Source organism: Garra rufa, chromosome 1, assembly GCF_049309525.1.
Source record: "Garra rufa chromosome 1, GarRuf1.0, whole genome shotgun sequence".
NCBI classification, from domain to species: domain Eukaryota; kingdom Metazoa; phylum Chordata; class Actinopteri; order Cypriniformes; family Cyprinidae; genus Garra; species Garra rufa.
Genome location: NC_133361.1, coordinates 79,982,442 through 80,043,166, shown reverse-complemented (window position 1 = coordinate 80,043,166; position 60,725 = coordinate 79,982,442). Strand labels below are relative to the sequence as shown.

The 60,725-nt window shown below is 46.2% G+C and overlaps 83 non-coding genes across 83 annotated transcripts; all 83 read left to right on the top strand.

Moving 5' to 3' along the window:
* Positions 1-5,345: 5,345 nt before the first annotated feature.
* Positions 5,346-5,419, top strand: trnat-ugu (transfer RNA threonine (anticodon UGU)). Its single transcript has one exon. It is a non-coding gene; the product is annotated as a tRNA-Thr (tRNA).
* A 180-nt stretch (positions 5,420-5,599) lies between these two features.
* Positions 5,600-5,689, top strand: trnar-ucu (transfer RNA arginine (anticodon UCU)). The gene is given in 2 exon segments: positions 5,600-5,636; positions 5,654-5,689. It is a non-coding gene; the product is annotated as a tRNA-Arg (tRNA).
* Positions 5,690-5,950: 261 nt separating this feature from the next.
* trnat-agu (transfer RNA threonine (anticodon AGU)) lies at positions 5,951-6,024 on the top strand. Its single transcript has one exon. It is a non-coding gene; the product is annotated as a tRNA-Thr (tRNA).
* A 421-nt stretch (positions 6,025-6,445) lies between these two features.
* On the top strand, positions 6,446-6,519 carry trnat-ugu (transfer RNA threonine (anticodon UGU)). The gene has a single exon. It is a non-coding gene; the product is annotated as a tRNA-Thr (tRNA).
* A 180-nt stretch (positions 6,520-6,699) lies between these two features.
* Positions 6,700-6,789, top strand: trnar-ucu (transfer RNA arginine (anticodon UCU)). Its single transcript is given in 2 exon segments — positions 6,700-6,736; positions 6,754-6,789. It is a non-coding gene; the product is annotated as a tRNA-Arg (tRNA).
* Positions 6,790-7,050: 261 nt separating this feature from the next.
* Positions 7,051-7,124, top strand: trnat-agu (transfer RNA threonine (anticodon AGU)). Its single transcript has one exon. It is a non-coding gene; the product is annotated as a tRNA-Thr (tRNA).
* Positions 7,125-8,909: 1,785 nt separating this feature from the next.
* On the top strand, positions 8,910-8,983 carry trnat-ugu (transfer RNA threonine (anticodon UGU)). Its single transcript has one exon. It is a non-coding gene; the product is annotated as a tRNA-Thr (tRNA).
* Positions 8,984-9,163: 180 nt separating this feature from the next.
* trnar-ucu (transfer RNA arginine (anticodon UCU)) lies at positions 9,164-9,253 on the top strand. The gene is given in 2 exon segments: positions 9,164-9,200; positions 9,218-9,253. It is a non-coding gene; the product is annotated as a tRNA-Arg (tRNA).
* A 261-nt stretch (positions 9,254-9,514) lies between these two features.
* Positions 9,515-9,588, top strand: trnat-agu (transfer RNA threonine (anticodon AGU)). The gene has a single exon. It is a non-coding gene; the product is annotated as a tRNA-Thr (tRNA).
* Positions 9,589-11,373: 1,785 nt separating this feature from the next.
* On the top strand, positions 11,374-11,447 carry trnat-ugu (transfer RNA threonine (anticodon UGU)). Its single transcript has one exon. It is a non-coding gene; the product is annotated as a tRNA-Thr (tRNA).
* Positions 11,448-11,627: 180 nt separating this feature from the next.
* On the top strand, positions 11,628-11,717 carry trnar-ucu (transfer RNA arginine (anticodon UCU)). Its single transcript is given in 2 exon segments — positions 11,628-11,664; positions 11,682-11,717. It is a non-coding gene; the product is annotated as a tRNA-Arg (tRNA).
* A 261-nt stretch (positions 11,718-11,978) lies between these two features.
* On the top strand, positions 11,979-12,052 carry trnat-agu (transfer RNA threonine (anticodon AGU)). Its single transcript has one exon. It is a non-coding gene; the product is annotated as a tRNA-Thr (tRNA).
* Positions 12,053-13,828: 1,776 nt separating this feature from the next.
* Positions 13,829-13,902, top strand: trnat-ugu (transfer RNA threonine (anticodon UGU)). Its single transcript has one exon. It is a non-coding gene; the product is annotated as a tRNA-Thr (tRNA).
* A 180-nt stretch (positions 13,903-14,082) lies between these two features.
* On the top strand, positions 14,083-14,172 carry trnar-ucu (transfer RNA arginine (anticodon UCU)). The gene is given in 2 exon segments: positions 14,083-14,119; positions 14,137-14,172. It is a non-coding gene; the product is annotated as a tRNA-Arg (tRNA).
* Positions 14,173-14,433: 261 nt separating this feature from the next.
* On the top strand, positions 14,434-14,507 carry trnat-agu (transfer RNA threonine (anticodon AGU)). Its single transcript has one exon. It is a non-coding gene; the product is annotated as a tRNA-Thr (tRNA).
* A 301-nt stretch (positions 14,508-14,808) lies between these two features.
* Positions 14,809-14,882, top strand: trnat-ugu (transfer RNA threonine (anticodon UGU)). The gene has a single exon. It is a non-coding gene; the product is annotated as a tRNA-Thr (tRNA).
* A 180-nt stretch (positions 14,883-15,062) lies between these two features.
* On the top strand, positions 15,063-15,152 carry trnar-ucu (transfer RNA arginine (anticodon UCU)). Its single transcript is given in 2 exon segments — positions 15,063-15,099; positions 15,117-15,152. It is a non-coding gene; the product is annotated as a tRNA-Arg (tRNA).
* Positions 15,153-15,413: 261 nt separating this feature from the next.
* On the top strand, positions 15,414-15,487 carry trnat-agu (transfer RNA threonine (anticodon AGU)). Its single transcript has one exon. It is a non-coding gene; the product is annotated as a tRNA-Thr (tRNA).
* A 421-nt stretch (positions 15,488-15,908) lies between these two features.
* Positions 15,909-15,982, top strand: trnat-ugu (transfer RNA threonine (anticodon UGU)). The gene has a single exon. It is a non-coding gene; the product is annotated as a tRNA-Thr (tRNA).
* Positions 15,983-16,162: 180 nt separating this feature from the next.
* On the top strand, positions 16,163-16,252 carry trnar-ucu (transfer RNA arginine (anticodon UCU)). The gene is given in 2 exon segments: positions 16,163-16,199; positions 16,217-16,252. It is a non-coding gene; the product is annotated as a tRNA-Arg (tRNA).
* A 261-nt stretch (positions 16,253-16,513) lies between these two features.
* Positions 16,514-16,587, top strand: trnat-agu (transfer RNA threonine (anticodon AGU)). The gene has a single exon. It is a non-coding gene; the product is annotated as a tRNA-Thr (tRNA).
* A 421-nt stretch (positions 16,588-17,008) lies between these two features.
* trnat-ugu (transfer RNA threonine (anticodon UGU)) lies at positions 17,009-17,082 on the top strand. The gene has a single exon. It is a non-coding gene; the product is annotated as a tRNA-Thr (tRNA).
* A 379-nt stretch (positions 17,083-17,461) lies between these two features.
* Positions 17,462-17,535, top strand: trnat-agu (transfer RNA threonine (anticodon AGU)). Its single transcript has one exon. It is a non-coding gene; the product is annotated as a tRNA-Thr (tRNA).
* Positions 17,536-18,071: 536 nt separating this feature from the next.
* trnat-cgu (transfer RNA threonine (anticodon CGU)) lies at positions 18,072-18,145 on the top strand. The gene has a single exon. It is a non-coding gene; the product is annotated as a tRNA-Thr (tRNA).
* A 1,791-nt stretch (positions 18,146-19,936) lies between these two features.
* On the top strand, positions 19,937-20,010 carry trnat-ugu (transfer RNA threonine (anticodon UGU)). Its single transcript has one exon. It is a non-coding gene; the product is annotated as a tRNA-Thr (tRNA).
* A 180-nt stretch (positions 20,011-20,190) lies between these two features.
* Positions 20,191-20,280, top strand: trnar-ucu (transfer RNA arginine (anticodon UCU)). Its single transcript is given in 2 exon segments — positions 20,191-20,227; positions 20,245-20,280. It is a non-coding gene; the product is annotated as a tRNA-Arg (tRNA).
* A 261-nt stretch (positions 20,281-20,541) lies between these two features.
* Positions 20,542-20,615, top strand: trnat-agu (transfer RNA threonine (anticodon AGU)). The gene has a single exon. It is a non-coding gene; the product is annotated as a tRNA-Thr (tRNA).
* Positions 20,616-21,036: 421 nt separating this feature from the next.
* On the top strand, positions 21,037-21,110 carry trnat-ugu (transfer RNA threonine (anticodon UGU)). Its single transcript has one exon. It is a non-coding gene; the product is annotated as a tRNA-Thr (tRNA).
* Positions 21,111-21,290: 180 nt separating this feature from the next.
* trnar-ucu (transfer RNA arginine (anticodon UCU)) lies at positions 21,291-21,380 on the top strand. The gene is given in 2 exon segments: positions 21,291-21,327; positions 21,345-21,380. It is a non-coding gene; the product is annotated as a tRNA-Arg (tRNA).
* A 261-nt stretch (positions 21,381-21,641) lies between these two features.
* Positions 21,642-21,715, top strand: trnat-agu (transfer RNA threonine (anticodon AGU)). Its single transcript has one exon. It is a non-coding gene; the product is annotated as a tRNA-Thr (tRNA).
* A 421-nt stretch (positions 21,716-22,136) lies between these two features.
* On the top strand, positions 22,137-22,210 carry trnat-ugu (transfer RNA threonine (anticodon UGU)). Its single transcript has one exon. It is a non-coding gene; the product is annotated as a tRNA-Thr (tRNA).
* A 380-nt stretch (positions 22,211-22,590) lies between these two features.
* trnat-agu (transfer RNA threonine (anticodon AGU)) lies at positions 22,591-22,664 on the top strand. Its single transcript has one exon. It is a non-coding gene; the product is annotated as a tRNA-Thr (tRNA).
* Positions 22,665-23,200: 536 nt separating this feature from the next.
* trnat-cgu (transfer RNA threonine (anticodon CGU)) lies at positions 23,201-23,274 on the top strand. Its single transcript has one exon. It is a non-coding gene; the product is annotated as a tRNA-Thr (tRNA).
* A 1,790-nt stretch (positions 23,275-25,064) lies between these two features.
* trnat-ugu (transfer RNA threonine (anticodon UGU)) lies at positions 25,065-25,138 on the top strand. Its single transcript has one exon. It is a non-coding gene; the product is annotated as a tRNA-Thr (tRNA).
* A 180-nt stretch (positions 25,139-25,318) lies between these two features.
* On the top strand, positions 25,319-25,408 carry trnar-ucu (transfer RNA arginine (anticodon UCU)). The gene is given in 2 exon segments: positions 25,319-25,355; positions 25,373-25,408. It is a non-coding gene; the product is annotated as a tRNA-Arg (tRNA).
* A 261-nt stretch (positions 25,409-25,669) lies between these two features.
* On the top strand, positions 25,670-25,743 carry trnat-agu (transfer RNA threonine (anticodon AGU)). The gene has a single exon. It is a non-coding gene; the product is annotated as a tRNA-Thr (tRNA).
* A 421-nt stretch (positions 25,744-26,164) lies between these two features.
* Positions 26,165-26,238, top strand: trnat-ugu (transfer RNA threonine (anticodon UGU)). Its single transcript has one exon. It is a non-coding gene; the product is annotated as a tRNA-Thr (tRNA).
* A 379-nt stretch (positions 26,239-26,617) lies between these two features.
* Positions 26,618-26,691, top strand: trnat-agu (transfer RNA threonine (anticodon AGU)). The gene has a single exon. It is a non-coding gene; the product is annotated as a tRNA-Thr (tRNA).
* A 536-nt stretch (positions 26,692-27,227) lies between these two features.
* trnat-cgu (transfer RNA threonine (anticodon CGU)) lies at positions 27,228-27,301 on the top strand. Its single transcript has one exon. It is a non-coding gene; the product is annotated as a tRNA-Thr (tRNA).
* Positions 27,302-29,092: 1,791 nt separating this feature from the next.
* trnat-ugu (transfer RNA threonine (anticodon UGU)) lies at positions 29,093-29,166 on the top strand. The gene has a single exon. It is a non-coding gene; the product is annotated as a tRNA-Thr (tRNA).
* A 180-nt stretch (positions 29,167-29,346) lies between these two features.
* Positions 29,347-29,436, top strand: trnar-ucu (transfer RNA arginine (anticodon UCU)). Its single transcript is given in 2 exon segments — positions 29,347-29,383; positions 29,401-29,436. It is a non-coding gene; the product is annotated as a tRNA-Arg (tRNA).
* Positions 29,437-29,697: 261 nt separating this feature from the next.
* On the top strand, positions 29,698-29,771 carry trnat-agu (transfer RNA threonine (anticodon AGU)). Its single transcript has one exon. It is a non-coding gene; the product is annotated as a tRNA-Thr (tRNA).
* Positions 29,772-30,192: 421 nt separating this feature from the next.
* Positions 30,193-30,266, top strand: trnat-ugu (transfer RNA threonine (anticodon UGU)). The gene has a single exon. It is a non-coding gene; the product is annotated as a tRNA-Thr (tRNA).
* Positions 30,267-30,446: 180 nt separating this feature from the next.
* Positions 30,447-30,536, top strand: trnar-ucu (transfer RNA arginine (anticodon UCU)). Its single transcript is given in 2 exon segments — positions 30,447-30,483; positions 30,501-30,536. It is a non-coding gene; the product is annotated as a tRNA-Arg (tRNA).
* A 261-nt stretch (positions 30,537-30,797) lies between these two features.
* On the top strand, positions 30,798-30,871 carry trnat-agu (transfer RNA threonine (anticodon AGU)). Its single transcript has one exon. It is a non-coding gene; the product is annotated as a tRNA-Thr (tRNA).
* Positions 30,872-31,292: 421 nt separating this feature from the next.
* On the top strand, positions 31,293-31,366 carry trnat-ugu (transfer RNA threonine (anticodon UGU)). The gene has a single exon. It is a non-coding gene; the product is annotated as a tRNA-Thr (tRNA).
* Positions 31,367-31,745: 379 nt separating this feature from the next.
* Positions 31,746-31,819, top strand: trnat-agu (transfer RNA threonine (anticodon AGU)). Its single transcript has one exon. It is a non-coding gene; the product is annotated as a tRNA-Thr (tRNA).
* A 536-nt stretch (positions 31,820-32,355) lies between these two features.
* Positions 32,356-32,429, top strand: trnat-cgu (transfer RNA threonine (anticodon CGU)). Its single transcript has one exon. It is a non-coding gene; the product is annotated as a tRNA-Thr (tRNA).
* Positions 32,430-34,220: 1,791 nt separating this feature from the next.
* Positions 34,221-34,294, top strand: trnat-ugu (transfer RNA threonine (anticodon UGU)). Its single transcript has one exon. It is a non-coding gene; the product is annotated as a tRNA-Thr (tRNA).
* Positions 34,295-34,474: 180 nt separating this feature from the next.
* trnar-ucu (transfer RNA arginine (anticodon UCU)) lies at positions 34,475-34,564 on the top strand. The gene is given in 2 exon segments: positions 34,475-34,511; positions 34,529-34,564. It is a non-coding gene; the product is annotated as a tRNA-Arg (tRNA).
* Positions 34,565-34,825: 261 nt separating this feature from the next.
* Positions 34,826-34,899, top strand: trnat-agu (transfer RNA threonine (anticodon AGU)). Its single transcript has one exon. It is a non-coding gene; the product is annotated as a tRNA-Thr (tRNA).
* Positions 34,900-35,320: 421 nt separating this feature from the next.
* Positions 35,321-35,394, top strand: trnat-ugu (transfer RNA threonine (anticodon UGU)). Its single transcript has one exon. It is a non-coding gene; the product is annotated as a tRNA-Thr (tRNA).
* A 180-nt stretch (positions 35,395-35,574) lies between these two features.
* Positions 35,575-35,664, top strand: trnar-ucu (transfer RNA arginine (anticodon UCU)). The gene is given in 2 exon segments: positions 35,575-35,611; positions 35,629-35,664. It is a non-coding gene; the product is annotated as a tRNA-Arg (tRNA).
* Positions 35,665-35,925: 261 nt separating this feature from the next.
* Positions 35,926-35,999, top strand: trnat-agu (transfer RNA threonine (anticodon AGU)). Its single transcript has one exon. It is a non-coding gene; the product is annotated as a tRNA-Thr (tRNA).
* A 421-nt stretch (positions 36,000-36,420) lies between these two features.
* Positions 36,421-36,494, top strand: trnat-ugu (transfer RNA threonine (anticodon UGU)). Its single transcript has one exon. It is a non-coding gene; the product is annotated as a tRNA-Thr (tRNA).
* Positions 36,495-36,873: 379 nt separating this feature from the next.
* On the top strand, positions 36,874-36,947 carry trnat-agu (transfer RNA threonine (anticodon AGU)). Its single transcript has one exon. It is a non-coding gene; the product is annotated as a tRNA-Thr (tRNA).
* Positions 36,948-37,483: 536 nt separating this feature from the next.
* Positions 37,484-37,557, top strand: trnat-cgu (transfer RNA threonine (anticodon CGU)). The gene has a single exon. It is a non-coding gene; the product is annotated as a tRNA-Thr (tRNA).
* A 1,790-nt stretch (positions 37,558-39,347) lies between these two features.
* trnat-ugu (transfer RNA threonine (anticodon UGU)) lies at positions 39,348-39,421 on the top strand. Its single transcript has one exon. It is a non-coding gene; the product is annotated as a tRNA-Thr (tRNA).
* Positions 39,422-39,601: 180 nt separating this feature from the next.
* Positions 39,602-39,691, top strand: trnar-ucu (transfer RNA arginine (anticodon UCU)). Its single transcript is given in 2 exon segments — positions 39,602-39,638; positions 39,656-39,691. It is a non-coding gene; the product is annotated as a tRNA-Arg (tRNA).
* A 261-nt stretch (positions 39,692-39,952) lies between these two features.
* trnat-agu (transfer RNA threonine (anticodon AGU)) lies at positions 39,953-40,026 on the top strand. The gene has a single exon. It is a non-coding gene; the product is annotated as a tRNA-Thr (tRNA).
* Positions 40,027-40,447: 421 nt separating this feature from the next.
* trnat-ugu (transfer RNA threonine (anticodon UGU)) lies at positions 40,448-40,521 on the top strand. The gene has a single exon. It is a non-coding gene; the product is annotated as a tRNA-Thr (tRNA).
* Positions 40,522-40,701: 180 nt separating this feature from the next.
* trnar-ucu (transfer RNA arginine (anticodon UCU)) lies at positions 40,702-40,791 on the top strand. The gene is given in 2 exon segments: positions 40,702-40,738; positions 40,756-40,791. It is a non-coding gene; the product is annotated as a tRNA-Arg (tRNA).
* A 261-nt stretch (positions 40,792-41,052) lies between these two features.
* On the top strand, positions 41,053-41,126 carry trnat-agu (transfer RNA threonine (anticodon AGU)). The gene has a single exon. It is a non-coding gene; the product is annotated as a tRNA-Thr (tRNA).
* Positions 41,127-41,547: 421 nt separating this feature from the next.
* On the top strand, positions 41,548-41,621 carry trnat-ugu (transfer RNA threonine (anticodon UGU)). Its single transcript has one exon. It is a non-coding gene; the product is annotated as a tRNA-Thr (tRNA).
* A 180-nt stretch (positions 41,622-41,801) lies between these two features.
* trnar-ucu (transfer RNA arginine (anticodon UCU)) lies at positions 41,802-41,891 on the top strand. The gene is given in 2 exon segments: positions 41,802-41,838; positions 41,856-41,891. It is a non-coding gene; the product is annotated as a tRNA-Arg (tRNA).
* A 261-nt stretch (positions 41,892-42,152) lies between these two features.
* Positions 42,153-42,226, top strand: trnat-agu (transfer RNA threonine (anticodon AGU)). The gene has a single exon. It is a non-coding gene; the product is annotated as a tRNA-Thr (tRNA).
* Positions 42,227-42,647: 421 nt separating this feature from the next.
* Positions 42,648-42,721, top strand: trnat-ugu (transfer RNA threonine (anticodon UGU)). Its single transcript has one exon. It is a non-coding gene; the product is annotated as a tRNA-Thr (tRNA).
* A 379-nt stretch (positions 42,722-43,100) lies between these two features.
* Positions 43,101-43,174, top strand: trnat-agu (transfer RNA threonine (anticodon AGU)). Its single transcript has one exon. It is a non-coding gene; the product is annotated as a tRNA-Thr (tRNA).
* A 536-nt stretch (positions 43,175-43,710) lies between these two features.
* trnat-cgu (transfer RNA threonine (anticodon CGU)) lies at positions 43,711-43,784 on the top strand. Its single transcript has one exon. It is a non-coding gene; the product is annotated as a tRNA-Thr (tRNA).
* A 1,791-nt stretch (positions 43,785-45,575) lies between these two features.
* Positions 45,576-45,649, top strand: trnat-ugu (transfer RNA threonine (anticodon UGU)). Its single transcript has one exon. It is a non-coding gene; the product is annotated as a tRNA-Thr (tRNA).
* Positions 45,650-45,829: 180 nt separating this feature from the next.
* On the top strand, positions 45,830-45,919 carry trnar-ucu (transfer RNA arginine (anticodon UCU)). The gene is given in 2 exon segments: positions 45,830-45,866; positions 45,884-45,919. It is a non-coding gene; the product is annotated as a tRNA-Arg (tRNA).
* Positions 45,920-46,180: 261 nt separating this feature from the next.
* Positions 46,181-46,254, top strand: trnat-agu (transfer RNA threonine (anticodon AGU)). The gene has a single exon. It is a non-coding gene; the product is annotated as a tRNA-Thr (tRNA).
* A 421-nt stretch (positions 46,255-46,675) lies between these two features.
* trnat-ugu (transfer RNA threonine (anticodon UGU)) lies at positions 46,676-46,749 on the top strand. Its single transcript has one exon. It is a non-coding gene; the product is annotated as a tRNA-Thr (tRNA).
* A 180-nt stretch (positions 46,750-46,929) lies between these two features.
* Positions 46,930-47,019, top strand: trnar-ucu (transfer RNA arginine (anticodon UCU)). Its single transcript is given in 2 exon segments — positions 46,930-46,966; positions 46,984-47,019. It is a non-coding gene; the product is annotated as a tRNA-Arg (tRNA).
* A 261-nt stretch (positions 47,020-47,280) lies between these two features.
* On the top strand, positions 47,281-47,354 carry trnat-agu (transfer RNA threonine (anticodon AGU)). Its single transcript has one exon. It is a non-coding gene; the product is annotated as a tRNA-Thr (tRNA).
* A 421-nt stretch (positions 47,355-47,775) lies between these two features.
* trnat-ugu (transfer RNA threonine (anticodon UGU)) lies at positions 47,776-47,849 on the top strand. Its single transcript has one exon. It is a non-coding gene; the product is annotated as a tRNA-Thr (tRNA).
* A 379-nt stretch (positions 47,850-48,228) lies between these two features.
* trnat-agu (transfer RNA threonine (anticodon AGU)) lies at positions 48,229-48,302 on the top strand. Its single transcript has one exon. It is a non-coding gene; the product is annotated as a tRNA-Thr (tRNA).
* Positions 48,303-48,838: 536 nt separating this feature from the next.
* Positions 48,839-48,912, top strand: trnat-cgu (transfer RNA threonine (anticodon CGU)). Its single transcript has one exon. It is a non-coding gene; the product is annotated as a tRNA-Thr (tRNA).
* Positions 48,913-50,702: 1,790 nt separating this feature from the next.
* On the top strand, positions 50,703-50,776 carry trnat-ugu (transfer RNA threonine (anticodon UGU)). The gene has a single exon. It is a non-coding gene; the product is annotated as a tRNA-Thr (tRNA).
* Positions 50,777-50,956: 180 nt separating this feature from the next.
* On the top strand, positions 50,957-51,046 carry trnar-ucu (transfer RNA arginine (anticodon UCU)). Its single transcript is given in 2 exon segments — positions 50,957-50,993; positions 51,011-51,046. It is a non-coding gene; the product is annotated as a tRNA-Arg (tRNA).
* Positions 51,047-51,307: 261 nt separating this feature from the next.
* On the top strand, positions 51,308-51,381 carry trnat-agu (transfer RNA threonine (anticodon AGU)). Its single transcript has one exon. It is a non-coding gene; the product is annotated as a tRNA-Thr (tRNA).
* A 421-nt stretch (positions 51,382-51,802) lies between these two features.
* Positions 51,803-51,876, top strand: trnat-ugu (transfer RNA threonine (anticodon UGU)). Its single transcript has one exon. It is a non-coding gene; the product is annotated as a tRNA-Thr (tRNA).
* Positions 51,877-52,255: 379 nt separating this feature from the next.
* Positions 52,256-52,329, top strand: trnat-agu (transfer RNA threonine (anticodon AGU)). Its single transcript has one exon. It is a non-coding gene; the product is annotated as a tRNA-Thr (tRNA).
* Positions 52,330-60,725: the final 8,396 nt, after the last annotated feature.

Below are 60,725 nucleotides of genomic sequence, written 5' to 3'. Positions count from 1 at the left end.
ATTATAGACTCGCATCATGGTATTTGAACAGCATCAACAGTCTTTGTGTGTAAATATTAGAGGAGAAAAACAAATGAATTATTAGTAAAAAAAAAAAAAAAAGAGAGAGAGAGAGAGATCACACACAACTTTTCTTTCTAAATTATACTTCCTACATTCAAAGAAAATATGTCATACTGTTTCCATATTCACATAAGCTAGAAATATGCTTCCTACAATATACAAAAATGTATTTAACCCACAATGCCCCAACCTCAATCTACAGCTTTAAGTCCCTATGGGATGGACAAGTACAAAAACATGTGTTTCTAACTTTAGATTGAACAGAAAAATGTGTCTACCCTTGATTTCCTTTTCACATCATCACTTCCATTCATTTATTAAACTTGATTATGACCTTTTCAGCATCTTTAATTGGCAAAAACCATGTCAACATATTCAGTTGTTACTCCTCATCTTCACTTTCTAACAGTGAACAGTTCAGTTCATAAATACAAGATACAATACCTGCTTTACTAGAAAGTCAATCTCTAGAAGTGCATTCATTAAAAAGTATAATTGTGTTATATTAGTGTTATTATTTTAGTTAAGTTAAACGCTTTGAAACCAAAATACCTGCAATATCCAGTTAGACCTGTAGTAAACTCAGGAGAGAAGATCAGGAGACTCTTGATTGAGATGTTACTGTGTGTCGCTGCAGTCATCCAGACTGACTAAAGACTCAATCACTGGAGTTTTAGACAGATTTCAGGATCGACATTAGAATATAAATTTATGGAAAGGCTGTAAGCAGTTACAGGAATTTGTCCAGATTTACAGCGACTCTAATCTAATCAGCAGAACTATAGACTCATCATCACAGAGATCAGGGAAAGTCTCTCCTTCAGCCTCTGCATTCATATTTAACTCAGATATTGATCAGAAACAAAGACACCAATTAAAGAAATGAGGCAGAAACATCAACAGCCAATAAAGACAAAAGATGACACTTACCATCATTTCACATTCATATTCACACACTCCTAAAGCTAAATATATTCATTTAAATCAAACTGATCACATCCTTTGAATACTGTGTTTAAGCTTGTGATCTGAGAGCTTTGTCTTCATCTGTAAGAACAGCCTCCTGAAATCTGAATAAAACTCCAGTGATTGAGTGTTTTAGTCAGTCTGGATGACCACAGAGACACACAGGACCAGCTCAAACAAGTCTCCTGATCTTCATTTTCCTGCAGGTGTATTAAAGGTATTTTGTTTTCAAAACGTCTAACTTCACTAAAATCATAACACTAATACAACATTACATATTTGATTTTTTTTTCTGATGGAAGTACTTCTAGTTAAAGTTTCTAATAAACTGTTTATTGTGTCTTGTATTTATTAGCCAAACTTTTCAATGTTAACAAAAGAAGATAAGGAGTAACAGCTGAATATGTTTTTGCCAATTAACGAAACTGAAAAGGTAATAATCAATGGACTATATTCATTTTAAATTTGCCATCACACAACCTTTGTAAACGTTACACAGCAGCATTGACTAGTTTAATGTGAATTTAATGGCAAGGTATATAAACAGAAACCATAGTGTTATAAATTAACATTAATAAAGAATATTATTAATAGATTTACAATGTTAGTAACTTTAGAAAAGCATCATCATATGAGTACGAAATTCTATTCTATATACAACATTTCTATGATGTGTTTGTGATTCTAGAGAGCAGTGCATCAATGGGACTTTTATTTTGTCTGGTGATGTGACGTCATAAAGATGCGCTGCGCTCCTCATCTGTTGTCAGTCGCCTAAAGAAAGGTTTGTGCTTTTAAAGTTTTTAAACCAATGGATATTGTTGCGTTTTTGCAAGCTATATAAAGTAAATCATCCTTATTAAATATAATGTTGAAATTCTTTATCCAGTGTTACTAAAGACGTTAGCCTTTAGTAACAGAGAAGGTAAGTTTCTATTTCGCTTTCTATACCATGAATCAATCGTGTGATGATAAGAAGTGATGAGAGAAATTGAGAATCCGAATCATTTGAATCAAATCATTTGTGAAATGATTCAGTGATTCGATTCAGCGGCACGCGGACTACAAACGACAACACAAACACAAACGAGTGAATCACAACCGAGAATGATTTCATGAAAGTGTAATAGAGTCTGGGAACGTGACGTCAGCAACGCAATGCATGTTGGGAATTTAGGTAACGGAGCTGCGGTGAACACTGTGTTTGATTGTGATCGTGAAGTTTTAGTCTACTTTATTCTGCATAAATAATAATTTTTGGTGAACTATTGTTGTGTTGTTAATTGCCACAGTCTCACCGATTACCAGCATGTACGCCGAATGTCAAATGTTTGATTTTCCAGCTTTCCAGCTTGGACAATCACCTTGGATCCCAAGTGTCCGAGTTAACAAAACGGCGTTGCATGGCGTGGGTACAAGCAGTTAGACGGAAAAGCATTAGTTGACTAATATGTGCCCCAGCGTTGTTATGAAACCATGAATTAAGAAATTAATGCTGTCAAATCAGTTGCTCTCAAGGAATGTCATCCAACATAAACTTTTCTGTGTAAATATGTTCATGTATTGCGTGTATTTATATGTATATACACATGTACATTTATAAAATTTAAATGAATTATATATACACTAGTTAACATTTGAAGTGGATCGAAAGCTTTCAAAGTTGTCATAATAAAATCAAGTCTTAGGACTTTAACTTTTTTGATCCACTTCGAAAGTTGACTACTAATATATGTGTATATATATATATATATATATATATATATATGTGTATATATATATATATATATATATATATATATAGATAGATAGATAGATATAACACATATAAAATATACACATGTATGTGTATACTTATACATAGACAAACAATGGTTTACAGCCTTCAGTTATGCCGCGTTTCAGGCAACCCGTTACCCGTGTTTTTCCAGCCTTCTACCGGTGAAAGTGCACTGGAGCGGCAGTCAAACCTGTGATTTCCCATCTGTGAACTCGTACTAACGTTAGATCAACGTACTCCCAGTTCCGAGCTCTGATATACGGTGCGTTGTTTAAGCAAGTGGTACATCGTGGAAAAATAGTCTTTAGGACAATATAACGTTGCATTCAAATTAATAATAATAAATGCGCTCAGACAATTTGGCACGACTTGCCTGGAACGCAGCATTAAACATGCATTATCTGTTTTGCATATTGCATACCACGTTGCAGCAATAAATTGAAAAAACACGAACATTTCTATATCCCTTTATTTGTGGATAGCACACTGATGTAAATGTGCACAGTTCACAGTAACATAAGAATCAACTAAATTGAAAAGTTCAGTTCCACTACTACTATAGTGCAAACACAACAGGTGTAAGATGTAACAGTGCTGTAAACTTTAAGTCTCAAGAACACAGGTAACAATGCAGTAGGTAAAACGGCAAATAACACTACAAACAAAGTAGGAAAACACCATCTGGGAATGTTACGTGCGTTAAGGCGGTAACTCATTTAGATCGTCCACCACTCTTTATGCTCGTAAGGATCGAGCCGTTGATTATTTTTAGTTTTTCCAAATACCTCAGCTTTGACACTTCATTAAGCTTTTCTCGGTATGGAAGATTTAGCTTTTCCTCGGATCTATGCATTGTTTTTTTTTTCTTTTTAATAGTTGCCTACTATCTTGTAATGCTGACGGCTGACGACGTTACATAAAACATGGCGGCAACTACCCATAATTCTACGCGCAGTGACGTAGTTGGCCAAGCTCTATAGAGAGCGAAACGAGACGCACCTTCTCTGTAACTGAAGGCTAACGCTTTATTTAACTAACACTAAATAAAACATTACACCATTAAATTCAAGTATACTGCATTTACTTTGTATATCGTGTAAAAACCATAGACTGTAAAAAATATGGACGTAGTATCTGTGACGTCACCCGTAGGATTCTGAAGCGCTAATTTGAAGCTCATAGTGGGCGGGATTCGGCCATCGCCATCTTGGAATCGCGTCATCGCGCGTCACTCCCGGATAATCAAAAATGGGCAAAAAGGCGGGATGTGGGTGGAGCTGGTTGCTGAAACCACGCCCGCCTAGAGCGACAGTGGTGACAGCAGCGGCAATCCCCCTGTCACTCAAGTGACCACGCCCTTAATTATGCTGAACTTTAAGGCTTAATATAACTTAAACCGATGAGTTATAAAAAAAAATCACCCCCCTCACAGTTGACATGAAGGGCAAAACTAGCTATATAGACCAAAACCATTTTTTGAACCAGGCTGTAAACATACTTTTTTCTGCTGTAAAGTTGGGCATTTTAACATGGAGTGTCAATGGGATTGACTCCCTTTTGCAGCCAGCCTCAAGCGGCCAGTCGATGAATTGCAGTTTCAGTCACTTCCGTGTTGGTTTCACGAGGGAGACCGGAAGGTTGCCCCTTGGTAAAAACGCTTTAATTTATCTCTAACAGTTGGCATTATTTAAAAACACAACTATAAACCTTTTTCAGATGACTCACAACAGATGAGGAGCGCAACGCGTCTTTATGGCGTCACATCACCAGAGCAAATTAAAAGTCCCATTCGTACACCCTTCACCAAAATCACAAACACATAGAAATGTTGTATATAAAATCGAATTTCATACCCATATGTTGATGCATTTCCAGTTATTAACATCGATTATACAAGCAGTGATGTAAAAAAAATGTTTGATCATTTTTATGTCCAATAATACTAATTTAAAGAACAATATACCTTTTTTTCCTTGACTCCTTTTACAGGTGAAAGTTTAACGTTTTAGCTGAAATGGTTGGAAATTTTCAGCATATGCAATATATTCTGGATGAACAATAAATATGTCTTCCATATTAACACGCACATCAGACGTCTGTTTAATGAAAGAGTGCTATCTGTGATGTGCGGAACCAGGATCTGGCAACCCATTACGTGCTACTGTCGTCATTAATGAAAGTGAAAGTAACTGTTGATATCGTCCTTTTAAACACTTTTTAAAAGACTTTAAAGCTGTCCAGCGCCCAGTCAGCCAACCCCTGGCCTCTTCTCTGGAAGCCTGGATCGTCTGAGTCGCCTTCCCGTAGGGCGAACGTGCTTCCAGGCTAGCCTAGTAAACAGGAGATCCTGCGTTTCGAATCCCAGCGATGCCTTTGGTTGCGCACCACAATACAGCCGAGCTCGTGCTTCACCAAAAAACGGACAGCGAATGGCGACAAAGAGGAGCTTGTGGACCGCGGGAGGTTTCTCTTGCAACACTACCCTCTCACCTGCTTTTGGAGGATAGCATCGCAGGCTAACGGGTCTCACCGTGGAGGCGCCGTGGCTTAGCTGGTCAAAGCGCCTGTCTTGTAAACAGGAGATCCTGGGTTCGAATCCCAGCGGTGCCTTTCCACCGGTGGCTGTCTCTGGCCTCGCTGTTGAATGGGGACCCCGACGACGTTGTGTTTTTGAACCGTGCAAAGACCTGAGGACCTGTCTTTCTGCCCACACAGCGTGCCACTCGGTTTAGCTGGACCGGCACAAATCTTTAAGAAAAGCCCTCAGTGGCCCAGCCTGGCATACCGACGGGCTTTGTGGCGCAATGGATAGCGCATTGGACTTCTAGACTGCCAGATGAGACCATTCAAAGGTTGTGGGTTCGAGTCCCACCAGAGTCGTGCTTTTTGGCATTTTGTTAAGCCCGTACTGCGCAGTGTTGCTCTCGGACAGCAGAAACCATTTTGAGGCCTCCTGTTCTCAGCGTACATTGATTTAAAAAAAAAATGTCAATCATATTTAAAAGGTAGCAAAACATGCCCAGGATCCAATTCAGTGAGGTATGGCAATCACTGTCTTGCATCAAGTGAAGGCAGCAGGACGTTCGAAGTGTTGATTCATGAATCCTCTAAGCCGCCCTCCCCTCGCCTAGCATGCGGTGTGGCGCCGTGGCTTAGTTGGTTAAAGCGCCTGTCTAGTAAACAGGAGATCCTGGGTTCAAATCCCAGCGGTGCCTTGGGCGGGGTTCCAGCCCAGCAAGCGCAAGCTTTTCCGAAAGCGACCCGCAAGCAGGGGCAGCGAGTGGTTAATTTTGCTAACCGACCCCGACTCAGTTGTCGGCAAACGCCTTAAAGCTGTCCAGCGCCCAGTCAGCCAACCCCTGGCCTCTTCTCTGGAAGCCTGGATCGTCTGAGTCGCCTTCCCGTAGGGCGAACGTGCTTCCAGGCTAGCCTAGTAAACAGGAGATCCTGCGTTTCGAATCCCAGCGATGCCTTTGGTTGCGCACCACAATACAGCCGAGCTCGTGCTTTACCAAAAAACGGACGGCGAATGGCGACATAGAGGAGCTTGTGGACCGCGGGAGGTTTCTCTTGCAACACTACCCTCTCACCTGCTTTTGGAGGATAGCATCGCAGGCTAACGGGTCCCACCGAGGAGGCGCCGTGGCTTAGCTGGTCAAAGCGCCTGTCTTGTAAACAGGAGATCCTGGGTTCGAATCCCAGCGGTGCCTTTCCACCGGTGGCTGTCTCTGGCCTCGCTGTTGAATGGGGACCCCGGCGACGTTCTGTTTTTGAACCGTGCAAAGACCTGAGGACCTGTCTTTCTGCCCACACAGCATGCCACTCGGTTGAGCTGGACGGGCACAAATCTTTAAGAAAAGCCCTCAGTGGCCCAGCCTGGCATACCGACGGGCTCTGTGGCGCAATGGATAGCGCATTGGACTTCTAGACTGCCAGATGAGGCCATTCAAAGGTTGTGGGTTCGAGTCCCACCAGAGTCGTGCTTTTTGGCATTTTGTTAAGCCCGTACTGCGCAGTGTTGCTCTCGGACAGCAGAAACCATTTTGAGGCCTCCTGTTCTCAGCGTACATTGATTTAAAAAAAAAATGTCAATCATATTTAAAAGGTAGCAAAACATGCCCAAGATCCAATTCAGTGATGTATGGCAATCACTGTCTTGCATCAAGTGAAGGCAGCAGGACGTTCGAAGTGTTGAGTCATGAATCCTCTAAGCCGCCCTCCCCTCGCCTAGCATGCGGGGTGGCGCCGTGGCTTAGTTGGTTAAAGCGCCTGTCTAGTAAACAGGAGATCCTGGGTTCAAATCCCAGCGGTGCCTTGGGCGGGGTTCCAGCCCAGCAAGCGCAAGCTTTTCCGAAAGCGACCCGCAAGCAGGGGCAGCGAGTGGTTAATTTTGCTAACCGACCCCGACTCAGTTGTCGGCAAAAGACCGAGACAGCCGCCGGCGGCTAAAAATAACTATTGGTCTTAAATGTTTAATAACTTTTGACCCGCTAATCCAATTTGAATGCTTTAAAAAGTCTCGTAAAGTACAGAGTCTGCTCTTTTCGGTGATATCGCATTTGTCTCATTTGGATATTCAGAGGCTCCGCTGTAAGCGTGATTACGTCATCACATTTCCTCAGCACTAATTGGTCAGATGAAATCAACACGTTTTGGTCCTCTGAGCCAAACAGGAACGATTGTTGATGCTTAGTCCCACCCCTGTGCCCCGATTGGTTCAAACTGTCATCTATTCAACCAATAAACATAGGTTTTGGTCTTTTGAACCACCGATTAGTATGTTTCTTTGCAGATCTGAACAGACGCAAAGTGAAAGCAAAGTGCGTCTTGCGTGCATGAAAACAAACGCAAAATAACACATTTGCATGACAGCATTCTTTGAAAATGTACAGAAATACTCACGACAGAGCCCTTTGACATAAAACAAACCAAAAACAAGGATGAAACAACAGTAGATATCGGATAAAGCACTGGAATGTGGGTTTTCGGTCACTAGGCGATGTCCCGGTAAAATAGATTCTGACGCAGACTACAGCCAGCAGATCCATCTATTTGGTTGTTATATTATGTAACTAATTATTATATAGTTTTTAAAGATTATTTGTACTATTTTTTCGGTTGCACTCTGTATATTTCTCTCTCATTTTGTGTGTAGTTTGTGAATAATTTGTATTGTTTATTTATTTTTTTGTTGCACAAGACAGTTTGTGCATTTTTTCTTGTGCTACTTTCTACACTATTTGTGTTTATTGTTCATCTTTTGGATTAAGAATATATTTATGAAATAGTAAATTATTTTTTACTGTGTTTTGCTATTATTTAACACTGTTTCTGCAATGACTTTACTCCTGAAACGTTTTTGGACAGATCTATATTGTCAATAAACGAAATGGGCCTGTTTTTCACTGAAAAGCACCTAAATAATATTGTAATAATTGGCTATAACTTGTTTGGGGAATGTTATATATAGACAAAATTTTATTTGGAAGTGTAAAACACCTAAATACAAATTTCTAAAGAAAAAAATCTAAACTTCAGGAGTTTTTGTTTGAGTACACAGTAAAAAACACCCAATTGTTGGTAGCGTTTTTTCCTAAAATTCTGGAAATTCACTAATTTTTAGAGAAAACAAAAGGAAATTTGTAATTTTAAATTAGCTAGACATAAAGTTCAAGTTCTTATGTTTATAATGATATATGACAATTGATGCTGACTGCTAGAATAGGTCTGAAAAAACAAAGAAATATACAGGTGCCTCAGGTGCCCCAAAAATGTTCTAGGTCTTTAAGGGTTAAAGCTTTCCAGCGCCCAGTCAGCCAACCCCTGGCCTCTTCTCTGGAAGCCTGGATCGTCTGAGTCGCCTTCCCGTAGGGCGAACGTGCTTCCAGGCTAGCCTAGTAAACAGGAGATCCTGCGTTTCGAATCCCAGCGATGCCTTTGGTTGCGCACCACAATACAGCCGAGCTCGTGCTTTACCAAAAAACGGACGGCGAATGGCGACACAGAGGAGCTTGTGGACCGCGGGAGGTTTCTCTTGCAACACTACCCTCTCACCTGCTTTTGGAGGATAGCATCGCAGGCTAACGGGTCCCACCGAGGAGGCGCCGTGGCTTAGCTGGTCAAAGCGCCTGTCTTGTAAACAGGAGATCCTGGGTTAGAATCCCAGCGGTGCCTTTCCACCGGTGGCTGTCTCTGGCCTCGCTGTTGAATGGGGACCCCGGCGACGCTCTGTTTTTGAACCGTGCAAAGACCTGAGGACCTGTCTTTCTGCCCACACAGCGTGCCACTCGGTTGAGCTGGACGGGCACAAATCTTTAAGAAAAGCCCTCAGTGGCCCAGCCCGGCATACCGACGGGCTCTGTGGCGCAATGGATAGCGCATTGGACTTCTAGACTGCCAGATGAGGCCATTCAAAGGTTATGGGTTCGAGTCCCACCAGAGTCGTGCTTTTTGGCATTTTGTTAAGCCCGTACTGCGCAGTGTTGCTCTCGGACAGCAGAAACCATTTTGAGGCCTCCTGTTCTCAGCGTACATTGATTTAAAAAAAAAATGTCAATCATATTTAAAAGGTAGCAAAACATGCCCAAGATCCAATTCAGTGATGTATGGCAATCACTGTCTTGCATCAAGTGAAGGCAGCAGGACGTTCGAAGTGTTGAGTCATGAATCCTCTAAGCCGCCCTCCCCTCGCCTAGCATGCGGGGTGGCGCCGTGGCTTAGTTGGTTAAAGCGCCTGTCTAGTAAACAGGAGATCCTGGGTTCAAATCCCAGCGGTGCCTTGGGCGGGGTTCCAGCCCAGCAAGCGCAAGCTTTTCCGAAAGCGACCCGCAAGCAGGGGCAGCGAGTGGTTAATTTTGCTAACCGACCCCGACTCAGTTGTCGGCAAAAGACCGAGACAGCCGCCGGCGGCTAAAAATAACTATTGGTCTTAAATGTTTAATAACTTTTGAACCGCTAATCCAATTTGAATGCTTTAAAAAGTCTCGTAAAGTACAGAGTCTGCTCTTTTCGGTGATATCGCATTTGTCTCATTTGGATATTCAGAGGCTCCGCTGTAAGCGTGATTACGTCATCACATTTCCTCAGCACTAATTGGTCAGATGAAATCAACACGTTTTGGTCCTCTGAGCCAAACAGGAACGATTGTTGATGCTTAGTCCCACCCCTGTGCCCCGATTGGTTCAAACTGTCATCTATTCAACCAATAAACATAGGTTTTGGTCTTTTGAACCACCGATTAGTATGTTTCTTTGCAGATCTGAACAGACGCAAAGTGAAAGCAAAGTGCGTCTTGCGTGCATGAAAACAAACGCAAAATAACACATTTGCATGACAGCATTCTTCGAAAATGTACAGAAATACTCACGACAGAGCCCTTTGACATAAAACAAACCAAAAACAAGGATGAAACAACAGTAGATATCGGATAAAGCACTGGAATGTGGGTTTTCGGTCACTAGGCGATGTCCCGGTAAAATAGATTCTGACGCAGACTACAGCCAGCAGATCCATCTATTTGGTTGTTATATTATGTAACTAATTATTATATAGTTTTTAAAGATTATTTGTACTATTTTTTCGGTTGCACTCTGTATATTTCTCTCTCATTTTGTGTGTAGTTTGTGAATAATTTGTATTGTTTATTTATTTTTTTGTTGCACAAGACAGTTTGTGCATTTTTTCTTGTGCTACTTTCTACACTATTTGTGTTTATTGTTCATCTTTTGGATTAAGAATATATTTATGAAATAGTAAATTATTTTTTACTGTGTTTTGCTATTATTTAACACTGTTTCTGCAATGACTTTACTCCTGAAACGTTTTTGGACAGATCTATATTGTCAATAAACGAAATGGGCCTGTTTTTCACTGAAAAGCACCTAAATAATATTGTAATAATTGGCTATAACTTGTTTGGGGAATGTTATATATAGACAAAATTTTATTTGGAAGTGTAAAACACCTAAATACAAATTTCTAAAGAAAAAAATCTAAACTTCAGGAGTTTTTGTTTGAGTACACAGTAAAAAACACCCAATTGTTGGTAGCGTTTTTTCCTAAAATTCTGGAAATTCACTAATTTTTAGAGAAAACAAAAGGAAATTTGTAATTTTAAATTAGCTAGACATAAAGTTCAAGTTCTTATGTTTATAATGATATATGACAATTGATGCTGACTGCTAGAATAGGTCTGAAAAAACAAAGAAATATACAGGTGCCTCAGGTGCCCCAAAAATGTTCTAGGTCTTTAAGGGTTAAAGCTTTCCAGCGCCCAGTCAGCCAACCCCTGGCCTCTTCTCTGGAAGCCTGGATCGTCTGAGTCGCCTTCCCGTAGGGCGAACGTGCTTCCAGGCTAGCCTAGTAAACAGGAGATCCTGCGTTTCGAATCCCAGCGATGCCTTTGGTTGCGCACCACAATACAGCCGAGCTCGTGCTTTACCAAAAAACGGACGGCGAATGGCGACACAGAGGAGCTTGTGGACCGCGGGAGGTTTCTCTTGCAACACTACCCTCTCACCTGCTTTTGGAGGATAGCATCGCAGGCTAACGGGTCCCACCGAGGAGGCGCCGTGGCTTAGCTGGTCAAAGCGCCTGTCTTGTAAACAGGAGATCCTGGGTTAGAATCCCAGCGGTGCCTTTCCACCGGTGGCTGTCTCTGGCCTCGCTGTTGAATGGGGACCCCGGCGACGCTCTGTTTTTGAACCGTGCAAAGACCTGAGGACCTGTCTTTCTGCCCACACAGCGTGCCACTCGGTAGAGCTGGACGGGCACAAATCTTTAAGAAAAGCCCTCAGTGGCCCAGCCTGGCATACCGACGGGCTCTGTGGCGCAATGGATAGCGCATTGGACTTCTAGACTGCCAGATGAGGCCATTCAAAGGTTATGGGTTCGAGTCCCACCAGAGTCGTGCTTTTTGGCATTTTGTTAAGCCCGTACTGCGCAGTGTTGCTCTCGGACAGCAGAAACCATTTTGAGGCCTCCTGTTCTCAGCGTACATTGATTTAAAAAAAAAATGTCAATCATATTTAAAAGGTAGCAAAACATGCCCAAGATCCAATTCAGTGATGTATGGCAATCACTGTCTTGCATCAAGTGAAGGCAGCAGGACGTTCGAAGTGTTGAGTCATGAATCCTCTAAGCCGCCCTCCCCTCGCCTAGCATGCGGGGTGGCGCCGTGGCTTAGTTGGTTAAAGCGCCTGTCTAGTAAACAGGAGATCCTGGGTTCAAATCCCAGCGGTGCCTTGGGCGGGGTTCCAGCCCAGCAAGCGCAAGCTTTTCTGAAAGCGACCCGCAAGCAGGGGCAGCGAGTGGTTAATTTTGCTAACCGACCCCGACTCAGTTGTCGGCAAAAGACCGAGACAGCCGCCGGCGGCTAAAAATAACTATTGGTCTTAAATGTTTAATAACTTTTGAACCGCTAATCCAATTTGAATGCTTTAAAAAGTCTCGTAAAGTACAGAGTCTGCTCTTTTCGGTGATATCGCATTTGTCTCATTTGGATATTCAGAGGCTCCGCTGTAAGCGTGATTACGTCATCACATTTCCTCAGCACTAATTGGTCAGATGAAATCAACACGTTTTGGTCCTCTGAGCCAAACAGGAACGATTGTTGATGCTTAGTCCCACCCCTGTGCCCCGATTGGTTCAAACTGTCATCTATTCAACCAATAAACATAGGTTTTGGTCTTTTGAACCACCGATTAGTATGTTTCTTTGCAGATCTGAACAGACGCAAAGTGAAAGCAAAGTGCGTCTTGCGTGCATGAAAACAAACGCAAAATAACACATTTGCATGACAGCATTCTTTGAAAATGTACAGAAATACTCACGACAGAGCCCTTTGACATAAAACAAACCAAAAACAAGGATGAAACAACAGTAGATATCGGATAAAGCACTGGAATGTGGGTTTTCGGTCACTAGGCGATGTCCCGGTAAAATAGATTCTGACGCAGACTACAGCCAGCAGATCCATCTATTTGGTTGTTATATTATGTAACTAATTATTATATAGTTTTTAAAGATTATTTGTACTATTTTTTCGGTTGCACTCTGTATATTTCTCTCTCATTTTGTGTGTAGTTTGTGAATAATTTGGATTGTTTATTTATTTTTTTGTTGCACAAGACAGTTTGTGCATTTTTTCTTGTGCTACTTTCTACACTATTTGTGTTTATTGTTCATCTTTTGGATTAAGAATATATTTATGAAATAGTAAATTATTTTTTACTGTGTTTTGCTATTATTTAACACTGTTTCTGCAATGACTTTACTCCTGAAACGTTTTTGGACAGATCTATATTGTCAATAAACGAAATGGGCCTGTTTTTCACTGAAAAGCACCTAAATAATATTGTAATAATTGGCTATAACTTGTTTGGGGAATGTTATATATAGACAAAATTTTATTTGGAAGTGTAAAACACCTAAATACAAATTTCTAAAGAAAAAAATCTAAACTTCAGGAGTTTTTGTTTGAGTACACAGTAAAAAACACCCAATTGTTGGTAGCGTTTTTTCCTAAAATTCTGGAAATTCACTCATTTTTAGAGAAAACAAAAGGAAATTTGTAATTTTAAATTAGCTAGACATAAAGTTCAAGTTCTTATGTTTATAATGATATATGACAATTGATGCTGACTGCTAGAATAGGTCTGAAAAAACAAAGAAATATACAGGTGCCCCAAAAATGTTCTAGGTCTTTAAGGGTTAAAGCTTTCCAGCGCCCAGTCAGCCAACCCCTGGCCTCTTCTCTGGAAGCCTGGATCGTCTGAGTCGCCTTCCCGTAGGGCGAACGTGCTTCCAGGCTAGCCTAGTAAACAGGAGATCCTGCGTTTCGAATCCCAGCGATGCCTTTGGTTGCGCACCACAATACAGCCGAGCTCGTGCTTCACCAAAAAACGGACAGCGAATGGCGACAAAGAGGAGCTTGTGGACCGCGGGAGGTTTCTCTTGCAACACTACCCTCTCACCTGCTTTTGGAGGATAGCATCGCAGGCTAACGGGTCCCACCGAGGAGGCGCCGTGGCTTAGCTGGTCAAAGCGCCTATCTTGTAAACAGGAAATCCTGGGTTCGAATTCCAGCGGTGCCTTTCCACCGGTGGCTGTCTCTGGCCTCGCGTTTGAATGGGGACCCCGGCGACGCTCTGTTTTTGAACCGTGCAAAGACCTGAGGACCTGTCTTTGTGCCCACACAGCGTGCCACTCGGTTGAGCTGGACGGGCACAAATCTTTAAGAAAAGCCCTCAGTGGCCCAGCCTGGCATACCGACGGGCTCTGTGGCGCAATGGATAGCGCATTGGACTTCTAGACTGCCAGATGAGGCCATTCAAAGGTTGTGGGTTCAAGTCCCACCAGAGTTATGCTTTTTGGCATTTTGTTAAGCCCGTACTGCGCAGTGTGGCTCTCGGACAGCAGAAACCATTTTGAGGCCTCCTGTTCTCAGCGTACGTTGATTTAAAAAAAAAATGTCAATCATATTTAAAAGGTAGCAAAACATGCCCAAGACCCAATTCAGTGAGGTATGGCAATCACTGTCTTGCATCAAGTGAAGGCAGCAGGACGTTCGAAGTGTTGATTCATGAATCCTCTAAGCCGCCCTCCCCTCGCCTAGCATGCGGGGTGGCGCCGTGGCTTAGTTGGTTAAAGCGCCTGTCTAGTAAACAGGAGATCCTGGGTTCAAATCCCAGCGGTGCCTTGGGAGGGGTTCCAGCCCAGCAAGCGCAAGCTTTTCCGAAAGCGACCCGCAAGCAGGGGCAGCGAGTGGTTAATTTTGCTAACCGACCCCGACTCAGTTGTCGGCAAACGCCTTAAAGCTCAAATCCCAGCGATGCCTTTGGTTGCGCACCACAATACAGCCGAGCTCGTGCTTTACCAAAAAACGGACGGCGAATGGCGACATAGAGGAGCTTGTGGACCGCGGGAGGTTTCTCTTGCAACACTACCCTCTCACCTGCTTTTGGAGGATAGCATCGCAGGCTAACGGGTCCCAACGAGGAGGCGCCGTGGCTTAGCTGGTCAAAGCGCCTGTCTTGTAAACAGGAGATCCTGGGTTCGAATCCCAGCGGTGCCTTTCCACCGGTGGCTGTCTTTGGCCTCGCTGTTGAATGGGGACCCCGGCGACGTTCTGTTTTTGAACCGTGCAAAGACCTGAGGACCTGTCTTTCTGCCCACACAGCGTGCCACTCGGTTGAGCTGGACGGGCACAAATCTTTAAGAAAAGCCCTCAGTGGCCCAGCCTGGCATACCGACGGGCTCTGTGGCGCAATGGATAGCGCATTGGACTTCTAGACTGCCAGATGAGGCCATTCAAAGGTTGTGGGTTCGAGTCCCACCAGAGTTGTGCTTTTTGGCATTTTGTTAAGCCCGTACTGCGCAGTGTTGCTCTCGGACAGCAGAAACCATTTTGAGGCCTCCTGTTCTCAGCGTACGTTGATTTAAAAAAAAAATGTCAATCATATTTAAAAGGTAGCAAAACATGCCCAAGACCCAATTCAGTGAGGTATGGCAATCACTGTCTTGCATCAAGTGAAGGCAGCAGGACGTTCGAAGTGTTGATTCATGAATCCTCTAAGCCGCCCTCCCCTCGCCTAACATGCGGGGTGGCGCCGTGGCTTAGTTGGTTAAAGCGCCTGTCTAGTAAACAGGAGATCCTGGGTTCAAATCCCAGCGGTGCCTTGGGCGGGGTTCCAGCCCAGCAAGCGCAAGCTTTTCCGAAAGCGACCCGCAAGCAGGGGCAGCGAGTGGTTAATTTTGCTAACCGACCCCGACTCAGTTGTCGGCAAACGCATTAAAGCTGTCCAGCGCCCAGTCAGCCAACCCCTGGCCTCTTCTCTGGAAGCCTGGATCGTCTGAGTCGCCTTCCCGTAGGGCGAACGTGCTTCCAGGCTAGCCTAGTAAACAGGAGATCCTGCGTTTCGAATCCCAGTGATGCCTTTGGTTGCGCACCACAATACAGCCGAGCTCGTGCTTTACCAAAAAACGGACGGCGAATGGCGACACAGAGGAGCTTGTGGACCGCGGGAGGTTTCTTTTGCAACACTACCCTCTCACCTGCTTTTGGAGGATAGCATCGCAGGCTAACGGGTCCCACCGAGGAGGCGCCGTGGCTTAGCTGGTCAAAGCGCCTGTCTTGTAAACAGGAGATCCTGGGTTAGAATCCCAGCGGTGCCTTTCCACCGGTGGCTGTCTCTGGCCTCGCTGTTGAATGGGGACCCCGGCGACGCTCTGTTTTTGAACCGTGCAAAGACCTGAGGACCTGTCTTTCTGCCCACACAGCGTGCCACTCGGTTGAGCTGGACGGGCACAAATCTTTAAGAAAAGCCCTCAGTGGCCCAGCCTGGCATACCGACGGGCTCTGTGGCACAATGGATAGCGCATTGGACTTCTAGACTGCCAGATGAGGCCATTCAAAGGTTGTGGGTTCGAGTCCCACCAGAGTCGTGCTTTTTGGCATTTTGTTAAGCCCGTACTGCGCAGTGTTGCTCTCGGACAGCAGAAACCATTTTGAGGCCTCCTGTTCTCAGCGTACATTGATTTAAAAAAAAAATGTCAATCATATTTAAAAGGTAGCAAAACATGCCCAAGATCCAATTCAGTGATGTATGGCAATCACTGTCTTGCATCAAGTGAAGGCAGCAGGACGTTCGAAGTGTTGAGTCATGAATCCTCTAAGCCGCCCTCCCCTCGCCTAGCATGCGGGGTGGCGCCGTGGCTTAGTTGGTTAAAGCGCCTTTCTAGTAAACAGGAGATCCTGGGTTCAAATCCCAGCGGTGCCTTGGGCGGGGTTCCAGCCCAGCAAGCGCAAGCTTTTCCGAAAGTGACCCGCAAGCAGGGGCAGCGAGTGGTTAATTTTGCTAACCGACCCCGACTCAGTTGTCGGCAAACGCCTTAAAGCTGTCCAGCGCCCAGTCAGCCAACCCCTGGCCTCTTCTCTGGAAGCCTGGATCGTCTGAGTCGCCTTCCCGTAGGGCGAACGTGCTTCCAGGCTAGCCTAGTAAACAGGAGATCCTGCGTTTCGAATCCCAGCGATGCCTTTGGTTGCGCACCACAATACAGCCGAGCTCGTGCTTTACCAAAAAACGGACGGCGAATGGCGACATAGAGGCGCTTGTGGACTGCGGGAGGTTTCTCTTGCAACACTACCCTCTCACCTGCTTTTGGAGGATAGCATCGCAGGCTAACGGGTCCCACCGAGGAGGCGCCGTGGCTTAGCTGGTCAAAGCGCCTATCTTGTAAACAGGAGATCCTGGGTTTGAATTCCAGCGGTGCCTTTCCACCGGTGGCTGTCTCTGGCCTCGCGTTTGAATAGGGACCCCGGCGACGCTCTGTTTTTGAACCGTGCAAAGACCTGAGGACCTGTCTTTGTGCCCACACAGCGTGCCACTCGGTTGAGCTGGACGGGCACAAATCTTTAAGAAAAGCCCTCAGTGGCCCAGCCTGGCATAAACCATTTTGAGGCCTCCTGTTCTCAGCGTACATTGATTTAAAAAAAAAATGTCAATCATATTTAAAAGGTAGCAAAACATGCCCAAGATCCAATTCAGTGAGGTATGGCAATCACTGTCTTGCATCAAGTGAAGGCAGCAGGACGTTTGAAGTGTTGATTCATGAATCCTCTAAGCCGCCCTCCCCACGCCTAGCATGCGGGCTGGCGCCGTGGCTTAGTTGGTTAAAGCGCCTGTCTAGTAAACAGGAGATCCTGGGTTCGAATCCCAGCGGTGCCTATGGTTGCGTGCCACAATACAGCCGAGCTCGTGCTTTACCAAAAAACGGACGGCGAACGGGGACACAGAGGAGCTTGTGGACCGCGGGAGGTTTCTCTTGCAACACTACCCTCTCACCTGCTTTTGGAGGATAGCATCCCAGGCTATCGAGTCTCACCGAGGAGGCGCCGTGGCTTAGTTGGTTAAAGCTCCTCTGTAGTACACAGGAGATCCTAGGTTCGAATCCCAACGGTGCCTGGGGTGGCGCTCCAGTCCAGTAAGCGTGCCTCCACTGTGCACAGACCTGAGGACCTGTCTTTCTGTGCACGCAACAGGATGTTTGAAGTGTTGATTCATGCATCCTCTAAGTCACTGCCAGATGAGGTCATTCAATGGTTTTGGGTTCAAGTCTCACCAGAGTCATGGCTTTCTGGTAGCTCTAATACTGTGGAGTTTTGCCCTCAGGCAGTAGAAATTTGTAGACATTTTCTTTTAGCATCCGCCTCTGGATGTTTTAACCCTCTGAGTCACTGTCCCGATAACCCTGCTTGTGGTTTGGCGCCGTGGCTTAGTTGGTTAAAGCACCTGTCTCGTAAACAGGAGATCCTGGGTTCAAATCCCAGCGGTGCCTTGGGCGGGGTTCCAGCCCAGCAAGCGCAATTCTTTCCGAAAGCGACCCGCAAGCAGGGGCAGCGAGTGTTTAATTTTGCTAACCGACCCCGACTCAGTTGTCGGCAAACGCCTTAACCCTCAAAGACCGAGACAGCCGCCGGCGGCTAAAAATAACTATTGGTCTTAAATGTTTAATAACTTTTGAACCGCTAATCCAATTTGAATGCTTTAAAAAGTCTCGTAAAGTACAGAGTCTGCTCTTTTCGGTGATATCGCATTTGTCTCATTTGGATATTCAGAGGCTCCGCTGTAAGCGTGATTACGTCATCACATTTCCTCAGCACTAATTGGTCAGATGAAATCAACACGTTTTGGTCCTCTGAGCCAAACAGGAACGATTGTTGATGCTTAGTCCCACCCCTGTGCCCCGATTGGTTCAAACTGTCATCTATTCAACCAATAAACATAGGTTTTGGTCTTTTGAACCACCGATTAGTATGTTTCTTTGCAGATCTGAACAGACGCAAAGTGAAAGCAAAGTGCGTCTTGCGTGCATGAAAACAAACGCAAAATAACACATTTGCATGACAGCATTCTTTGAAAATGTACAGAAATACTCACGACAGAGCCCTTTGACATAAAACAAACCAAAAACAAGGATGAAACAACAGTAGATATCGGATAAAGCACTGGAATGTGGGTTTTCGGTCACTAGGCGATGTCCCGGTAAAATAGATTCTGACGCAGACTACAGCCAGCAGATCCATCTATTTGGTTGTTATATTATGTAACTAATTATTATATAGTTTTTAAAGATTATTTGTACTATTTTTTCGGTTGCACTCTGTATATTTCTCTCTCATTTTGTGTGTAGTTTGTGAATAATTTGGATTGTTTATTTATTTTTTTGTTGCACAAGACAGTTTGTGCATTTTTTCTTGTGCTACTTTCTACACTATTTGTGTTTATTGTTCATCTTTTGGATTAAGAATATATTTATGAAATAGTAAATTATTTTTTACTGTGTTTTGCTATTATTTAACACTGTTTCTGCAATGACTTTACTCCTGAAACGTTTTTGGACAGATCTATATTGTCAATAAACGAAATGGGCCTGTTTTTCACTGAAAAGCACCTAAATAATATTGTAATAATTGGCTATAACTTGTTTGGGGAATGTTATATATAGACAAAATTTTATTTGGAAGTGTAAAACACCTAAATACAAATTTTTAAAGAAAAAAATCTAAACTTCAGGAGTTTTTGTTTGAGTACACAGTAAAAAACACCCAATTGTTGGTAGCGTTTTTTCCTAAAATTCTGGAAATTCACTCATTTTTAGAGAAAACAAAAGGAAATTTGTAATTTTAAATTAGCTAGACATAAAGTTCAAGTTCTTATGTTTATAATGATATATGACAATTGATGCTGACTGCTAGAATAGGTCTGAAAAAACAAAGAAATATACAGGTGCCCCAAAAATGTTCTAGGTCTTTAAGGGTTAAAGCTGTCCAGCGCCCAGTCAGCCAACCCCTGGCCTCTTCTCTGGAAGCCTGGATCGTCTGAGTCGCCTTCCCGTAGGGCGAACGTGCTTCCAGGCTAGCCTAGTAAACAGGAGATCCTGCGTTTCGAATCCCAGCGATGCCTTTGGTTGCGCACCACAATACAGCCGAGCTCGTGCTTCACCAAAAAACGGACAGCGAATGGCGACAAAGAGGAGCTTGTGGACCGCGGGAGGTTTCTCTTGCAACACTACCCTCTCACCTGCTTTTGGAGGATAGCATCGCAGGCTAACGGGTCCCACCGAGGAGGCGCCGTGGCTTAGCTGGTCAAAGCGCCTATCTTGTAAACAGGAAATCCTGGGTTCGAATTCCAGCGGTGCCTTTCCACCGGTGGCTGTCTCTGGCCTCGCGTTTGAATGGGGACCCCGGCGACGCTCTGTTTTTGAACCGTGCAAAGACCTGAGGACCTGTCTTTGTGCCCACACAGCGTGCCACTCGGTTGAGCTGGACGGGCACAAATCTTTAAGAAAAGCCCTCAGTGGCCCAGCCTGGCATACCGACGGGCTCTGTGGCGCAATGGATAGCGCATTGGACTTCTAGACTGCCAGATGAGGCCATTCAAAGGTTGTGGGTTCGAGTCCCACCAGAGTTGTGCTTTTTGGCATTTTGTTAAGCCCGTACTGCGCAGTGTTGCTCTCGGACAGCAGAAACCATTTTGAGGCCTCCTGTTCTCAGCGTACGTTGATTTAAAAAAAAAATGTCAATCATATTTAAAAGGTAGCAAAACATGCCCAAGACCCAATTCAGTGAGGTATGGCAATCACTGTCTTGCATCAAGTGAAGGCAGCAGGACGTTCGAAGTGTTGATTCATGAATCCTCTAAGCCGCCCTCCCCTCGCCTAGCATGCGGGGTGGCGCCGTGGCTTAGTTGGTTAAAGCGCCTGTCTAGTAAACAGGAGATCCTGGGTTCAAATCCCAGCGGTGCCTTGGGCGGGGTTCCAGCCCAGCAAGCGCAAGCTTTTCCGAAAGCGACCCGCAAGCAGGGGCAGCGAGTGGTTAATTTTGCTAACCGACCCCGACTCAGTTGTCGGCAAACGCATTAAAGCTGTCCAGCGCCCAGTCAGCCAACCCCTGGCCTCTTCTCTGGAAGCCTGGATCGTCTGAGTCGCCTTCCCGTAGGGCGAACGTGCTTCCAGGCTAGCCTAGTAAACAGGAGATCCTGCGTTTCGAATCCCAGCGATGCCTTTGGTTGCGCACCACAATACAGCCGAGCTCGTGCTTTACCAAAAAACGGACGGCGAATGGCGACACAGAGGAGCTTGTGGACCGCGGGAGGTTTCTTTTGCAACACTACCCTCTCACCTGCTTTTGGAGGATAGCATCGCAGGCTAACGGGTCCCACCGAGGAGGCGCCGTGGCTTAGCTGGTCAAAGCGCCTGTCTTGTAAACAGGAGATCCTGGGTTAGAATCCCAGCGGTGCCTTTCCACCGGTGGCTGTCTCTGGCCTCGCTGTTGAATGGGGACCCCGGCGACGCTCTGTTTTTGAACCGTGCAAAGACCTGAGGACCTGTCTTTCTGCCCACACAGCGTGCCACTCGGTTGAGCTGGACGGGCACAAATCTTTAAGAAAAGCCCTCAGTGGCCCAGCCTGGCATACCGACGGGCTCTGTGGCGCAATGGATAGCGCATTGGACTTCTAGACTGCCAGATGAGGCCATTCAAAGGTTGTGGGTTCGAGTCCCACCAGAGTCGTGCTTTTTGGCATTTTGTTAAGCCCGTACTGCGCAGTGTTGCTCTCGGACAGCAGAAACCATTTTGAGGCCTCCTGTTCTCAGCGTACATTGATTTAAAAAAAAAATGTCAATCATATTTAAAAGGTAGCAAAACATGCCCAAGATCCAATTCAGTGATGTATGGCAATCACTGTCTTGCATCAAGTGAAGGCAGCAGGACGTTCGAAGTGTTGAGTCATGAATCCTCTAAGCCGCCCTCCCCTCGCCTAGCATGCGGGGTGGCGCCGTGGCTTAGTTGGTTAAAGCGCCTGTCTAGTAAACAGGAGATCCTGGGTTCAAATCCCAGCGGTGCCTTGGGCGGGGTTCCAGCCCAGCAAGCGCAAGCTTTTCCGAAAGCGACCCGCAAGCAGGGGCAGCGAGTGGTTAATTTTGCTAACCGACCCCGACTCAGTTGTCGGCAAACGCCTTAAAGCTGTCCAGCGCCCAGTCAGCCAACCCCTGGCCTCTTCTCTGGAAGCCTGGATCGTCTGAGTCGCCTTCCCGTAGGGCGAACGTGCTTCCAGGCTAGCCTAGTAAACAGGAGATCCTGCGTTTCGAATCCCAGCGATGCCTTTGGTTGCGCACCACAATACAGCCGAGCTCGTGCTTTACCAAAAAACGGACGGCGAATGGCGACATAGAGGCGCTTGTGGACTGCGGGAGGTTTCTCTTGCAACACTACCCTCTCACCTGCTTTTGGAGGCTAGCATCGCAGGCTAACGGGTCCCACCGAGGAGGCGCCGTGGCTTAGCTGGTCAAAGCGCCTATCTTGTAAACAGGAGATCCTGGGTTTGAATTCCAGCGGTGCCTTTCCACCGGTGGCTGTCTCTGGCCTCGCGTTTGAATAGGGACCCCGGCGACGCTCTGTTTTTGAACCGTGCAAAGACCTGAGGACCTGTCTTTGTGCCCACACAGCGTGCCACTCGGTTGAGCTGGACGGGCACAAATCTTTAAGAAAAGCCCTCAGTGGCCCAGCCTGGCATAAACCATTTTGAGGCCTCCTGTTCTCAGCGTACATTGATTTAAAAAAAAAAATGTCAATCATATTTAAAAGGTAGCAAAACATGCCCAAGATCCAATTCAGTGAGGTATGGCAATCACTGTCTTGCATCAAGTGAAGGCAGCAGGACGTTTGAAGTGTTGATTCATGAATCCTCTAAGCCGCCCTCCCCACGCCTAGCATGCGGGCTGGCGCCGTGGCTTAGTTGGTTAAAGCGCCTGTCTAGTAAACAGGAGATCCTGGGTTCGAATCCCAGCGGTGCCTATGGTTGCGTGCCACAGTACAGCCGAGCTCGTGCTTTACCAAAAAACGGACGGCGAACGGGGACACAGAGGAGCTTGTGGACCGTGGGAGGTTTCTCTTGCAACACTACCCTCTCACCTGCTTTTGGAGGATAGCATCCCAGGCTATCGAGTCTCACCGAGGAGGCGCCGTGGCTTAGTTGGTTAAAGCTCCTCTGTAGTACACAGGAGATCCTAGGTTCGAATCCCAACGGTGCCTGGGGTGGCGCTCCAGTCCAGTAAGCGTGCCTCCACTGTGCACAGACCTGAGGACCTGTCTTTCTGTGCACGCAACAGGATGTTTGAAGTGTTGATTCATGCATCCTCTAAGTCACTGCCAGATGAGGTCATTCAATGGTTTTGGGTTCAAGTCTCACCAGAGTCATGGCTTTCTGGTAGCTCTAATACTGTGGAGTTTTGCCCTCAGGCAGTAGAAATTTGTAGACATTTTCTTTTAGCATCCGCCTCTGGATGTTTTAACCCTCTGAGTCACTGTCCCGATAACCCTGCTTGTGGTTTGGCGCCGTGGCTTAGTTGGTTAAAGCACCGGTCTCGTAAACAGGAGATCCTGGGTTCAAATCCCAGCGGTGCCTTGGGCGGGGTTCCAGCCCAGCAAGCGCAATTCTTTCCGAAAGCGACCCGCAAGCAGGGGCAGCGAGTGGTTAATTTTGCTAACCGACCCCGACTCAGTTGTCGGCAAACGCCTTAACCCTCAAAGACCGAGACAGCCGCCGGCGGCTAAAAATAACTATTGGTCTTAAATGTTTAATAACTTTTGAACCGCTAATCCAATTTGAATGCTTTAAAAAGTCTCGTAAAGTACAGAGTCTGCTCTTTTCGGTGATATCGCATTTGTCTCATTTGGATATTCAGAGGCTCCGCTGTAAGCGTGATTACGTCATCACATTTCCTCAGCACTAATTGGTCAGATGAAATCAACACGTTTTGGTCCTCTGAGCCAAACAGGAACGATTGTTGATGCTTAGTCCCACCCCTGTGCCCCGATTGGTTCAAACTGTCATCTATTCAACCAATAAACATAGGTTTTGGTCTTTTGAACCACCGATTAGTATGTTTCTTTGCAGATCTGAACAGACGCAAAGTGAAAGCAAAGTGCGTCTTGCGTGCATGAAAACAAACGCAAAATAACACATTTGCATGACAGCATTCTTTGAAAATGTACAGAAATACTCACGACAGAGCCCTTTGACATAAAACAAACCAAAAACAAGGATGAAACAACAGTAGATATCGGATAAAGCACTGGAATGTGGGTTTTCGGTCACTAGGCGATGTCCCGGTAAAATAGATTCTGACGCAGACTACAGCCAGCAGATCCATCTATTTGGTTGTTATATTATGTAACTAATTATTATATAGTTTTTAAAGATTATTTGTACTATTTTTTCGGTTGCACTCTGTATATTTCTCTCTCATTTTGTGTGTAGTTTGTGAATAATTTGGATTGTTTATTTATTTTTTTGTTGCACAAGACAGTTTGTGCATTTTTTCTTGTGCTACTTTCTACACTATTTGTGTTTATTGTTCATCTTTTGGATTAAGAATATATTTATGAAATAGTAAATTATTTTTTACTGTGTTTTGCTATTATTTAACACTGTTTCTGCAATGACTTTACTCCTGAAACGTTTTTGGACAGATCTATATTGTCAATAAACGAAATGGGCCTGTTTTTCACTGAAAAGCACCTAAATAATATTGTAATAATTGGCTATAACTTGTTTGGGGAATGTTATATATAGACAAAATTTTATTTGGAAGTGTAAAACACCTAAATACAAATTTTTAAAGAAAAAAATCTAAACTTCAGGAGTTTTTGTTTGAGTACACAGTAAAAAACACCCAATTGTTGGTAGCATTTTTCCTAAAATTCTGGAAATTCACTCATTTTTAGAGAAAACAAAAGGAAATTTGTAATTTTAAATTAGCTAGACATAAAGTTCAAGTTCTTATGTTTATAATGATATATGACAATTGATGCTGACTGCTAGAATAGGTCTGAAAAAACAAAGAAATATACAGGTGCCCCAAAAATGTTCTAGGTCTTTAAGGGTTAAAGCTGTCCAGCGCCCAGTCAGCCAACCCCTGGCCTCTTCTCTGGAAGCCTGGATCGTCTGAGTCGCCTTCCCGTAGGGCGAACGTGCTTCCAGGCTAGCCTAGTAAACAGGAGATCCTGCGTTTCGAATCCCAGCGATGCCTTTGGTTGCGCACCACAATACAGCCGAGCTCGTGCTTTACCAAAAAACGGACGGCGAATGGCGACACAGAGGAGCTTGTGGACCGCGGGAGGTTTCTTTTGCAACACTACCCTCTCACCTGCTTTTGGAGGATAGCATCGCAGGCTAACGGGTCCCACCGAGGAGGCGCCGTGGCTTAGCTGGTCAAAGCGCCTGTCTTGTAAACAGGAGATCCTGGGTTAGAATCCCAGCGGTGCCTTTCCACCGGTGGCTGTCTCTGGCCTCGCTGTTGAATGGGGACCCCGGCGACGCTCTGTTTTTGAACCGTGCAAAGACCTGAGGACCTGTCTTTCTGCCCACACAGCGTGCCACTCGGTTGAGCTGGACGGGCACAAATCTTTAAGAAAAGCCCTCAGTGGCCCAGCCTGGCATACCGACGGGCTCTGTGGCGCAATGGATAGCGCATTGGACTTCTAGACTGCCAGATGAGGCCATTCAAAGGTTGTGGGTTCGAGTCCCACCAGAGTCGTGCTTTTTGGCATTTTGTTAAGCCCGTACTGCGCAGTGTTGCTCTCGGACAGCAGAAACCATTTTGAGGCCTCCTGTTCTCAGCGTACATTGATTTAAAAAAAAAATGTCAATCATATTTAAAAGGTAGCAAAACATGCCCAAGATCCAATTCAGTGATGTATGGCAATCACTGTCTTGCATCAAGTGAAGGCAGCAGGACGTTCGAAGTGTTGAGTCATGAATCCTCTAAGCCGCCCTCCCCTCGCCTAGCATGCGGGGTGGCGCCGTGGCTTAGTTGGTTAAAGCGCCTGTCTAGTAAACAGGAGATCCTGGGTTCAAATCCCAGCGGTGCCTTGGGCGGGGTTCCAGCCCAGCAAGCGCAAGCTTTTCCGAAAGCGACCCGCAAGCAGGGGCAGCGAGTGGTTAATTTTGATAACCGACCCCGACTCAGTTGTCGGCAAACGCCTTAAAGCTGTCCAGCGCCCAGTCAGCCAACCCCTGGCCTCTTCTCTGGAAGCCTGGATCGTCTGAGTCGCCTTCCCGTAGGGCGAACGTGCTTCCAGGCTAGCCTAGTAAACAGGAGATCCTGCGTTTCGAATCCCAGCGATGCCTTTGGTTGCGCACCACAATACAGCCGAGCTCGTGCTTTACCAAAAAACGGACGGCGAATGGCGACATAGAGGCGCTTGTGGACTGCGGGAGGTTTCTCTTGCAACACTACCCTCTCACCTGCTTTTGGAGGATAGCATCGCAGGCTAACGGGTCCCACCGAGGAGGCGCCGTGGCTTAGCTGGTCAAAGCGCCTATCTTGTAAACAGGAGATCCTGGGTTTGAATTCCAGCGGTGCCTTTCCACCGGTGGCTGTCTCTGGCCTCGCGTTTGAATAGGGACCCCGGCGACGCTCTGTTTTTGAACCGTGCAAAGACCTGAGGACCTGTCTTTGTGCCCACACAGCGTGCCACTCGGTTGAGCTGGACGGGCACAAATCTTTAAGAAAAGCCCTCAGTGGCCCAGCCTGGCATAAACCATTTTGAGGCCTCCTGTTCTCAGCGTACATTGATTTAAAAAAAAAATGTCAATCATATTTAAAAGGTAGCAAAACATGCCCAAGATCCAATTCAGTGAGGTATGGCAATCACTGTCTTGCATCAAGTGAAGGCAGCAGGACGTTTGAAGTGTTGATTCATGAATCCTCTAAGCCGCCCTCCCCACGCCTAGCATGCGGGGTGGCGCCGTGGCTTAGTTGGTTAAAGCGCCTGTCTAGTAAACAGGAGATCCTGGGTTCGAATCCCAGCGGTGCCTATGGTTGCGTGCCACAATACAGCCGAGCTCGTGCTTTACCAAAAAACGGACGGCGAACGGGGACACAGAGGAGCTTGTGGACCGCGGGAGGTTTCTCTTGCAACACTACCCTCTCACCTGCTTTTGGAGGATAGCATCCCAGGCTATCGAGTCTCACCGAGGAGGCGCCGTGGCTTAGTTGGTTAAAGCTCCTCTGTAGTACACAGGAGATCCTAGGTTCGAATCCCAACGGTGCCTGGGGTGGCGCTCCAGTCCAGTAAGCGTGCCTCCACTGTGCACAGACCTGAGGACCTGTCTTTCTGTGCACGCAACAGGATGTTTGAAGTGTTGATTCATGCATCCTCTAAGTCACTGCCAGATGAGGTCATTCAATGGTTTTGGGTTCAAGTCTCACCAGAGTCATGGCTTTCTGGTAGCTCTAATACTGTGGAGTTTTGCCCTCAGGCAGTAGAAATTTGTAGACATTTTCTTTTAGCATCCGCCTCTGGATGTTTTAACCCTCTGAGTCACTGTCCCGATAACCCTGCTTGTGGTTTGGCGCCGTGGCTTAGTTGGTTAAAGCACCTGTCTCGTAAACAGGAGATCCTGGGTTCAAATCCCAGCGGTGCCTTGGGCGGGGTTCCAGCCCAGCAAGCGCAATTCTTTCCGAAAGCGACCCGCAAGCAGGGGCAGCGAGTGTTTAATTTTGCTAACCGACCCCGACTCAGTTGTCGGCAAACGCCTTAACCCTCAAAGACCGAGACAGCCGCCGGCGGCTAAAAATAACTATTGGTCTTAAATGTTTAATAACTTTTGAACCGCTAATCCAATTTGAATGCTTTAAAAAGTCTCGTAAAGTACAGAGTCTGCTCTTTTCGGTGATATCGCATTTGTCTCATTTGGATATTCAGAGGCTCCGCTGTAAGCGTGATTACGTCATCACATTTCCTCAGCACTAATTGGTCAGATGAAATCAACACGTTTTGGTCCTCTGAGCCAAACAGGAACGATTGTTGATGCTTAGTCCCACCCCTGTGCCCCGATTGGTTCAAACTGTCATCTATTCAACCAATAAACATAGGTTTTGGTCTTTTGAACCACCGATTAGTATGTTTCTTTGCAGATCTGAACAGACGCAAAGTGAAAGCAAAGTGCGTCTTGCGTGCATGAAAACAAACGCAAAATAACACATTTGCATGACAGCATTCTTTGAAAATGTACAGAAATACTCACGACAGAGCCCTTTGACATAAAACAAACCAAAAACAAGGATGAAACAACAGTAGATATCGGATAAAGCACTGGAATGTGGGTTTTCGGTCACTAGGCGATGTCCCGGTAAAATAGATTCTGACGCAGACTACAGCCAGCAGATCCATCTATTTGGTTGTTATATTATGTAACTAATTATTATATAGTTTTTAAAGATTATTTGTACTATTTTTTCGGTTGCACTCTGTATATTTCTCTCTCATTTTGTGTGTAGTTTGTGAATAATTTGGATTGTTTATTTATTTTTTTGTTGCACAAGACAGTTTGTGCATTTTTTCTTGTGCTACTTTCTACACTATTTGTGTTTATTGTTCATCTTTTGGATTAAGAATATATTTATGAAATAGTAAATTATTTTTTACTGTGTTTTGCTATTATTTAACACTGTTTCTGCAATGACTTTACTCCTGAAACGTTTTTGGACAGATCTATATTGTCAATAAACGAAATGGGCCTGTTTTTCACTGAAAAGCACCTAAATAATATTGTAATAATTGGCTATAACTTGTTTGGGGAATGTTATATATAGACAAAATTTTATTTGGAAGTGTAAAACACCTAAATACAAATTTTTAAAGAAAAAAATCTAAACTTCAGGAGTTTTTGTTTGAGTACACAGTAAAAAACACCCAATTGTTGGTAGCGTTTTTTCCTAAAATTCTGGAAATTCACTCATTTTTAGAGAAAACAAAAGGAAATTTGTAATTTTAAATTAGCTAGACATAAAGTTCAAGTTCTTATGTTTATAATGATATATGACAATTGATGCTGACTGCTAGAATAGGTCTGAAAAAACAAAGAAATATACAGGTGCCCCAAAAATGTTCTAGGTCTTTAAGGGTTAAAGCTGTCCAGCGCCCAGTCAGCCAACCCCTGGCCTCTTCTCTGGAAGCCTGGATCGTCTGAGTCGCCTTCCCGTAGGGCGAACGTGCTTCCAGGCTAGCCTAGTAAACAGGAGATCCTGCGTTTCGAATCCCAGCGATGCCTTTGGTTGCGCACCACAATACAGCCGAGCTCGTGCTTCACCAAAAAACGGACAGCGAATGGCGACAAAGAGGAGCTTGTGGACCGCGGGAGGTTTCTCTTGCAACACTACCCTCTCACCTGCTTTTGGAGGATAGCATCGCAGGCTAACGGGTCCCACCGAGGAGGCGCCGTGGCTTAGCTGGTCAAAGCGCCTATCTTGTAAACAGGAAATCCTGGGTTCGAATTCCAGCGGTGCCTTTCCACCGGTGGCTGTCTCTGGCCTCGCGTTTGAATGGGGACCCCGGCGACGCTCTGTTTTTGAACCGTGCAAAGACCTGAGGACCTGTCTTTGTGCCCACACAGCGTGCCACTCGGTTGAGCTGGACGGGCACAAATCTTTAAGAAAAGCCCTCAGTGGCCCAGCCTGGCATACCGACGGGCTCTGTGGCGCAATGGATAGCGCATTGGACTTCTAGACTGCCAGATGAGGCCATTCAAAGGTTGTGGGTTCGAGTCCCACCAGAGTTGTGCTTTTTGGCATTTTGTTAAGCCCGTACTGCGCAGTGTTGCTCTCGGACAGCAGAAACCATTTTGAGGCCTCCTGTTCTCAGCGTACGTTGATTTAAAAAAAAAATGTCAATCATATTTAAAAGGTAGCAAAACATGCCCAAGACCCAATTCAGTGAGGTATGGCAATCACTGTCTTGCATCAAGTGAAGGCAGCAGGACGTTCGAAGTGTTGATTCATGAATCCTCTAAGCCGCCCTCCCCTCGCCTAGCATGCGGGGTGGCGCCGTGGCTTAGTTGGTTAAAGCGCCTGTCTAGTAAACAGGAGATCCTGGGTTCAAATCCCAGCGGTGCCTTGGGCGGGGTTCCAGCCCAGCAAGCGCAAGCTTTTCCGAAAGCGACCCGCAAGCAGGGGCAGCGAGTGGTTAATTTTGCTAACCGACCCCGACTCAGTTGTCGGCAAACGCATTAAAGCTGTCCAGCGCCCAGTCAGCCAACCCCTGGCCTCTTCTCTGGAAGCCTGGATCGTCTGAGTCGCCTTCCCGTAGGGCGAACGTGCTTCCAGGCTAGCCTAGTAAACAGGAGATCCTGCGTTTCGAATCCCAGCGATGCCTTTGGTTGCGCACCACAATACAGCCGAGCTCGTGCTTTACCAAAAAACGGACGGCGAATGGCGACACAGAGGAGCTTGTGGACCGCGGGAGGTTTCTTTTGCAACACTACCCTCTCACCTGCTTTTGGAGGATAGCATCGCAGGCTAACGGGTCCCACCGAGGAGGCGCCGTGGCTTAGCTGGTCAAAGCGCCTGTCTTGTAAACAGGAGATCCTGGGTTAGAATCCCAGCGGTGCCTTTCCACCGGTGGCTGTCTCTGGCCTCGCTGTTGAATGGGGACCCCGGCGACGCTCTGTTTTTGAACCGTGCAAAGACCTGAGGACCTGTCTTTCTGCCCACACAGCGTGCCACTCGGTTGAGCTGGACGGGCACAAATCTTTAAGAAAAGCCCTCAGTGGCCCAGCCTGGCATACCGACGGGCTCTGTGGCACAATGGATAGCGCTTTGGACTTCTAGACTGCCAGATGAGGCCATTCAAAGGTTGTGGGTTCGAGTCCCACCAGAGTCGTGCTTTTTGGCATTTTGTTAAGCCCGTACTGCGCAGTGTTGCTCTCGGACAGCAGAAACCATTTTGAGGCCTCCTGTTCTCAGCGTACATTGATTTAAAAAAAAAATGTCAATCATATTTAAAAGGTAGCAAAACATGCCCAAGATCCAATTCAGTGATGTATGGCAATCACTGTCTTGCATCAAGTGAAGGCAGCAGGACGTTCGAAGTGTTGAGTCATGAATCCTCTAAGCCGCCCTCCCCTCGCCTAGCATGCGGGGTGGCGCCGTGGCTTAGTTGGTTAAAGCGCCTGTCTAGTAAACAGGAGATCCTGGGTTCAAATCCCAGCGGTGCCTTGGGCGGGGTTCCAGCCCAGCAAGCGCAAGCTTTTCCGAAAGCGACCCGCAAGCAGGGGCAGCGAGTGGTTAATTTTGCTAACCGACCCCGACTCAGTTGTCGGCAAACGCCTTAAAGCTGTCCAGCGCCCAGTCAGCCAACCCCTGGCCTCTTCTCTGGAAGCCTGGATCGTCTGAGTCGCCTTCCCGTAGGGCGAACGTGCTTCCAGGCTAGCCTAGTAAACAGGAGATCCTGCGTTTCGAATCCCAGCGATGCCTTTGGTTGCGCACCACAATACAGCCGAGCTCGTGCTTTACCAAAAAACGGACGGCGAATGGCGACATAGAGGCGCTTGTGGACTGCGGGAGGTTTCTCTTGCAACACTACCCTCTCACCTGCTTTTGGAGGATAGCATCGCAGGCTAACGGGTCCCACCGAGGAGGCGCCGTGGCTTAGCTGGTCAAAGCGCCTATCTTGTAAACAGGAGATCCTGGGTTTGAATTCCAGCGGTGCCTTTCCACCGGTGGCTGTCTCTGGCCTCGCGTTTGAATAGGGACCCCGGCGACGCTCTGTTTTTGAACCGTGCAAAGACCTGAGGACCTGTCTTTGTGCCCACACAGCGTGCCACTCGGTTGAGCTGGACGGGCACAAATCTTTAAGAAAAGCCCTCAGTGGCCCAGCCTGGCATAAACCATTTTGAGGCCTCCTGTTCTCAGCGTACATTGATTTAAAAAAAAAATGTCAATCATATTTAAAAGGTAGCAAAACATGCCCAAGATCCAATTCAGTGAGGTATGGCAATCACTGTCTTGCATCAAGTGAAGGCAGCAGGACGTTTGAAGTGTTGATTCATGAATCCTCTAAGCCGCCCTCCCCACGCCTAGCATGCGGGCTGGCGCCGTGGCTTAGTTGGTTAAAGCGCCTGTCTAGTAAACAGGAGATCCTGGGTTCGAATCCCAGCGGTGCCTATGGTTGCGTGCCACAATACAGCCGAGCTCGTGCTTTACCAAAAAACGGACGGCGAACGGGGACACAGAGGAGCTTGTGGACCGCGGGAGGTTTCTCTTGCAACACTACCCTCTCACCTGCTTTTGGAGGATAGCATCCCAGGCTATCGAGTCTCACCGAGGAGGCGCCGTGGCTTAGTTGGTTAAAGCTCCTCTGTAGTACACAGGAGATCCTAGGTTCGAATCCCAACGGTGCCTGGGGTGGCGCTCCAGTCCAGTAAGCGTGCCTCCACTGTGCACAGACCTGAGGACCTGTCTTTCTGTGCACGCAACAGGATGTTTGAAGTGTTGATTCATGCATCCTCTAAGTCACTGCCAGATGAGGTCATTCAATGGTTTTGGGTTCAAGTCTCACCAGAGTCATGGCTTTCTGGTAGCTCTAATACTGTGGAGTTTTGCCCTCAGGCAGTAGAAATTTGTAGACATTTTCTTTTAGCATCCGCCTCTGGATGTTTTAACCCTCTGAGTCACTGTCCCGATAACCCTGCTTGTGGTTTGGCGCCGTGGCTTAGTTGGTTAAAGCACCTGTCTCGTAAACAGGAGATCCTGGGTTCAAATCCCAGCGGTGCCTTGGGCGGGGTTCCAGCCCAGCAAGCGCAATTCTTTCCGAAAGCGACCCGCAAGCAGGGGCAGCGAGTGTTTAATTTTGCTAACCGACCCCGACTCAGTTGTCGGCAAACGCCTTAACCCTCAAAGACCGAGACAGCCGCCGGCGGCTAAAAATAACTATTGGTCTTAAATGTTTAATAACTTTTGAACCGCTAATCCAATTTGAATGCTTTAAAAAGTCTCGTAAAGTACAGAGTCTGCTCTTTTCGGTGATATCGCATTTGTCTCATTTGGATATTCAGAGGCTCCGCTGTAAGCGTGATTACGTCATCACATTTCCTCAGCACTAATTGGTCAGATGAAATCAACACGTTTTGGTCCTCTGAGCCAAACAGGAACGATTGTTGATGCTTAGTCCCACCCCTGTGCCCCGATTGGTTCAAACTGTCATCTATTCAACCAATAAACATAGGTTTTGGTCTTTTGAACCACCGATTAGTATGTTTCTTTGCAGATCTGAACAGACGCAAAGTGAAAGCAAAGTGCGTCTTGCGTGCATGAAAACAAACGCAAAATAACACATTTGCATGACAGCATTCTTTGAAAATGTACAGAAATACTCACGACAGAGCCCTTTGACATAAAACAAACCAAAAACAAGGATGAAACAACAGTAGATATCGGATAAAGCACTGGAATGTGGGTTTTCGGTCACTAGGCGATGTCCCGGTAAAATAGATTCTGACGCAGACTACAGCCAGCAGATCCATCTATTTGGTTGTTATATTATGTAACTAATTATTATATAGTTTTTAAAGATTATTTGTACTATTTTTTCGGTTGCACTCTGTATATTTCTCTCTCATTTTGTGTGTAGTTTGTGAATAATTTGGATTGTTTATTTATTTTTTTGTTGCACAAGACAGTTTGTGCATTTTTTCTTGTGCTACTTTCTACACTATTTGTGTTTATTGTTCATCTTTTGGATTAAGAATATATTTATGAAATAGTAAATTATTTTTTACTGTGTTTTGCTATTATTTAACACTGTTTCTGCAATGACTTTACTCCTGAAACGTTTTTGGACAGATCTATATTGTCAATAAACGAAATGGGCCTGTTTTTCACTGAAAAGCACCTAAATAATATTGTAATAATTGGCTATAACTTGTTTGGGGAATGTTATATATAGACAAAATTTTATTTGGAAGTGTAAAACACCTAAATACAAATTTTTAAAGAAAAAAATCTAAACTTCAGGAGTTTTTGTTTGAGTACACAGTAAAAAACACCCAATTGTTGGTAGCGTTTTTTCCTAAAATTCTGGAAATTCACTCATTTTTAGAGAAAACAAAAGGAAATTTGTAATTTTAAATTAGCTAGACATAAAGTTCAAGTTCTTATGTTTATAATGATATATGACAATTGATGCTGACTGCTAGAATAGGTCTGAAAAAACAAAGAAATATACAGGTGCCCCAAAAATGTTCTAGGTCTTTAAGGGTTAAAGCTGTCCAGCGCCCAGTCAGCCAACCCCTGGCCTCTTCTCTGGAAGCCTGGATCGTCTGAGTCGCCTTCCCGTAGGGCGAACGTGCTTCCAGGCTAGCCTAGTAAACAGGAGATCCTGCGTTTCGAATCCCAGCGATGCCTTTGGTTGCGCACCACAATACAGCCGAGCTCGTGCTTCACCAAAAAACGGACAGCGAATGGCGACAAAGAGGAGCTTGTGGACCGCGGGAGGTTTCTCTTGCAACACTACCCTCTCACCTGCTTTTGGAGGATAGCATCGCAGGCTAACGGGTCCCACCGAGGAGGCGCCGTGGCTTAGCTGGTCAAAGCGCCTATCTTGTAAACAGGAAATCCTGGGTTCGAATTCCAGCGGTGCCTTTCCACCGGTGGCTGTCTCTGGCCTCGCGTTTGAATGGGGACCCCGGCGACGCTCTGTTTTTGAACCGTGCAAAGACCTGAGGACCTGTCTTTGTGCCCACACAGCGTGCCACTCGGTTGAGCTGGACGGGCACAAATCTTTAAGAAAAGCCCTCAGTGGCCCAGCCTGGCATACCGACGGGCTCTGTGGCGCAATGGATAGCGCATTGGACTTCTAGACTGCCAGATGAGGCCATTCAAAGGTTGTGGGTTCGAGTCCCACCAGAGTTGTGCTTTTTGGCATTTTGTTAAGCCCGTACTGCGCAGTGTTGCTCTCGGACAGCAGAAACCATTTTGAGGCCTCCTGTTCTCAGCGTACGTTGATTTAAAAAAAAAATGTCAATCATATTTAAAAGGTAGCAAAACATGCCCAAGACCCAATTCAGTGAGGTATGGCAATCACTGTCTTGCATCAAGTGAAGGCAGCAGGACGTTCGAAGTGTTGATTCATGAATCCTCTAAGCCGCCCTCCCCTCGCCTAGCATGCGGGGTGGCGCCGTGGCTTAGTTGGTTAAAGCGCCTGTCTAGTAAACAGGAGATCCTGGGTTCAAATCCCAGCGGTGCCTTGGGCGGGGTTCCAGCCCAGCAAGCGCAAGCTTTTCCGAAAGCGACCCGCAAGCAGGGGCAGCGAGTGGTTAATTTTGCTAACCGACCCCGACTCAGTTGTCGGCAAACGCATTAAAGCTGTCCAGCGCCCAGTCAGCCAACCCCTGGCCTCTTCTCTGGAAGCCTGGATCGTCTGAGTCGCCTTCCCGTAGGGCGAACGTGCTTCCAGGCTAGCCTAGTAAACAGGAGATCCTGCGTTTCGAATCCCAGCGATGCCTTTGGTTGCGCACCACAATACAGCCGAGCTCGTGCTTTACCAAAAAACGGACGGCGAATGGCGACACAGAGGAGCTTGTGGACCGCGGGAGGTTTCTTTTGCAACACTACCCTCTCACCTGCTTTTGGAGGATAGCATCGCAGGCTAACGGGTCCCACCGAGGAGGCGCCGTGGCTTAGCTGGTCAAAGCGCCTGTCTTGTAAACAGGAGATCCTGGGTTAGAATCCCAGCGGTGCCTTTCCACCGGTGGCTGTCTCTGGCCTCGCTGTTGAATGGGGACCCCGGCGACGCTCTGTTTTTGAACCGTGCAAAGACCTGAGGACCTGTCTTTCTGCCCACACAGCGTGCCACTCGGTTGAGCTGGACGGGCACAAATCTTTAAGAAAAGCCCTCAGTGGCCCAGCCTGGCATACCGACGGGCTCTGTGGCACAATGGATAGCGCATTGGACTTCTAGACTGCCAGATGAGGCCATTCAAAGGTTGTGGGTTCGAGTCCCACCAGAGTCGTGCTTTTTGGCATTTTGTTAAGCCCGTACTGCGCAGTGTTGCTCTCGGACAGCAGAAACCATTTTGAGGCCTCCTGTTCTCAGCGTACATTGATTTAAAAAAAAAATGTCAATCATATTTAAAAGGTAGCAAAACATGCCCAAGATCCAATTCAGTGATGTATGGCAATCACTGTCTTGCATCAAGTGAAGGCAGCAGGACGTTCGAAGTGTTGAGTCATGAATCCTCTAAGCCGCCCTCCCCTCGCCTAGCATGCGGGGTGGCGCCGTGGCTTAGTTGGTTAAAGCGCCTGTCTAGTAAACAGGAGATCCTGGGTTCAAATCCCAGCGGTGCCTTGGGCGGGGTTCCAGCCCAGCAAGCGCAAGCTTTTCCGAAAGCGACCCGCAAGCAGGGGCAGCGAGTGGTTAATTTTGCTAACCGACCCCGACTCAGTTGTCGGCAAACGCCTTAAAGCTGTCCAGCGCCCAGTCAGCCAACCCCTGGCCTCTTCTCTGGAAGCCTGGATCGTCTGAGTCGCCTTCCCGTAGGGCGAACGTGCTTCCAGGCTAGCCTAGTAAACAGGAGATCCTGCGTTTCGAATCCCAGCGATGCCTTTGGTTGCGCACCACAATACAGCCGAGCTCGTGCTTTACCAAAAAACGGACGGCGAATGGCGACATAGAGGCGCTTGTGGACTGCGGGAGGTTTCTCTTGCAACACTACCCTCTCACCTGCTTTTGGAGGATAGCATCGCAGGCTAACGGGTCCCACCGAGGAGGCGCCGTGGCTTAGCTGGTCAAAGCGCCTATCTTGTAAACAGGAGATCCTGGGTTTGAATTCCAGCGGTGCCTTTCCACCGGTGGCTGTCTCTGGCCTCGCGTTTGAATAGGGACCCCGGCGACGCTCTGTTTTTGAACCGTGCAAAGACCTGAGGACCTGTCTTTGTGCCCACACAGCGTGCCACTCGGTTGAGCTGGACGGGCACAAATCTTTAAGAAAAGCCCTCAGTGGCCCAGCCTGGCATAAACCATTTTGAGGCCTCCTGTTCTCAGCGTACATTGATTTAAAAAAAAAATGTCAATCATATTTAAAAGGTAGCAAAACATGCCCAAGATCCAATTCAGTGAGGTATGGCAATCACTGTCTTGCATCAAGTGAAGGCAGCAGGACGTTTGAAGTGTTGATTCATGAATCCTCTAAGCCGCCCTCCCCACGCCTAGCATGCGGGCTGGCGCCGTGGCTTAGTTGGTTAAAGCGCCTGTCTAGTAAACAGGAGATCCTGGGTTCGAATCCCAGCGGTGCCTATGGTTGCGTGCCACAATACAGCCGAGCTCGTGCTTTACCAAAAAACGGACGGCGAACGGGGACACAGAGGAGCTTGTGGACCGCGGGAGGTTTCTCTTGCAACACTACCCTCTCACCTGCTTTTGGAGGATAGCATCCCAGGCTATCGAGTCTCACCGAGGAGGCGCCGTGGCTTAGTTGGTTAAAGCTCCTCTGTAGTACACAGGAGATCCTAGGTTCGAATCCCAACGGTGCCTGGGGTGGCGCTCCAGTCCAGTAAGCGTGCCTCCACTGTGCACAGACCTGAGGACCTGTCTTTCTGTGCACGCAACAGGATGTTTGAAGTGTTGATTCATGCATCCTCTAAGTCACTGCCAGATGAGGTCATTCAATGGTTTTGGGTTCAAGTCTCACCAGAGTCATGGCTTTCTGGTAGCTCTAATACTGTGGAGTTTTGCCCTCAGGCAGTAGAAATTTGTAGACATTTTCTTTTAGCATCCGCCTCTGGATGTTTTAACCCTCTGAGTCACTGTCCCGATAACCCTGCTTGTGGTTTGGCGCCGTGGCTTAGTTGGTTAAAGCACCTGTCTCGTAAACAGGAGATCCTGGGTTCAAATCCCAGCGGTGCCTTGGGCGGGTTTCCAGCCCAGCAAGCGCAATTCTTTCCGAAAGCGACCCGCAAGCAGGGGCAGCGAGTGTTTAATTTTGCTAACCGACCCCGACTCAGTTGTCGGCAAACGCCTTAACCCTCAAAGACCGAGACAGCCGCCGGCGGCTAAAAATAACTATTGGTCTTAAATGTTTAATAACTTTTGAACCGCTAATCCAATTTGAATGCTTTAAAAAGTCTCGTAAAGTACAGAGTCTGCTCTTTTCGGTGATATCGCATTTGTCTCATTTGGATATTCAGAGGCTCCGCTGTAAGCGTGATTACGTCATCACATTTCCTCAGCACTAATTGGTCAGATGAAATCAACACGTTTTGGTCCTCTGAGCCAAACAGGAACGATTGTTGATGCTTAGTCCCACCCCTGTGCCCCGATTGGTTCAAACTGTCATCTATTCAACCAATAAACATAGGTTTTGGTCTTTTGAACCACCGATTAGTATGTTTCTTTGCAGATCTGAACAGACGCAAAGTGAAAGCAAAGTGCGTCTTGCGTGCATGAAAACAAACGCAAAATAACACATTTGCATGACAGCATTCTTTGAAAATGTACAGAAATACTCACGACAGAGCCCTTTGACATAAAACAAACCAAAAACAAGGATGAAACAACAGTAGATATCGGATAAAGCACTGGAATGTGGGTTTTCGGTCACTAGGCGATGTCCCGGTAAAATAGATTCTGACGCAGACTACAGCCAGCAGATCCATCTATTTGGTTGTTATATTATGTAACTAATTATTATATAGTTTTTAAAGATTATTTGTACTATTTTTTCGGTTGCACTCTGTATATTTCTCTCTCATTTTGTGTGTAGTTTGTGAATAATTTGGATTGTTTATTTTTTTTTTGTTGCACAAGACAGTTTGTGCATTTTTTCTTGTGCTACTTTCTACACTATTTGTGTTTATTGTTCATCTTTTGGATTAAGAATATATTTATGAAATAGTAAATTATTTTTTACTGTGTTTTGCTATTATTTAACACTGTTTCTGCAATGACTTTACTCCTGAAACGTTTTTGGACAGATCTATATTGTCAATAAACGAAATGGGCCTGTTTTTCACTGAAAAGCACCTAAATAATATTGTAATAATTGGCTATAACTTGTTTGGGGAATGTTATATATAGACAAAATTTTATTTGGAAGTGTAAAACACCTAAATACAAATTTTTAAAGAAAAAAATCTAAACTTCAGGAGTTTTTGTTTGAGTACACAGTAAAAAACACCCAATTGTTGGTAGCGTTTTTTCCTAAAATTCTGGAAATTCACTCATTTTTAGAGAAAACAAAAGGAAATTTGTAATTTTAAATTAGCTAGACATAAAGTTCAAGTTCTTATGTTTATAATGATATATGACAATTGATGCTGACTGCTAGAATAGGTCTGAAAAAACAAAGAAATATACAGGTGCCCCAAAAATGTTCTAGGTCTTTAAGGGTTAAAGCTGTCCAGCGCCCAGTCAGCCAACCCCTGGCCTCTTCTCTGGAAGCCTGGATCGTCTGAGTCGCCTTCCCGTAGGGCGAACGTGCTTCCAGGCTAGCCTAGTAAACAGGAGATCCTGCGTTTCGAATCCCAGCGATGCCTTTGGTTGCGCACCACAATACAGCCGAGCTCGTGCTTCACCAAAAAACGGACAGCGAATGGCGACAAAGAGGAGCTTGTGGACCGCGGGAGGTTTCTCTTGCAACACTACCCTCTCACCTGCTTTTGGAGGATAGCATCGCAGGCTAACGGGTCCCACCGAGGAGGCGCCGTGGCTTAGCTGGTCAAAGCGCCTATCTTGTAAACAGGAAATCCTGGGTTCGAATTCCAGCGGTGCCTTTCCACCGGTGGCTGTCTCTGGCCTCGCGTTTGAATGGGGACCCCGGCGACGCTCTGTTTTTGAACCGTGCAAAGACCTGAGGACCTGTCTTTGTGCCCACACAGCGTGCCACTCGGTTGAGCTGGACGGGCACAAATCTTTAAGAAAAGCCCTCAGTGGCCCAGCCTGGCATACCGACGGGCTCTGTGGCGCAATGGATAGCGCATTGGACTTCTAGACTGCCAGATGAGGCCATTCAAAGGTTGTGGGTTCGAGTCCCACCAGAGTTGTGCTTTTTGGCATTTTGTTAAGCCCGTACTGCGCAGTGTTGCTCTCGGACAGCAGAAACCATTTTGAGGCCTCCTGTTCTCAGCGTACGTTGATTTAAAAAAAAAATGTCAATCATATTTAAAAGGTAGCAAAACATGCCCAAGACCCAATTCAGTGAGGTATGGCAATCACTGTCTTGCATCAAGTGAAGGCAGCAGGACGTTCGAAGTGTTGATTCATGAATCCTCTAAGCCGCCCTCCCCTCGCCTAGCATGCGGGGTGGCGCCGTGGCTTAGTTGGTTAAAGCGCCTGTCTAGTAAACAGGAGATCCTGGGTTCAAATCCCAGCGGTGCCTTGGGCGGGGTTCCAGCCCAGCAAGCGCAAGCTTTTCCGAAAGCGACCCGCAAGCAGGGGCAGCGAGTGGTTAATTTTGCTAACCGACCCCGACTCAGTTGTCGGCAAACGCATTAAAGCTGTCCAGCGCCCAGTCAGCCAACCCCTGGCCTCTTCTCTGGAAGCCTGGATCGTCTGAGTCGCCTTCCCGTAGGGCGAACGTGCTTCCAGGCTAGCCTAGTAAACAGGAGATCCTGCGTTTCGAATCCCAGCGATGCCTTTGGTTGCGCACCACAATACAGCCGAGCTCGTGCTTTACCAAAAAACGGACGGCGAATGGCGACACAGAGGAGCTTGTGGACCGCGGGAGGTTTCTTTTGCAACACTACCCTCTCACCTGCTTTTGGAGGATAGCATCGCAGGCTAACGGGTCCCACCGAGGAGGCGCCGTGGCTTAGCTGGTCAAAGCGCCTGTCTTGTAAACAGGAGATCCTGGGTTAGAATCCCAGCGGTGCCTTTCCACCGGTGGCTGTCTCTGGCCTCGCTGTTGAATGGGGACCCCGGCGACGCTCTGTTTTTGAACCGTGCAAAGACCTGAGGACCTGTCTTTCTGCCCACACAGCGTGCCACTCGGTTGAGCTGGACGGGCACAAATCTTTAAGAAAAGCCCTCAGTGGCCCAGCCTGGCATACCGACGGGCTCTGTGGCGCAATGGATAGCGCATTGGACTTCTAGACTGCCAGATGAGGCCATTCAAAGGTTGTGGGTTCGAGTCCCACCAGAGTCGTGCTTTTTGGCATTTTGTTAAGCCCGTACTGCGCAGTGTTGCTCTCGGACAGCAGAAACCATTTTGAGGCCTCCTGTTCTCAGCGTACATTGATTTAAAAAAAAAATGTCAATCATATTTAAAAGGTAGCAAAACATGCCCAAGATCCAATTCAGTGATGTATGGCAATCACTGTCTTGCATCAAGTGAAGGCAGCAGGACGTTCGAAGTGTTGAGTCATGAATCCTCTAAGCCGCCCTCCCCTCGCCTAGCATGCGGGGTGGCGCCGTGGCTTAGTTGGTTAAAGCGCCTGTCTAGTAAACAGGAGATCCTGGGTTCAAATCCCAGCGGTGCCTTGGGCGGGGTTCCAGCCCAGCAAGCGCAAGCTTTTCCGAAAGCGACCCGCAAGCAGGGGCAGCGAGTGGTTAATTTTGCTAACCGACCCCGACTCAGTTGTCGGCAAACGCCTTAAAGCTGTCCAGCGCCCAGTCAGCCAACCCCTGGCCTCTTCTCTGGAAGCCTGGATCGTCTGAGTCGCCTTCCCGTAGGGCGAACGTGCTTCCAGGCTAGCCTAGTAAACAGGAGATCCTGCGTTTCGAATCCCAGCGATGCCTTTGGTTGCGCACCACAATACAGCCGAGCTCGTGCTTTACCAAAAAACGGACGGCGAATGGCGACACAGAGGAGCTTGTGGACCGCGGGAGGTTTCTTTTGCAACACTACCCTCTCACCTGCTTTTGGAGGATAGCATCGCAGGCTAACGGGTCCCACCGAGGAGGCGCCGTGGCTTAGCTGGTCAAAGCACCTGTCTTGTAAACAGGAGATCCTGGGTTAGAATCCCAGCGGTGCCTTTCCACCGGTGGCTGTCTCTGGCCTCGCTGTTGAATGGGGACCCCGGCGACGCTCTGTTTTTGAACCGTGCAAAGACCTGAGGACCTGTCTTTCTGCCCACACAGCGTGCCACTCGGTTGAGCTGGACGGGCACAAATCTTTAAGAAAAGCCCTCAGTGGCCCAGCCTGGCATACCGACGGGCTCTGTGGCGCAATGGATAGCGCATTGGACTTCTAGACTGCCAGATGAGGCCATTCAAAGGTTGTGGGTTCGAGTCCCACCAGAGTCGTGCTTTTTGGCATTTTGTTAAGCCCGTACTGCGCAGTGTTGCTCTCGGACAGCAGAAACCATTTTGAGGCCTCCTGTTCTCAGCGTACATTGATTTAAAAAAAAAATGTCAATCATATTTAAAAGGTAGCAAAACATGCCCAAGATCCAATTCAGTGATGTATGGCAATCACTGTCTTGCATCAAGTGAAGGCAGCAGGACGTTCGAAGTGTTGAGTCATGAATCCTCTAAGCCGCCCTCCCCTCGCCTAGCATGCGGGGTGGCGCCGTGGCTTAGTTGGTTAAAGCGCCTGTCTAGTAAACAGGAGATCCTGGGTTCAAATCCCAGCGGTGCCTTGGGCGGGGTTCCAGCCCAGCAAGCGCAAGCTTTTCCGAAAGCGACCCGCAAGCAGGGGCAGCGAGTGGTTAATTTTGCTAACCGACCCCGACTCAGTTGTCGGCAAACGCCTTAAAGCTGTCCAGCGCCCAGTCAGCCAACCCCTGGCCTCTTCTCTGGAAGCCTGGATCGTCTGAGTCGCCTTCCCGTAGGGCGAACGTGCTTCCAGGCTAGCCTAGTAAACAGGAGATCCTGCGTTTCGAATCCCAGCGATGCCTTTGGTTGCGCACCACAATACAGCCGAGCTCGTGCTTTACCAAAAAACGGACGGCGAATGGCGACATAGAGGCGCTTGTGGACTGCGGGAGGTTTCTCTTGCAACACTACCCTCTCACCTGCTTTTGGAGGATAGCATCGCAGGCTAACGGGTCCCACCGAGGAGGCGCCGTGGCTTAGCTGGTCAAAGCGCCTATCTTGTAAACAGGAGATCCTGGGTTTGAATTCCAGCGGTGCCTTTCCACCGGTGGCTGTCTCTGGCCTCGCGTTTGAATAGGGACCCCGGCGACGCTCTGTTTTTGAACCGTGCAAAGACCTGAGGACCTGTCTTTGTGCCCACACAGCGTGCCACTCGGTTGAGCTGGACGGGCACAAATCTTTAAGAAAAGCCCTCAGTGGCCCAGCCTGGCATAAACCATTTTGAGGCCTCCTGTTCTCAGCGTACATTGATTTAAAAAAAAAATGTCAATCATATTTAAAAGGTAGCAAAACATGCCCAAGATCCAATTCAGTGAGGTATGGCAATCACTGTCTTGCATCAAGTGAAGGCAGCAGGACGTTTGAAGTGTTGATTCATGAATCCTCTAAGCCGCCCTCCCCACGCCTAGCATGCGGGGTGGCGCCGTGGCTTAGTTGGTTAAAGCGCCTGTCTAGTAAACAGGAGATCCTGGGTTCGAATCCCAGCGGTGCCTATGGTTGCGTGCCACAATACAGCCGAGCTCGTGCTTTACCAAAAAACGGACGGCGAACGGGGACACAGAGGAGCTTGTGGACCGCGGGAGGTTTCTCTTGCAACACTACCCTCTCACCTGCTTTTGGAGGATAGCATCCCAGGCTATCGAGTCTCACCGAGGAGGCGCCGTGGCTTAGTTGGTTAAAGCTCCTCTGTAGTACACAGAAGATCCTAGGTTCGAATCCCAACGGTGCCTGGGGTGGCGCTCCAGTCCAGTAAGCGTGCCTCCACTGTGCACAGACCTGAGGACCTGTCTTTCTGTGCACGCAACAGGATGTTTGAAGTGTTGATTCATGCATCCTCTAAGTCACTGCCAGATGAGGTCATTCAATGGTTTTGGGTTCAAGTCTCACCAGAGTCATGGCTTTCTGGTAGCTCTAATACTGTGGAGTTTTGCCCTCAGGCAGTAGAAATTTGTAGACATTTTCTTTTAGCATCCGCCTCTGGATGTTTTAACCCTCTGAGTCACTGTCCCGATAACCCTGCTTGTGGTTTGGCGCCGTGGCTTAGTTGGTTAAAGCACCTGTCTCGTAAACAGGAGATCCTGGGTTCAAATCCCAGCGGTGCCTTGGGCGGGGTTCCAGCCCAGCAAGCGCAATTCTTTCCGAAAGCGACCCGCAAGCAGGGGCAGCGAGTGTTTAATTTTGCTAACCGACCCCGACTCAGTTGTCGGCAAACGCCTTAACCCTCAAAGACCGAGACAGCCGCCGGCGGCTAAAAATAACTATTGGTCTTAAATGTTTAATAACTTTTGAACCGCTAATCCAATTTGAATGCTTTAAAAAGTCTCGTAAAGTACAGAGTCTGCTCTTTTCGGTGATATCGCATTTGTCTCATTTGGATATTCAGAGGCTCCGCTGTAAGCGTGATTACGTCATCACATTTCCTCAGCACTAATTGGTCAGATGAAATCAACACGTTTTGGTCCTCTGAGCCAAACAGGAACGATTGTTGATGCTTAGTCCCACCCCTGTGCCCCGATTGGTTCAAACTGTCATCTATTCAACCAATAAACATAGGTTTTGGTCTTTTGAACCACCGATTAGTATGTTTCTTTGCAGATCTGAACAGACGCAAAGTGAAAGCAAAGTGCGTCTTGCGTGCATGAAAACAAACGCAAAATAACACATTTGCATGACAGCATTCTTTGAAAATGTACAGAAATACTCACGACAGAGCCCTTTGACATAAAACAAACCAAAAACAAGGATGAAACAACAGTAGATATCGGATAAAGCACTGGAATGTGGGTTTTCGGTCACTAGGCGATGTCCCGGTAAAATAGATTCTGACGCAGACTACAGCCAGCAGATCCATCTATTTGGTTGTTATATTATGTAACTAATTATTATATAGTTTTTAAAGATTATTTGTACTATTTTTTCGGTTGCACTCTGTATATTTCTCTCTCATTTTGTGTGTAGTTTGTGAATAATTTGGATTGTTTATTTATTTTTTTGTTGCACAAGACAGTTTGTGCATTTTTTCTTGTGCTACTTTCTACACTATTTGTGTTTATTGTTCATCTTTTGGATTAAGAATATATTTATGAAATAGTAAATTATTTTTTACTGTGTTTTGCTATTATTTAACACTGTTTCTGCAATGACTTTACTCCTGAAACGTTTTTGGACAGATCTATATTGTCAATAAACGAAATGGGCCTGTTTTTCACTGAAAAGCACCTAAATAATATTGTAATAATTGGCTATAACTTGTTTGGGGAATGTTATATATAGACAAAATTTTATTTGGAAGTGTAAAACACCTAAATACAAATTTTTAAAGAAAAAAATCTAAACTTCAGGAGTTTTTGTTTGAGTACACAGTAAAAAACACCCAATTGTTGGTAGCGTTTTTTCCTAAAATTCTGGAAATTCACTCATTTTTAGAGAAAACAAAAGGAAATTTGTAATTTTAAATTAGCTAGACATAAAGTTCAAGTTCTTATGTTTATAATGATATATGACAATTGATGCTGACTGCTAGAATAGGTCTGAAAAAACAAAGAAATATACAGGTGCCCCAAAAATGTTCTAGGTCTTTAAGGGTTAAAGCTGTCCAGCGCCCAGTCAGCCAACCCCTGGCCTCTTCTCTGGAAGCCTGGATCGTCTGAGTCGCCTTCCCGTAGGGCGAACGTGCTTCCAGGCTAGCCTAGTAAACAGGAGATCCTGCGTTTCGAATCCCAGCGATGCCTTTGGTTGCGCACCACAATACAGCCGAGCTCGTGCTTCACCAAAAAACGGACAGCGAATGGCGACAAAGAGGAGCTTGTGGACCGCGGGAGGTTTCTCTTGCAACACTACCCTCTCACCTGCTTTTGGAGGATAGCATCGCAGGCTAACGGGTCCCACCGAGGAGGCGCCGTGGCTTAGCTGGTCAAAGCGCCTATCTTGTAAACAGGAAATCCTGGGTTCGAATTCCAGCGGTGCCTTTCCACCGGTGGCTGTCTCTGGCCTCGCGTTTGAATGGGGACCCCGGCGACGCTCTGTTTTTGAACCGTGCAAAGACCTGAGGACCTGTCTTTGTGCCCACACAGCGTGCCACTCGGTTGAGCTGGACGGGCACAAATCTTTAAGAAAAGCCCTCAGTGGCCCAGCCTGGCATACCGACGGGCTCTGTGGCGCAATGGATAGCGCATTGGACTTCTAGACTGCCAGATGAGGCCATTCAAAGGTTGTGGGTTCGAGTCCCACCAGAGTTGTGCTTTTTGGCATTTTGTTAAGCCCGTACTGCGCAGTGTTGCTCTCGGACAGCAGAAACCATTTTGAGGCCTCCTGTTCTCAGCGTACGTTGATTTAAAAAAAAAATGTCAATCATATTTAAAAGGTAGCAAAACATGCCCAAGACCCAATTCAGTGAGGTATGGCAATCACTGTCTTGCATCAAGTGAAGGCAGCAGGACGTTCGAAGTGTTGATTCATGAATCCTCTAAGCCGCCCTCCCCTCGCCTAGCATGCGGGGTGGCGCCGTGGCTTAGTTGGTTAAAGCGCCTGTCTAGTAAACAGGAGATCCTGGGTTCAAATCCCAGCGGTGCCTTGGGCGGGGTTCCAGCCCAGCAAGCGCAAGCTTTTCCGAAAGCGACCCGCAAGCAGGGGCAGCGAGTGGTTAATTTTGCTAACCGACCCCGACTCAGTTGTCGGCAAACGCATTAAAGCTGTCCAGCGCCCAGTCAGCCAACCCCTGGCCTCTTCTCTGGAAGCCTGGATCGTCTGAGTCGCCTTCCCGTAGGGCGAACGTGCTTCCAGGCTAGCCTAGTAAACAGGAGATCCTGCGTTTCGAATCCCAGCGATGCCTTTGGTTGCGCACCACAATACAGCCGAGCTCGTGCTTTACCAAAAAACGGACGGCGAATGGCGACACAGAGGAGCTTGTGGACCGCGGGAGGTTTCTTTTGCAACACTACCCTCTCACCTGCTTTTGGAGGATAGCATCGCAGGCTAACGGGTCCCACCGAGGAGGCGCCGTGGCTTAGCTGGTCAAAGCGCCTGTCTTGTAAACAGGAGATCCTGGGTTAGAATCCCAGCGGTGCCTTTCCACCGGTGGCTGTCTCTGGCCTCGCTGTTGAATGGGGACCCCGGCGACGCTCTGTTTTTGAACCGTGCAAAGACCTGAGGACCTGTCTTTCTGCCCACACAGCGTGCCACTCGGTTGAGCTGGACGGGCACAAATCTTTAAGAAAAGCCCTCAGTGGCCCAGCCTGGCATACCGACGGGCTCTGTGGCACAATGGATAGCGCATTGGACTTCTAGACTGCCAGATGAGGCCATTCAAAGGTTGTGGGTTCGAGTCCCACCAGAGTCGTGCTTTTTGGCATTTTGTTAAGCCCGTACTGCGCAGTGTTGCTCTCGGACAGCAGAAACCATTTTGAGGCCTCCTGTTCTCAGCGTACATTGATTTAAAAAAAAAATGTCAATCATATTTAAAAGGTAGCAAAACATGCCCAAGATCCAATTCAGTGATGTATGGCAATCACTGTCTTGCATCAAGTGAAGGCAGCAGGACGTTCGAAGTGTTGAGTCATGAATCCTCTAAGCCGCCCTCCCCTCGCCTAGCATGCGGGGTGGCGCCGTGGCTTAGTTGGTTAAAGCGCCTGTCTAGTAAACAGGAGATCCTGGGTTCAAATCCCAGCGGTGCCTTGGGCGGGGTTCCAGCCCAGCAAGCGCAAGCTTTTCCGAAAGCGACCCGCAAGCAGGGGCAGCGAGTGGTTAATTTTGCTAACCGACCCCGACTCAGTTGTCGGCAAACGCCTTAAAGCTGTCCAGCGCCCAGTCAGCCAACCCCTGGCCTCTTCTCTGGAAGCCTGGATCGTCTGAGTCGCCTTCCCGTAGGGCGAACGTGCTTCCAGGCTAGCCTAGTAAACAGGAGATCCTGCGTTTCGAATCCCAGCGATGCCTTTGGTTGCGCACCACAATACAGCCGAGCTCGTGCTTTACCAAAAAACGGACGGCGAATGGCGACATAGAGGCGCTTGTGGACTGCGGGAGGTTTCTCTTGCAACACTACCCTCTCACCTGCTTTTGGAGGATAGCATCGCAGGCTAACGGGTCCCACCGAGGAGGCGCCGTGGCTTAGCTGGTCAAAGCGCCTATCTTGTAAACAGGAGATCCTGGGTTTGAATTCCAGCGGTGCCTTTCCACCGGTGGCTGTCTCTGGCCTCGCGTTTGAATAGGGACCCCGGCGACGCTCTGTTTTTGAACCGTGCAAAGACCTGAGGACCTGTCTTTGTGCCCACACAGCGTGCCACTCGGTTGAGCTGGACGGGCACAAATCTTTAAGAAAAGCCCTCAGTGGCCCAGCCTGGCATAAACCATTTTGAGGCCTCCTGTTCTCAGCGTACATTGATTTAAAAAAAAAATGTCAATCATATTTAAAAGGTAGCAAAACATGCCCAAGATCCAATTCAGTGAGGTATGGCAATCACTGTCTTGCATCAAGTGAAGGCAGCAGGACGTTTGAAGTGTTGATTCATGAATCCTCTAAGCCGCCCTCCCCACGCCTAGCATGCGGGCTGGCGCCGTGGCTTAGTTGGTTAAAGCGCCTGTCTAGTAAACAGGAGATCCTGGGTTCGAATCCCAGCGGTGCCTATGGTTGCGTGCCACAATACAGCCGAGCTCGTGCTTTACCAAAAAACGGACGGCGAACGGGGACACAGAGGAGCTTGTGGACCGCGGGAGGTTTCTCTTGCAACACTACCCTCTCACCTGCTTTTGGAGGATAGCATCCCAGGCTATCGAGTCTCACCGAGGAGGCGCCGTGGCTTAGTTGGTTAAAGCTCCTCTGTAGTACACAGGAGATCCTAGGTTCGAATCCCAACGGTGCCTGGGGTGGCGCTCCAGTCCAGTAAGCGTGCCTCCACTGTGCACAGACCTGAGGACCTGTCTTTCTGTGCACGCAACAGGATGTTTGAAGTGTTGATTCATGCATCCTCTAAGTCACTGCCAGATGAGGTCATTCAATGGTTTTGGGTTCAAGTCTCACCAGAGTCATGGCTTTCTGGTAGCTCTAATACTGTGGAGTTTTGCCCTCAGGCAGTAGAAATTTGTAGACATTTTCTTTTAGCATCCGCCTCTGGATGTTTTAACCCTCTGAGTCACTGTCCCGATAACCCTGCTTGTGGTTTGGCGCCGTGGCTTAGTTGGTTAAAGCACCTGTCTCGTAAACAGGAGATCCTGGGTTCAAATCCCAGCGGTGCCTTGGGCGGGGTTCCAGCCCAGCAAGCGCAATTCTTTCCGAAAGCGACCCGCAAGCAGGGGCAGCGAGTGGTTAATTTTGCTAACCGACCCCGACTCAGTTGTCGGCAAACGCCTTAACCCTCAAAGACCGAGACAGCCGCCGGCGGCTAAAAATAACTATTGGTCTTAAATGTTTAATAACTTTTGAACCGCTAATCCAATTTGAATGCTTTAAAAAGTCTCGTAAAGTACAGAGTCTGCTCTTTTCGGTGATATCGCATTTGTCTCATTTGGATATTCAGAGGCTCCGCTGTAAGCGTGATTACGTCATCACATTTCCTCAGCACTAATTGGTCAGATGAAATCAACACGTTTTGGTCCTCTGAGCCAAACAGGAACGATTGTTGATGCTTAGTCCCACCCCTGTGCCCCGATTGGTTCAAACTGTCATCTATTCAACCAATAAACATAGGTTTTGGTCTTTTGAACCACCGATTAGTATGTTTCTTTGCAGATCTGAACAGACGCAAAGTGAAAGCAAAGTGCGTCTTGCGTGCATGAAAACAAACGCAAAATAACACATTTGCATGACAGCATTCTTTGAAAATGTACAGAAATACTCACGACAGAGCCCTTTGACATAAAACAAACCAAAAACAAGGATGAAACAACAGTAGATATCGGATAAAGCACTGGAATGTGGGTTTTCGGTCACTAGGCGATGTCCCGGTAAAATAGATTCTGACGCAGACTACAGCCAGCAGATCCATCTATTTGGTTGTTATATTATGTAACTAATTATTATATAGTTTTTAAAGATTATTTGTACTATTTTTTCGGTTGCACTCTGTATATTTCTCTCTCATTTTGTGTGTAGTTTGTGAATAATTTGGATTGTTTATTTTTTTTTTGTTGCACAAGACAGTTTGTGCATTTTTTCTTGTGCTACTTTCTACACTATTTGTGTTTATTGTTCATCTTTTGGATTAAGAATATATTTATGAAATAGTAAATTATTTTTTACTGTGTTTTGCTATTATTTAACACTGTTTCTGCAATGACTTTACTCCTGAAACGTTTTTGGACAGATCTATATTGTCAATAAATGAAATGGGCCTGTTTTTCACTGAAAAGCACCTAAATAATATTGTAATAATTGGCTATAACTTGTTTGGGGAATGTTATATATAGACAAAATTTTATTTGGAAGTGTAAAACACCTAAATACAAATTTTTAAAGAAAAAAATCTAAACTTCAGGAGTTTTTGTTTGAGTACACAGTAAAAAACACCCAATTGTTGGTAGCGTTTTTTCCTAAAATTCTGGAAATTCACTCATTTTTAGAGAAAACAAAAGGAAATTTGTAATTTTAAATTAGCTAGACATAAAGTTCAAGTTCTTATGTTTATAATGATATATGACAATTGATGCTGACTGCTAGAATAGGTCTGAAAAAACAAAGAAATATACAGGTGCCCCAAAAATGTTCTAGGTCTTTAAGGGTTAAAGCTGTCCAGCGCCCAGTCAGCCAACCCCTGGCCTCTTCTCTGGAAGCCTGGATCGTCTGAGTCGCCTTCCCGTAGGGCGAACGTGCTTCCAGGCTAGCCTAGTAAACAGGAGATCCTGCGTTTCGAATCCCAGCGATGCCTTTGGTTGCGCACCACAATACAGCCGAGCTCGTGCTTCACCAAAAAACGGACAGCGAATGGCGACAAAGAGGAGCTTGTGGACCGCGGGAGGTTTCTCTTGCAACACTACCCTCTCACCTGCTTTTGGAGGATAGCATCGCAGGCTAACGGGTCCCACCGAGGAGGCGCCGTGGCTTAGCTGGTCAAAGCGCCTATCTTGTAAACAGGAAATCCTGGGTTCGAATTCCAGCGGTGCCTTTCCACCGGTGGCTGTCTCTGGCCTCGCGTTTGAATGGGGACCCCGGCGACGCTCTGTTTTTGAACCGTGCAAAGACCTGAGGACCTGTCTTTCTGCCCACACAGCGTGCCACTCGGTTGAGCTGGACGGGCACAAATCTTTAAGAAAAGCCCTCAGTGGCCCAGCCTGGCATACCGACGGGGTCTGTGGCGCAATGGATAGCGCATTGGACTTCTAGACTGCCAGATGAGGCCATTCAAAGGTTGTGGGTTCGAGTCCCACCAGAGTCGTGCTTTTTGGCATTTTGTTAAGCCCGTACTGCGCAGTGTTGCTCTCGGACAGCAGAAACCATTTTGAGGCCTCCTGTTCTCAGCGTACGTTGATTTAAAAAAAAAATGTCAATCATATTTAAAAGGTAGCAAAACATGCCCAAGATCCAATTCAGTGATGTATGGCAATCACTGTCTTGCATCAAGTGAAGGCAGCAGGACGTTCGAAGTGTTGAGTCATGAATCCTCTAAGCCGCCCTCCCCTCGCCTAGCATGCGGGGTGGCGCCGTGGCTTAGTTGGTTAAAGCGCCTGTCTAGTAAACAGGAGATCCTGGGTTCAAATCCCAGCGGTGCCTTGGGCGGGGTTCCAGCCCAGCAAGCGCAAGCTTTTCCGAAAGCGACCCGCAAGCAGGGGCAGCGTGTGGTTAATTTTGCTAACCGACCCCGACTCAGTTGTCGGCAAACGCCTTAAAGCTGTCCAGCGCCCAGTCAGCCAACCCCTGGCCTCTTCTCTGGAAGCCTGGATCGTCTGAGTCGCCTTCCCGTAGGGCGAACGTGCTTCCAGGCTAGCCTAGTAAACAGGAGATCCTGCGTTTCGAATCCCAGCGATGCCTTTGGTTGCGCACCACAATACAGCCGAGCTCGTGCTTTACCAAAAAACGGACGGCGAATGGCGACATAGAGGCGCTTGTGGACTGCGGGAGGTTTCTCTTGCAACACTACCCTCTCACCTGCTTTTGGAGGATAGCATCGCAGGCTAACGGGTCCCACCGAGGAGGCGCCGTGGCTTAGCTGGTCAAAGCGCCTATCTTGTAAACAGGAGATCCTGGGTTTGAATTCCAGCGGTGCCTTTCCACCGGTGGCTGTCTCTGGCCTCGCGTTTGAATAGGGACCCCGGCGACGCTCTGTTTTTGAACCGTGCAAAGACCTGAGGACCTGTCTTTGTGCCCACACAGCGTGCCACTCGGTTGAGCTGGACGGGCACAAATCTTTAAGAAAAGCCCTCAGTGGCCCAGCCTGGCATAAACCATTTTGAGGCCTCCTGTTCTCAGCGTACATTGATTTAAAAAAAAAATGTCAATCATATTTAAAAGGTAGCAAAACATGCCCAAGATCCAATTCAGTGAGGTATGGCAATCACTGTCTTGCATCAAGTGAAGGCAGCAGGACGTTTGAAGTGTTGATTCATGAATCCTCTAAGCCGCCCTCCCCACGCCTAGCATGCGGGGTGGCGCCGTGGCTTAGTTGGTTAAAGCGCCTGTCTAGTAAACAGGAGATCCTGGGTTCGAATCCCAGCGGTGCCTATGGTTGCGTGCCACAATACAGCCGAGCTCGTGCTTTACCAAAAAACGGACGGCGAACGGGGACACAGAGGAGCTTGTGGACCGCGGGAGGTTTCTCTTGCAACACTACCCTCTCACCTGCTTTTGGAGGATAGCATCCCAGGCTATCGAGTCTCACCGAGGAGGCGCCGTGGCTTAGTTGGTTAAAGCTCCTCTGTAGTACACAGGAGATCCTAGGTTCGAATCCCAACGGTGCCTGGGGTGGCGCTCCAGTCCAGTAAGCGTGCCTCCACTGTGCACAGACCTGAGGACCTGTCTTTCTGCCCACGCAACAGGATGTTTGAAGTGTTGATTCATGCATCCTCTAAGTCACTGCCAGATGAGGCCATTCAAAGTTTGTGGGTTCAAGTCCCACCAGAGATGAGGAAATCATTCAAAAATTGAACAGTTGGGGTGTAACTCCCATTCTTCCTGTGAGAAGGAGATATCACCCAGGAACAACAGTGGCAGACGGAACATGCTTTTTGAGAGTAAAGTTCCCAAAGGAGGTGGCATCTTTACCATACACAACAAAATTTATGACTGAGGAAGGAGTTCAGTATTTCAGAGTGATCCACAATAATCAACGGAAAACATGCAGGATCTGCACAAGTACTGAGCATGAGCTAAAGGACTGCCCTCAATTTCTCTGCAGGAATTGCCTGGAGCAGGGGCATTATGCGCGGGACTGTACAGCTCCGTGGTGCCAAGGCTGCAACAGGGCAATGATAAGGTGCAGATGTGAGACGGACGATGAGGAAAATAAAGAAATGGATATGGAGATACAGGAAGAGATGGGAGGCACTCAAACTGAAACATCAAATCAAATATTAGAACAGACTGAAGGAGAAGACAAACAAACTCATGTAGAAGAGGAGGAGTATAACCTAGAGGAGAATTCAGTAAGGAGTGGGACTAGGATGGACAAGGAGCCTGAGGAGAACAATAAGGTGGACTACCAAAAGACACATGGAAAAGAGAGAACTGATGACAATGAAACAAAACCGCAGTATGAGGTAAGAGAAACAGGAAATGGGGAGAAGAGCATTGAAACAGAAGTCAAGATAAAGGAAAGACTGAACAAAGGTTTAAAAACAAGAGTAAAAAGTGTTATAGACATTGAAAAGGTACTTAAGAAACAGAAAATAAGAAGAGAAGAGCATAATGAAATGATGGAAAAGAGAAGAGCTGAAATGAGTGGTTCCACATTTGTAGCTTCGGGAGAAACTGAATTAGATTGATGAGTAGTTGTTTGTACACTCAACTCTTTCTTTTAATGAGTTCTTTATGGATTGCATCTCTGAATGCAAGAGGACTATCGAAACCTGAGAAATTTCAGAGATTGGTGTATTTGATTAAGGACTGTGATGTGTTATGTTTACAAGAATCTTTCTGGAATCAAGAGGTTGTGGAAGGTATGAAAAAGATCTGGGACGGAGAAATTTACTTTAACAATGATCAGAGTAAAAAAAGGGGAGTTGCGATACTAATTAGAAGGGGTGTGAGTAAAGAAATAAATGAAATATATTCTGACAAGAAGGGGAGAATAATGGCAGTAAAATTAATAAAGATGCATAAAGAAATAATAATATGTAACATACATGCACCAAACGAAGAGGGACAAAAGATAATATTTTATAGGAATTTGAATGTATTAATTGAAGGATGGCAAAATGTTTTTTGTTGGGTGATTTTAATACTGTATTAGAAAGAGTAGATGTTAGTGATTGTATGGTGTTTAGGAGGGATGGAGGAAGAAATGAATTATTTGAACTGATTAAAAAATATAACTTAATAGATGTTTGGAGAAAAAGAAATAGAGCTAAAAGGGAATTTTCAAGACAACAAATAGTAAACAAAGTTTTAAAGCAAAGCAGAATTGATTTGTTGTTGAGCGGTAAAGAGATAGAAAACTACGTTATGAAAATTTATTATAAGCCATACAGTGAAAGTGATCATGATTTTTTGCATGTAAGAATTGACTTAAGTAATGTGGAGAGGGGTCCTGGAGTTTGGCTATTAAGTCTTTGGTTCTTTTAATTGTGATGATTTGGCTCACATTTAACAAAAACCCACCAATTCACAACAAATCTCAACAAATTAGAATATGGTGACATGTAAATCAGCTAATCAACTCAAAACACCCACAAAGGTTTCCTGAGCCTTCAAAACGGTCTCTCAGTTTGGTTCATTAGGCTACACAATCATGGGGAACACTGCTGATCTGATAGTTGTCCAGAAGACAATCATTGACACCCTTCACAAGGAGGGCAAGCCACAAACATTCATTGCCAAAAGAGCTGGCTGTTCACAGAGTGCTGTATCCAAGCATGTTCACAGAAAGTTGAGTGGAAGGAAAAAGTGTAGAAGAAAAAGATGAACAACCAACCGAGAGAACACCAGCCTTGAGAGGCTTGTCAAGCAAAATCGATTCAAGAACCCACTGTGTTTTTTGAATCACACGTCAAACTCTGCCTTCATCATTTTCAGCACTTCCACAGACATTTCAACTGGAAATGGGGCCACTGGTTTCTCAGCTGAAAAACTTTGGGAAACTGGGAGATGAGTGAAGTCCTGCTTTCGCACCTGTCCCACAAGCAGTGCAAGTTTCACCTTAAATGCTATTGAGTCTTTTTGTCATTGCTCTGAATTTTCTAGCTGCCTCGCGCATCACCTGTTCGATTGTGATGACACAGTATGTTAAATGTACCAATCTGTAGGTGAATTTAACAAATAATTTGGCTATATGATAATAACTGAGGGAAATTTTTGTTAGATTAGATTAAGCCAACCTTTATAATCAAATACCGATATGATAAAAGTAAAACATATATTTACAACTTCTAATTTTCATTTTTCATTTTCAAAATATGTCTCTGGCATTGTTCAGAGGGCCGGTCCAAATGTGGGGGTGGGCCGCATTCGGCCCGCGGGCCTTAGTTTGGGGACCCCTGCTATAAACCATTACTGTTCATTTGATTGGAGAGAATACAGCTCCGCTCCTCTTTTGTCAATGACTGTGTCACACCCTCCACCAAACACAACACACTACACCACACCCAGCATTTAGGACGCTAAAGGGGCCTCCTGTATCCACCAACCAGCCAAATAATTTGGCGGCCCTAGAATTTATTTCTGGTCCCTAGTGCTTCCTCGTAAGTGGGAAGAAAACTTTTACTAGAGTGAGTGTTTAAGAGAGAAATCTGAGACTTAAATCTGCACAAGAGTCATTCAGAAGCTTCAATTGAAGATCAAAGATTTCAAACATTTGCCTTGCATTGCTATAGTGCACTAAGGCTCCATCCACACGAAGCCGGTGCGTGCCCTATCCGATCATTTTTTTCCCTCGTTCTAAAAAAAGTTCCGTAAACACGAAACCACTGAAAACGGTGTAGTATATATGCCAGACCAGTATGGGGTGCTGTAATTCTGCCATAGATATACACTATACACAGAGAAGAAGACTTTGAGCATGCGCATAACCTTGTGCGCTGGATTCGAACTAAGAAGAAGAAGACGAAGATGTGAATATTATCGCTTGTTGCTCATAACAGTTGCATAGAAGCAATAGATTTTGCTGTAATAAAGCTAGCAGGCTTAGTAGCAACACGAACACAATCATGTAGTCCGCCAATATTGTTGTTGCTGTTACGTGTGACGCAGCCGACACGTGATGTGATGACATCATCGTTTCAGAAAATATACGGATTGGCTGTACACACGAAACCGCGAGGGTGTCGTTTTCAGATTTATCCACTTTGGGACCCGGTTTCAAAAAATAGCGGATTCAGTCTCCTAAAACGCCGGATCCGTGTGGATGAAACACCAATACGATAAAAAATGTATACGTATACAGCGAAACGCGTCTCCGTGTGGACAGACCCTAAATGCTGGATGTGGTGTAGTGTGTTGTGGTTGACGGGGGGTGTGACAGTGATTAATAAAATTGCTCCAATACTTGAACAAGCTGATGTCACAATACTGTGCTGGGAGGAACGACGGAGACGTAGATCAAAGGAACAGAGTTTATTATAGTCCAAAGACACAGGGTAATCCACACAAGGAAATAGGAAAGACAGATGTATTTGGACAATAGAGACCCAACAGAGACAGAATGCACAGACTTTGATTCTAATATATGGGGTAACTGGGGAACACGGGTGCATAGAATGACTAACTGGACTAAAGGAAAGGAACGCAACCAAAAAAGGGCACACAGAAACAAAAACAGGTCCATATTCCTGGCATATCGTCCCCCTTCTGGAAGGCGCATCCTTGCACTGATGGAACAACAGAAGGAGAAGAATGGACATCCAGGAGGAGGATGACGAACAGAGTCCAAGGTGGAGATGACGGAGGGAGGAGCCTGTCTCTGTATGTCCTCGTGTCTCCTTCCCTTTCTCAGGGAACAAGGGTTGTAGTTATAATCCGAAACGGTGATGTTAAAAATGCTAACAATGTCCTTTATTGTGCTTCAACCAAAAAACTGCACTTCCTGTGAGATCTCTTTTCAATTCATGATATACAAATGTGAAGTTCTTACACTGTAGACAGAGCAAACGCATTGTCCATAATCCATATTATTCCTTGAGCTTTTGTGCATTACCGAGTCAACTAGCTATATTGTGTTGGGCTGAGCTTAAAGTGTACAATGGACAAAACATAATGAGAAACATAATTAGAATGTTCCATTCTATACATTTAGTTTGAAACTCTTTCTACACTAAGGGGATCTGTTAGGCTTCTCTCTATTGTGAATTTTCATATGCCTGTCAAGGCTTCCTTTTTGACTGAAACAGTTTCCACACTGTTTGCATGTGTGAGGCCTCTCTCCAGTATGAACTAACATGTGCTTGTTAAGGGCTCCTTTTTCATTGAAACTCTTTCCACACTGTTGGCATGAGTAATGGTGCGTTCACACCGGACGCGACTTGCGCGGAAAAAACGCGCTATTCGCGCGTAGTTGAACGCTTGAACATTTGAGTTTACTCGCGCCATTCGCGCGGTAAAATTCGCGTCATTCGCGCGTGACATTTTCTTCACAACAGACGCGAATTCGCGTCAAGGGAGGGGCTTCTGCCACTTGTCAGCGGGAAAGTAGTTGTAAAATAGGTGAATGAGCTCAATTTGCCAGCTTTAGCTTGCTTGTAGTCTCAATATGTATGTATATGTAGGTTAAATTGAGTAAAGAGCGTTTTTTAAAACTAACCAGATTGTCCGACCTCTTCACTCACTTTATTCCTAGCAAGATCCCTTTTATTCCTGTTTCTACAAAAGTCCAAAGATGTATCGTACAGCTCCGAGGAACCACAGACAGCAACGGTGATTTTGTCCGCCATTGTTGTTTCGGATTTCTGCCTCCGTCACTACTAGAGCAAGCTCCTGATTGGTTACCGCGGCGCGGAATTCCGCCGAAGTTCAGATTTTTGAACTCGCGCGAATGGCGCGGCAGTCGCTGAAACGCTCAATGCGCGCCGCGCCATTCGCGCTATTCGCGCGTTTCGCGCCGCAGGATGGCTATTCGCGTCTTTGCATTGACTTAACATGTAAATCACTCGCGCTTGCCGCTTCATTCGCGTCCGGTGTGAACGCACCTTAAGGCTTCTCTCCAGTGTGGACTCTCATGTGAATGTTAAGGCTTCCTTTTAGTTTAAAACTCTTTCCACACCATTGGCAGGTAAAAGGGCTCTCCATGGTGTGAATTTTCTGGTGGACTTCAAGGTTTCCACTTTGATTGAAACACTTTCCACACTGTTTGCAGGTGTAAGGCTTCTCTCCAGTGTGAATTCTCATGTGTGTGTTAAGGTGTGCTTTTTGAGTGAAACTCTTTCCACACTGTTGGCAGGTAAAAGGGTTCTCTCCAGTGTGAAATCTCATGTGTCTGTTAAGGTGTCCTTGTAGAATGAAACTCTTTCCACCCTGTTGGCAGGTGTACGGCTTCTCTCCAGTGTGAATACTCATATGTGTTTTAAGGCTTCCTTTTTGAGTGAAATTGTTTCCACACTGAACGCAAGAAAAATAGCTCCTAGTTCCTGTATTTTGACCTCTTTTTTGTTTATAAGTCTTTTCAGACTGTAAGGAACAAAAAACCTGATCTTTCTCTTCAGATTCATTCAGATCTTCTCTCTCCTCTTTCAGCGCTGTTAGGTCTAAGGTGGAAAAAAAGGAATACAAGTTAACCCCATTTTAGTGGCACAAAACAATTAACATCAAAAGATGTAGATATGTAATGCACGTATGTTAGATCCTATACCACGGTGTCCAAACCTGATCCTGCTCAGCCAGTACCCTACAGAGTTTAGGCTGGCCATTATACAATTAATAATAAAAAAAAATCTAGAAAATTTAATGACAGAGTTTAGGATCTATATATATATATATATATGTCTATAGACTGATCTCAATGTTTCTGTACCATTTTTGTCTCCTAGGGAATAAAATGCAACAAATTTAGAGAGTTTATTTATTTAATTGAAATCACCTTTAAAACAACAAGTGTTTACTAAAGTGCTGTACAAGCATACTAAATTTAAAACAATAAACACATACAGTGGTGTGGAAAAGTGTTGGCCCCCTTCCTGATTTTATTTATTTATTTATTTTTTTCATGTGTCAGACTTTAATGTTTCAGATCATCAAACAAATTTAGATATTAATCAAAGATAACACAACATACAGTTTTGGATGGAGTTTTTTATCATGAAGGGAAATCCAAACCCACATGGCCCTGTGTGAAAAAGTGTTTGCCCCCTAAACTTAATAACTGTTTGGGCCACCCTTAGCAGCAACAACTGCAATCAATCAGTCCCTCGTCAGAGTATTTTCCCAAAAATCTTGGGGATCATCAAGACGTGTTCTGGCAAAACTGAGACAAGCCTTTATGTTCTTTTTGCTCAGCAGTGGTTTTTGTCTTGGACCTCTGCCATGCAGGCCATTTTTGCCCAGTCTCTTTCATGCAGTTGTGCAGTTGATTTTGTTGTGGGGTCTTTTGAGACCTCTTGGATGAGTCATCGCTGCGCTCTTGGGGTAATTTTGGTCGGCTTGCCACTCCTGGGAAGGTTCAACACTGTTCCATGTTTTCGCCATTTGTGGATAATGTCTCGCTGGAGACCCAAGGCAGCGTCGTATTTATGATTTGTTGATTGTGAACAGGTGTGGCAGTATTCAGGCCTGGGTGTAGCTAGAGAAACTGAACTCAGGTGTGATAAAACACAGTTATGTTTTAACACTTTTCCACACAGGGACATGTGGGATTGGATTTTGTTTTCCCTTCATTAAAAGAACAACACTTTTTCACACCACTGTAAAACAGACAAGAGTCCAACACAATCATAAAAACTTAACACTCATACTGTGTTAAAAGCCAAAGTGTAAAGATGAGTTTTAAGACTAGGTTCCCCCGGTTTTTAACCTTGTGGCGGGAACAACCAAAAGTAAATGCTCGGTGGATCTAAATGCTCTTGTTGGAGTGTATAGCTGTATTAAGTCAGAATATGCTAGTCCATTTAGTGATTTAAACACTAAAACTAAAATCGATTAAAATCAATTCTAAAATGAACAGGAAGCCAATGGAGAGGTGCCAGAATTGGTGTAATATGTTCTTGTTTGTGTGTTCCTGTCAACTTACGAGCAGCAGCATTCTGTACCAACTGCAAATGTGTGAGAGAAGCCTGGTTAATACCTAAACATATGTATAACTCTTTCAAAGTCACTAAAAGATAGAAAAGACTGGAAACAACTAGCTTTAATTACTGAATTAACCTTTTTATCCAGTTTTAACTCCATAATAACACCCACATTTTTTACATTGGGCTTCACAGATAATCTTAAAGCACCAAGATCCAACTGAGAAGAGTCACAAGCACCCCTAGATCCAAATACCACAACTTTTCTTTTCTTCATTAAACTTTAAAACATTTTTAGAGCCAACCAGGTTTAATGTCTTCAAGACAGTCCAACAATGGTGCTTACGACTTTTTATCTTTCTATTTCAAAGGCAGATAAAGCTTAGAATCATCTGCATAAAAATGAAACGAGATGCCAGACTTCCTACAGATGGACCCTAGGGGAAGCAAATATATAGAGAACAAAATAGGCCCGAGAATGGAACCTTGAAAACGCTTTTTTTTTCTTTCTCTCTCTGTTTTGGCCTTCCATCCACACTGAGACGGCATTTTTATCAAGGAAAACTAATGTCATTAAATTGTTTACTCCAATTTTCCTGTTTTTATACTAAAAGTGGCATTTTGCTAGTGAAAAGTACTTGCTTTATTTTACTTAAAGTCGGGATAGAATTAAATGAATGCCAAAGCTCAGCATTTTGTTTGTGTACCCCCTCCATCAGTTTGAGAACCATTGGTTTATACTATATTAATATT